The sequence below is a fragment of the Callionymus lyra genome, chromosome 16 (assembly GCF_982586985.1).
Source record: "Callionymus lyra chromosome 16, fCalLyr1.hap1.1, whole genome shotgun sequence".
Classification (NCBI taxonomy): Eukaryota; Metazoa; Chordata; class Actinopteri; order Syngnathiformes; family Callionymidae; genus Callionymus; species Callionymus lyra.
The window spans coordinates 23,604,294-23,659,134 of record NC_141833.1 but is presented as its reverse complement, the minus strand read 5'-3'; the positions used below and the strand labels follow the sequence as shown (position 1 = coordinate 23,659,134).

The following is a 54,841-nucleotide window of genomic DNA, read 5'->3' as shown; positions in this document are numbered from 1 at the left end:
AGGGATCTGATGACTTTTTACAATGAGATGGTAGAAACTGCTAGATCTGATTACATCAGAAAACTGGTAGCAGCAAATAAGAAAAACCCCAAAGTGTTGTTTGACACGATCAATTCAAGTGTCTCCTGCTCCTCAAATCACGCCTGTCTTCTGTGAAGCTGACAGCAATGCATTGTTGAGATTTTTAATTGAAAAAATTAAATTGATCAAAGAGAAAATCTCTCCCCCTTCGTTTGGAACCCCTACTGTCTCTGAGCCCCTCTCCTCCTCTTGGTCTTCCTTCACTGCTGTATCTTTGGGTGATATTTCATCACTAGTGGACAAGATGAAACCCTCCTCTTGCTCAGATGACGTCCTTCCTTGTAGGCTTTTTATCAAAGTATTTGATGTAATTGGCCCCTGGGTTACCAATATGGTGAACCTCTCCCTTTCCACAGGGGTTTTTCCCAATGCATTTAAACATGTCATTGTGGAGCCTCTGCTCAAAAAGCTAGGCTTAGACCCAACTGACCTCAGTAATTTCAGGCCTATTTCTAAGCTCCTTTCATGTCCAAGATCTTGGAGAAGGTGGTGTCTGAGCAGCTGTTCCTGGATCAGAGCGACATCCATGAGAAGTTTCAGTCTGGCTTCAGTAAACATCACTCTACGGAGACAGCTTTATTGAAGGTGTCCAGTGACATCATGATGTTCTGGTTCTCTTGGATCTGTCCTCAGCCTTTGACACAGTTGATCACCAGATCCTGCTGAGAAGACTGAGGGATGAAGACTGTCTGGGTCTGTGTTAGAATGGTTCTCATCTTACCTTTCTGGGCGCAGTTTTAGTGTATCTGTCAATCAAATGAGGTCTGAATCGGCAGATCTGTTGTGTGGAGTCCCTCAAGGTTCTGTTCTGGGTCCTTTATTGTTTTTGCTGTACTTGATTCCCCTCGGTAAAATCATTCAGAGATTTCCAGATGTTTCTTATCACATTTTTGCTGATGACATCCAGCTCTACTGCTCTTTTGATCCAACTGAGCCCCAGAGGCTGAACTTAGTCAATTGTTTGCTAGAAATCAAACAATGAGTGAAAACACTTGAAGCTAAATGTGAACAAAACTGAAACTCTGGTGATTGTTGATGATAAGATTCCAGGGTTGAGTCTGTACTTGGGTGACTTAGGTCAGTCTGTCAAACTGAGCCTGAGAAACCTGGGTGTTGTATTTGATAAAGACATGTCTCTTGTTCAACACTGAAGAAAACTGACCAGAAACTGTTTCCTTCAACTGAGAAAAATCTCTAAACTTAGGAAAATGTTGTCGGAACATGATCTGGATCTTAAAATGTGTTTGTTTCTTCTCGTCTGGACTATTGTAACAGTTTGTTTTCATGTCTTAACAAGAAGGATCTTCTCGTCTGCAGTTCATACTAAACTCTGCAGCCAGAATTCTGAGCCGCTCTAGTAGAAGAACTCACATTTCTCCTTCAAACTCTTCACTGGCTGCCAGTTTCTTTCAGGATCATTTTAAAATTCTGGTTCTTACTTTCAGATCTATTCATGGTCAGACCTTCATGATCTGATCCAGACTTACACCCCAGCTCGGGCTCTGAGGTCTGTGGATCAGAATCTACTGATGGTTCCATGCACACGGTTCAGGACCAGAGGAGAGAAATCCTATATAATATATATATATATGTGTTTATATGTACAATATAAATACACATATGTTTACTAATAAATATATATATATATATATATATGTGTTTATATCTACAGTTTAAATACACATATGTTTACTTATAAATATATATATATGTGTGTATATATCTACAGTATAAATACGCATATGTTTACTAATAAATATATATATATATGTATATATATACAGTATAAATACACATATGTTTACTTATAAATTTATATATATGTGTGTATATATCTACAGTATAAATACACATATGTTTACTAATAAATATATATATATATGTGTATATATATATACAGTATAAATACACATATGTTTACTAATAAATATATATATATATGTATATATATATATGTGTATATATAAACAGTATAAATACACATATGTTTACTAATAAATATATATATATATATATATATATGTGTATATATATACAGTATAAATACACATATCTTTACTAATAAGGATATATATATATGTGTATATATCTACAGTATAAATACACATATGTTTACTAATAAAGATATATATATATATATATATATATATATATATATATATATATATATATATGTGTGTATATATCTACAGTATAAATACACATATGTTTACTAATAAAGATATATATATATATATATATGTGCATATATCTACAGTATAAATACACATATGTTTACTAATAAAGATATATATGTGTATATATCTACAGTATAAATACACATATGTTTACTAATAAAGATATATATATATATATATGTGCATATATCTACAGTATAAATACACATATGTTTACTAATAAAGATATATATATATATATATGTGTATATATCTACAGTATAAATACACATATTTACTACTAAAGTCGTAGGTTTGATGTTGTCATGAGTGTCACAGAAACAGAGGCTGTCATAGATTCATCAAACTTTATTATCTTCTCACTAAATGTCATGAAAAACTGAAAGGATTCCTGAAGTTTCTCCTCCTCAGACTTTGCACTTGCTGACTCCCATGCCCAGACACGCCCACTCGTTGGTCAACTCCATGAAGCCCAGAGAAGACGAGAGTTTGCTGGCTGGAGAAAACACCACGAGGTCAGACATGAATCCAACGTCCAGAGGTTTGTTGACACGTGTTGCTCGACTCACCAGCCAGGAGGTTGTAGAGGTTGCAGTAGTTCAGGCCGCCGTCCAGGATGCTGGTGCTGAAGCCCAGAGTGGAAGATTTGCCCTGAAACATGTGGACACATCAGATGAATCACATGTTGACGTAGGTTCTTCCAACTTCATCCACCAGATCTGGACTCACGGTCACACGGCAGCCTCCGACCATCATGGGACTGAACATGAAGGTGAGGCTCTCGGCCTGAAGACCGTCCACCGAGGTGTGGTTGGCGCTGATCTGAAGAGGAGTCGCTGTCACCAGCTAGAAGAAGGAACACAGGAGCATGAGCACCTGAGGAGAACATCAGAGCAGGACTGGACTCACGTTGTAGTGGCAGTCCGGGCAGCCGAACAGAGGACTGAAGGCCTCGATCTGCTGCGTGAGCGTCGCACTGATCTCTGCACATGGACTTCCAAACAGCCTGGAGGAGCAGAAAACATCTCAGTGAGTGGAGTCCAGGAGTGAAGCGGTGGAGAAGATTCAAATGTACCAGATGGTGGAGCAGAAGGGTTTGTAGGGAACAGGCACAGGAACAGGGAACGGAGCCGAAGATGAAGAACTGAAGAGTCCCACGAGGAGAGCGGAGGCCAGCAGCAGAGTCCTGGAGGTCATCATGGTTCTTCTGGAGGATTGTGTGGAGGATGATCTGGAGGATGATCTGAAGGTTGATCTGGAGGAAGATCTGGAGGAAGTGTGAGGATGAGGCTGGAGCCGAGGTCTTTATAAACCCTCTCAGAGATGGATTCTTCACGCTGGATTCATCTGGTCTTGTGGCTGCTGTGGTGACTTCACTCGACTCAGTAAATCTCACGCCTTCATCTCAGAATGTGTGACTGAAAACAAAGCATCAGCGAACGACGTTGACCTGCGTCGTGGCTCGTCCTTCGTTCTACCTCCACCTCCGCCCTGGAGCCCCGTGTTCCACCTATTATCTTCAAGGGCTTCATGTCACATGACCTCAGGACTCAACCCCAGAGTATATTTTCATGGTAACTCCATAATCTTCATGTTGACCTCATCAAGGACCAACAAAAGAAGTGGAACACTGGGACTGAAGCGTGGAAGTCACGAGGCTCGAGTCACGAATGATTCGCTTCCTCTTTATCTGTCGTTGTGATTTCAAGGAGACACCAGGAGACACGACCACGAATAAAGACGGCGTCACAAACAGTCAGGCAGGCTTTTGTGTGAAAGTGTTTGTTGTTTATGATCTCGTCTACTTCCTGGTTCTATTGTGGAGGGTTTTGATGTTTAAGAAGTTCATTGACATGTTTGTAAAACATTTGTTTACATTATTTGCACATGTTTTTACATGTTTTTACATGAGTTTAAAGATGAAAAACAAATATTTGAGACGTAAAAACAATAACCAGTGACCCACACGTGTCAGTCTGATTCTTTTATTTGGTATAAATCTCCACAGAGCAGAAATAAATCCAAATATAAAGATTAAAAATGGAACATGAGTCAACTTGTGCACTTTAATCATCAAACTCATTAAAAATACTGAATGTCTTGACAGTTAAACTTCCTTCTGTGTCTATGAAGAGTATTTTAAATTTCTTTTCGTTGTGTTTTTATGTAGGTTTTTGTCATTTGATTCTTTGAATTGATTCTGAATGAATGCAAGAATAATAACCTTCGCTAACCGTTAGCCTAGCCGTTAGCTTAGCTAGCAGTGCTAGGTCAAGCTAAAATCTTCTTTGTGATAAAAGTTTGAGTTTTGGTGTCAATGATTGATCATTTTTTACCTTGAAATACATGATTATACAAAAAATATATGATCAATAACTTATTTTTACTTAACAAGTATAAACAATTATGAATAAATCTATACATTTCTTTTCGTTGTGTTTTTATGAAGGTTTTTGTCATTTGATTCTTTGAATTGAATCTGAATGAATGCAAGAATAATAACCTTAAAGATTTAAATAAGATCCATTCACTTCAGATGTTGTTCGTGAAATGACGTTTGATGCTTCTATAATATATTAGATATACTTTAGAATCTAATCTTAGTATCTAGTCTTTATGATAAACAACACATTCTTTTCTCAGGCTGTCCCTGTGAAAATAGTTTAACAAACAAACAATGGAATATCCTCATGTGATGGCGATGCTACCATTAAAGACGGCGTCACAAACAGTCAGGCAGGCTTTTGTGTTTAAGTGTTTGTTGTTCACCATCTTCGTCTCCATCCTGGTTCTCTGGTGGAGGGTTTTGATGTTTAAAAAGATTGTTTGTTAAACATAACATTTGTTTACATCATTTGCACATATTTTTACATGTTTTAACATGTTTTTATATGAGTTTACAGATGAAAAACGAATATTTGAGACGTAAAAACAATAACCAGTGACACACACGCGTCAGTCTGATTCTTTTATTTGGTATAAATCTCCACAGAGCAGAAATAAATCAAAATATAAATATTGAAAAAGTAACATGAGTCAACTTGTGCACTTTAATCATCAAACTCATTAAAAATAGTGAACGTCCTGACAGTTAAACGTGCTTCTGTGTCTATGAAGAGTATTTTAACTGGTGTTTTAAATGTGTTTGGACGCGTCTTGTTGCGCTGCATTGTTTTGCTCTCATGCTACGACGCGTGATTCTATCGACACCGAGTCAGCGATTAAAGGCCGGATGTTCCACGATGAAAAATAAAATCCATAAGGAATGTTTATTGGCACATAATTGAATATATTAGCTGCACATTTGCCACTGAAAGGTCAAAGAAAATGTCATTTTTATTTTAACCCTTATGTTTGGAGAAACTATAGAAAGTTAGACATAGATATATAAAGTTTAATAATATTTTATAACAGAGGATTCAAACTCAATCACACGAGCGGTCAAAATATTTTTATATTTAATATTTAGTGTTTTTACATAACAGGAAGTCCTAGTAAGATATTGATCTTTAAGGATCAATTTATTATCTTAGAATTTGTCCTCGTTTACCAAACGAATTCCAGTTTTACGAACATCTTATTGTATCTTAAACCTTGACCTCTTTATATTTATCTATATGACGTGATTTAAAATTTGAGACTAACTAAGGGTTTTACACGTGATATATGAAGGAAATAATGAACTGGATTAAACTGAATTTTAAAAATCAGAAAATGATGTCTAAAGTACTTTGTTGACCGTGTCATGTAAAAATAAATATGTGTCAAAAATAAATGTGATTATTATTTAATATCAATCGAGCGGGCGGGCTGCTGTGACGTCATCACTGTAGCAGGCGCTCAGGGGGTTGACAGGAGTGACAGGTGATCGTCTCTGAAGTCTCCTGTCAGGTGAGTCCTCACGTGAGTAACTTATATTCCGCTCTCAGTCTAAATAAAGCTGTAAAGTTTCAACTTCTGCTATTTTTTTTTCGCTTTTAACCGCTAGCTTAGCCCTTCGCTAACCGTTAGCCTAGCCGTTAGCTTAGCTAGCATTGCTAGGTCAAGCTAAAATCTTATTTGTGATAAAAGTTTGAGTTTTGGTGTCAATGATTTATTATTTTTTACCTTAAGTTCATCACCTTGAAATACATATGATCAATAACTTATTTTTACTCAATAAGTATAAAAGTATAAATACATCTGTAAAATTATTTTCGTTGTGTTTTTATGTAGTTCTTTGTCATTTGATTCTTTGGATTGAATCTGAATGAATGCAAGAATAATAACCTTAAAGATTTAAATAAGATCCAGATTTTGTTCATAAAATGTGTTGAAATGTCGTTTTATGCTTCTATAATATATTAGATATACTTTAGAATCGAATCTTAGTATCTAGTCTTTATGATAAACAACACATTCTTTTCTCAGGCTGTCCCTGTGAAAATAGTTTTACAAACAAACAATGGAATATCGTCATGTGATGAGACGACAAGTCAGCTGCCAATTAAAGTCAAAGTTCCAAGTAACCGAGCGTTGTGAAGGATTTCATGTGTGGAGATGAAATAATTGTCTCACAATTCCTCCAATATCACAGCGTTCAGATGGACGTCCAGATAGAATCACTTTTATGATTCACAGTTAGCAACAGAAATGACTTCCTTAATTCATTCGCTTTAAATTCCAGTTTTTAAAGTTCCAGCAACTCATGATCAGTGGTATAATAAAAGTCAGTTATTTTAATTTTCGTATTATAGTTATTGTGGTTTTATTTTTTATTTAAAAATGATTTATTGTTGTTAATATTAGGGCTGAACGATTATTGAAAAAAATATAATTGCGATCATTTTCCGAAATATTGCGATTATTTATGCGATTATTTTTCTTTTTTTTGTATATTTTAAATCTATTACAATAAATGAGTAACTACACATTAAAATGTATTTCTCTTTGATTCTCAAGATAAAGTTCTTAAGTATAAGTAATTTTTATGATAAAGGCAAACATGCCTTAAAAATAAAGGGAGACATTTTATTTAGTTCCTCTAATTACACTTGTATATAAACATAACATATTCACTGCAAATGCTATAAACTAGTGTTAAGACTAAAAGTGTGACGTAAACATTTATGAGTCAATAATAAATCATACAAACTTCAAAGTAAAGAAAAGTGAAAACACTAGTCTATTGTTTCTCATGTGTTTAAGTTCCTGTCGTACACAATAATATCATTTACACAATTTTAATTGTGTGATTGCATAACTTTGATGAGCACACACAAACACGCCGATGGTGCGCACAAACACACGCACACACACACACACACACACACACACACACACATACTGGGCTGGAAAATGAAATGAACATTAAACAAAATCGCAACCTCTGCGTTTATAATAAGTAAGTTATTTGTATTTATATAAAGCTTTTCCAGACCAGGGTCACAAAGCGCTTAAACAATCAAAACAATATATAATAAAGTATATACTTTAAAGGTCAAGATAACACTGAGAACAACACAGGAGTTCCAGAAAATCAAGGAAAATAATCACCTTTTTAAATATCGAGATTATATTATAGAATTAATAGATGAAAAAATAACGTCAGATGTCGATTCATAGTCAAACTGGTGACTCTCGGGTCAAATAAATCCTTGATTCCGAGTGTGTCGACAACAAGAGTCACTTCCACCTGTTGGTGGATCATCTGTTTCAAAAGAATGACCTCGACGACCAGAGTGATGACAACAATCCAAGCGCGAAAGATTTATCCAAACAAACACATCAGATATGTTGAGCGAGCGTGGAGGAGCGAAGACGATCGATGGTTCTGCGGGTCGGACGCGGTCAGATGACCCCGAGGGGTCGTGTTAGCATCACAATCCTGGTGGGGTTCTCTGTGAAACGTCACTCCCCCGAAACCATGTGACTCAGGCGTCGGCTTTAAAAAGAGTCGAGACGTTCCCGGGAGCACTCGCTGAAGATCCCGTCCCCACGAGAGACCATGTTGAGATTCCTGCTCGTCCTGGTGGTCCTCCTGCCACTCGCCGACGCCTCCTCCAAGTGCACGTCCATATGGTAAACACAACTATTGACCCGTGATCTTGATATTTAAGCAACATTTGTCGTGACGCGTCTCTTCTGGCAGGATATTTAAGACGTCCTGCCTGGAGCCGGCCAGCGTCCTGCTGGCTCAGGTGAAGGCCTGGAGCGGCAAGAAGTGTCGAGACGAGCAGGAGAAGTGCATGTACGAGGTAAATCTTTCACGTTTAACGTTTCTTTCTTCATGTTGGAACCTCACGCGTGGTGTTTCCCTGCAGCTCACCAAGGAGTCGTCCAACTATTTCGAAGTCACGCACACGTCCCCGAAGACTCAGAAAGTGACGGAGATTCATTTCACTCTGTCGCCACCGTCTGCTCCTGCTTTCTGCAAAGTCAAGGTGAGAAACTTGGAGCGTTCGTTTCACCTGGAGGTGTTCACGCCACCGCACGATGACTCAATGACTCGATGACTTGAAAACGCTGGTGTCCACAGGCCACTGCGACCTCCCAAGAAGGAAACAACCCCAACGACTACTGCCTGGTTTACAACCTCATGGAAGGTGAGATCAGACCGTCGTCGTCTTCGTGAAGTTTGTGTCTCTGAACCTCCTGTGTCTCACGCAGGAAGTGGACTGACCGAGTCTAAGGATTACAGAGAAGTGACCAACGACGCCATGTGTCCTGTGAGACAGTCAGGAAACTGCAGACATTAAAACATGTTAATAATATTTTCTTCATATTTATGTAGTTATGTTTCTTATTTATCATTACAAACTAAACAGGAGTGATTGTCACAATAAGACGGATGAAACTTTATTAATGCTTTGGTTTCTTTGAGATATTTAATATAAAAAAGTCATTGAAATTTAAGTATTTATTAAAAATATGTATCCCTGTCATATAAACTGATGGTTAATATGTGAAAGATAATATTATATATTATTATTATTATTATAGAAATATTTATTTCTCTCATATATACTGATGGTTAATATGTGAAAGATAATATTATATATTATTATTATTATTATTATAGAAATATGTATTTCTCTCATATAAACTGATGGTTAATATGTGAAAGATAATAATATATATTAGTATTATTATTATAGAAATATTTATTTCTTTCATATAAACTGATGGTTAATATGTGAAAGATAATATTATATATTATTATTATTATTATAGAAATATGTATCCCTCTCATATAAACTGATAGTTAATATGTGAAAGATAATATTATATATTATTATTATTATTATAGAAATATGTATCCCTCTCATATAAACTGATAGTTAATATGTGAAAGATAATATTATATATTATTATTATTATTATAGAAATATGTATCCCTCTCATATAAACTGATGGTTCATATGTGAAAGATAATATTATATATTATTATTATAGAAATATGTATCCCTCTGATATAAACTGATGGTTCATATGTGAAAGATAATATTATATATTATTATTATAGAAATATGTATCCCTCTGATATAAACTGATGGTTCATATGTGAAAGATTTTATTGTCAATAAGTCACAAACAAAAAGGTTGTTTTGAACCACAGTCCTGTCATCTTGTTTGATTTTCTCTTTTGTGTTCTTGTAAAGAGAAAATGCTGAAAGATGTTTGTAATAAAGTCGACGTGAAAGTCCTTCGTCTCTGGGAATCATTTGTCTGGACGTTTATCATTTATGTGTTTTCTTTTTTCATCCATTTCAACAAAGAAGCGTCTTCAAGACGACCAGCTGCTGGTCTTCAGTGCTGAGGTTCACCTGCATCTGGGCTTTTATTCTTTAAGAAAAAAGCTTCAAAGGATTAGGTTTGTTGATGAAATCCTCCTGTTGTCTTCTGACCCTCACGACCTTTATACTCCCGGCTTCTGTGTCGTTCCTTGTCATGCTAATGTCGTGTTTATGTTACAGCATGTGACTCTTTTGACCTCTGGTGTCCTTGCTTGACCTGACAATGACGGTAGAAACTTATGTTTCATCGAGTCTGGAGGCTCAAATAACAATGATTCAGATTATTTTTTTATCACAATATCATATTGAAGATATTTTCAAGTCATTTTTTTTAAAGATCCTATTGCAATAATTCAAAATACCTACCTCTGAATTCAATATTTATTTATTTGTAGCTTAATTTCAACATAAAATTGGTATAATAGTGTCACCAGACTACACCAAACCAAAGTACTTTAGTATTAACATTTGAATATTGCATTTAAAAGGCTCAACAATTAAAAAAAACTTTTTTAATTATTGGAACAAGATCAAACTACATAAACTGTAAAAATGCTTAAATTCTTTCCTTTTGAAAATGTAATCCGTTAAAACAAACTTTCAATACACAAATGAATAAGTTCAGTTGCTCAAAAAAACATTTCAATAAATACAATTTGATCGTTCAATGTCGTGAAGACACTGATTTCCTCCCATAAAAATCCTTGAATGATTGACACGAAGGCCACAGAAAGTTGCATTTCAAACCCACTTTATTGACACTTGCCCTCAATGTACAATACGATGCAAGAGTTGTGGTGCGGAGCACAGGAATAAATACGGCAATAAATACAGTACTGACTCGCATGGTCTGGTAATCACACTCACGGGTCCTCAGACGCGTGCGACACACAAACCCACCGACGGTGACATCATCGCCTCACGCTCGTAGTGACACGGATAGAAAACGTTTGTGTGCTCAAGAGTTTAGACCGGATCGTGTGTCCAACGACTTCAGACGACGATGGGAAGAGAAAATCATTTTCCAGCTTTACTCACGAAAGGCAAGTTTGTGTCGACAACGAAAACAAGTTTTTTTTTTGTAGCACGTTCAACTATAGATTGACCTCTGGAGAGATTTGAATGTTGTCAGATTCAGGCACTACTCAAATAACTATTGTTATTGTTGTTATAACTGGTTGTGTCGCTGCTGCGCTCTGACATTATACGAAGTGTTTTATCGTTGATCCATCACATCGGCCACGGCTGTAATCCTCAGATATCATCTCAGATCCGCGTCCACAGGGATTTGCACGCTTGTATTGCTGCGATCGGGTTGAAGTGTAAAGTATTCAAGAAAGAAATCTTATGACACAAAACTCACGGATCACTCACAGGAACTACACTGGAGGGCGTCGGACGGACATCACGGTCTGAGAAATTGTCTTTTTCCGTCACTAAGTTGAACCTTTTCTTCCGGCAGTCACATGACCGTTCACGCTATGGCGTCGCCGTTTAACGTCCGCTGCCTGTTTTAGTCGCAATATACGTTTTTTTAAAACGTGTTAGTTCTGTAAATTGTTAGTAATGTTTAGTTCGATCTCTGGATATATATCTTGCCAAAGTAAACGGTGGGACTAAGACGTTTCCACACAACCTGAGGACCAGGAGAACAGAAGACGTCCAGTCATGATGCTGTAGATACAGAGGAATCATGTAAACGAGGAGAAAATGGGTCGAACCACGGTTTCGAACTGACACTTCAGTTTTCAAAACTCATCCATCGCTGCTGCTGTTTTCAATGAATACAATGTTTTTCTTCAGTTTCGATTGATATTTAAGCATTTCTTCGACCCAATGAATGACCTTCAAGAACACGATTGTTTGACAAATAAAGCTGGGCTCACATGTTCAAATCTTTTGCTGAAGCTCTGAGAGGAAGCTGACCACACGTGTGACTCGGTGAAGACTCTGAAGATCCTCACAGGAATGAAGTCTGAAATCTCACGGTTGCATTTAGCCCTTAAACTTTAATAACAGTTACAATGTAGTTTTTAATCATGAGTCCTGTTACAATGATGGTTTTATTATCTGTTTAAATTCAGTTTCAAACACTTCGCTCATATAAAGACGATCATTTCCGTGAGTAAACAACCAAAGTTTTGTGGAAGTGTTGATTCATCGTTTCAGTTCGATCTCTAGACCCTGTTCATGTTCACCCTGTAGCTCGTCCGCTTCAGTTTCAAGTCTTTAATGCTATGATAGGAATCAAAGGACATCAAAGGATGATTGTTATTTGTTTTGGCAGATCTGTTAGTATTTGTATATATATTTATATCGATATTAGACGTGTTAGTTTAGACTTTTCTTTAAATACTTCTTGTAAATATTTGTCATGTAGATAATTTTTTAATATATATGAGTCTTATTTATGCTTCCTTTGCATTAAAACTTCTTTTTTTTAACATTAATAGATTTAACTTGATTTAACAAGAGATTCAACTTTGACTTGTTGCTGCATCATTGCAACCTTTTTTTTAATCTTATATCATTAAAAGCTTCATTTCTAGCGCACATGTTTATGACGTAGAAAACAAGTCAGTCATTGTCAAAGGCTGGAGATTTCGTAATACAATATAAGCCTGATTTTCACGTTTTTCTGGATTATATTATAATTAATTTGATCAAAATTCTTGCATCCACTCGGTTTAAAACAGGTAAAGTTATTTATTCCATATTGTTTAGAAGTTTCCAGATGAATATATTTCCTCTTCTTGCCATAAAACACGTGAACATTACGAGTAAACCCTTTATTTTTAAGTTCCACATCAAAGGATTTGGCCTCGGGTTCGACGTACGTGTCGTGAATCAACAGTCGTGTGCCCAGCTTCACTGCCAAGAACCAGATGGAAGGAGGGAAGAAGAATGTTCAGAAACACACAACAGAAACTAAACTCTCTCACAAACACACACACACTTAATGAACGTCTGGTGCGAGTCACCGAGCTGACGCTTCACCTGCCGTCAGGTGTTCAGCACATTTCCCGGGAACGCCGAAGATCAAACTGTCCAAGTGCATTATGGGCAGCGGTCGACGCACTCGTCTGTTCTCACGTTTCCAGAGGAAAGAAAGAGGATCAGAAGCAAACTGTGATTAAGGCAGCCTTAAAAATATTGCAAAGAGGTTTTTTGGGCCCCTGTTGGTCGACTGCCACGACAGCGTGTCCACGAGTCTCGCCAGCAGCTGCTCTCCGTCCGCACAGATCACACAGAAAACACCGACGGATATGAAACGAACCCAAGAGTATTTGATGCCACGACATTTGATCCACGAAGGAAAGAAAAAAGAAACATCGAGCAGTAAATCCTCTTTGGAAGAAAAGGTCATATTTGGTTTGTGTGTCAGTCCTTCACACAACAAGTCGTCTTAAAAAAAACACAAACGCTTGGGCCGACGTCGTCAAGAAACCAAAGTCTATCTCTAAGTTATCCACTGGAGTCAGTGCTAAGGGCGTGAAGCGGGCGTGCAGAGATGAGGATTTACGAAGGTCCGGGTTACTTACAGTAGCTTGACTCAGAGCGACTCGTCTGAGAAAAGAAAGTCAGACCAGACGCACAGATAGTAGTTCGGACGACGACGTCGCCGTGTCGTTGTCTCGCAACCTGCTTGACTTGAGCAGGTCCATCTGCCAACATGGCAAACTGAGTTCTGGACCCTCTCGAAAGTGCTTGGACTCGCGCACCCAGGGGCCTCCCAGAGACGTCCGCTCGACCTCGCCAGCCAGCGTCTTTTGTCTCTCGTCCTCTTATACCCACTCCTGCATGGAGCGCTTGCAGTACAGTATGTGCCGTTGCGTGCTCTTCCTCCGGAACTGGAAGACGGTGTAGAGCAGGACCATCATGCACAGGGCCAGGACGCAGGGGATGGCGATGGCCACGGCCTTCTCCGTGCCGCCCGCGCTGTCCAGTTTGATGACCACGTCCACGTCCCCGTTGTCGTAGTGCCGCTCCTCGGCCACCGGGGGGCTCCAGTCCCAGTCGGGGTCCGCCGGGAGCCCGTCGCACCCCATGAAGTCTCTCAGGATGGACCTGGGGTACGCAGGTTCCACGCGCAGCAGCTGGTTGTTGAACTTCCAGTATTCCTTTCCTTTGTAGAAGTATGTGTAGCCTGGAGAAGACAATGAGGAGAAGACAGTCAGGATCTGATCTGGACAATGACGGTAGAAAATGATGTTTCATCGAGTCTGGAGGTTTGTTTGCAAATAATGATTCAGATTATTTCAATATTTATCACAATATCATAAAGAAGATATTTTCAAGTGATTTTTTTCACTTGAACTGTAAAAATCTGTATGTGACGCCTGGAGAAGACAATGAGGAGAACACAGTCAGGATCTGATCTGGACTACGTTCTTGTTAAGACTCTGCTGGATACTAGTCCTGTTGGTTATTTTACAGCCGTCAGCAATCTATGTGAGAAGTTAAAATGACGACTACAGATGAGTGACAGATGGATCCAAATAACGAGGGGTTTAAGTTCCATTTCTTTAAGAAGTTGAGCTGAGATGTACTGTACGTTAATATGTTTTTAAGATTCAATTAAAATCCATGGATCGTTGGCGTCTCTGCTCAGCGTTGTGCGAGTCAGACGGTCGCCAGGTTTGGAACTGAGCAGTTCTTAAAGGGTCTTGTTCGGTAAACATCCGGGTCAGGTTCAGACTTATAGTTTAAGACTATGGCATTATGTAAAACCTTTTCTCTGCATAGCAATGACGCAGAAACTTTTATTTATGTGGGTCATCAAAGAACAACAAAGTCTTGCAAAGAGTCTTGAGATAATCCTGCAACTGTCTAGAGTCATTGTGAGTCTTGATCTGATGAAGCCAGACCTCATGGGTTAAAAGACCCTCTCTCTGTCTCTAGGTGGCGCTGTGATCGTCTTAAGCAGATATGTAGGAGCGGGAGAGTGATGGTGAAGGTCTGATGAGCCCTCGGGGCGTCTAGTGTGGGTTGGAGGATTTTTCTAGACGTGGAACTTCACAGGAAGCCTGTGGAGATGTAGAGGGTGGTGGAAGGGGGGGGGGGTGATGTGTGTGCTGTGCGAGCGAGCTGCCAATGACCCATTTAAAGAAGTGAAAACGTAGGAAAGTTAAAAGAACATCAGATGAAAATAGTTTTTCATTTGAGGAACTTTGCCAAGTGCTGCTTTGATCCTGTGTGTGTGTGTGTGTGTGTGTGTGTGTGTGTGTGTGTGTGTGTGTGTGTGTGTGTGTGTGTGTGTGTGTGTGTGTGTGTGTGTGTGTGTGTGTGTGTGTGTGTGTGTGTGTGACTTTCATCCATCAGGTGCAGTATCTGTGCCATTCCTCGTTAACATTATTAAACATTATGACCACCTCGGCTCTTACCGACTAAACTAGTTCGATGAAAGGTTAACTGGACGTTAAAGCTTGAGTGAGAAAGTAACATTTGTTGACATTAATGCAGCGTGTGTGTGTGTGTGTGTGTGTGTGTGTGTGTGTGTGTGTGTGTGTGTGTGTGTGTGTGTGTTCAAGCCAGGAACTGAACTGAGAGCAAAGTTCATACGAGGTCAACGATCCTAAAATAAAAACTTGTTTGAAATACTGCAGAATGTGAAAAATATGTGCATGCATTAGCAAAACTCTTTGAACCACATTCTATTATTCATAGCTTGACCTCTATGAGCTGATTCTGCGATGGATTAAAAAAAAACACTTTTATTTAACATGAAGTACTGGAGAGGTACAGCAGGTGGAGCTGTTGTTCTCCTCACACTCTGATAGGAGCTTCAAACCCCTCCAGGATGGCCTTTGTTTATGTCTAATCATTGATAACAATCTTCTTTAGTGAAGACCTAAACAATAGATCACGAGACACGGTTTCTGACGTACCGTTGGCTTTATCCACGAACGCCCCCTGTGGAGAGTCAGGGATGCCTTTCCAGATGGTGATGGGTTTGGGGTAACCGGGGTCCATCGTCCTCATTTCCTCATTGTACCTCCAATATCTGAGACGGAAGAGAAACACGACGATCGATGGATCAGGTTCATAATCTAGTGAAGAGATGAGTCCTAAACATGTAACAATTCATCGCCGGATTTGACTCGACGGAGAGTTCGTCGCTCACGGCTGCTTTTTCACAGCAGTCAGAAGACTTTTGTCATTTATGTGCTTCAAACCTCACCCTCTGGTTTCACAATTTCCGATTGTGTTTAATTCAGCAACTCGTCTCAATCCTATCTCGTGTTCTGACATCGACTTCAGTCCAACTTAAAAGCGAACTTTACTTTAAGTAAGTAAGTAAGTAATTTGTGTTTATATAGCGATTTTCCAGACCAGGGTCGTAAAACGCTTAAACAATACTCAATAAAAGATATACTTTAAAGGTCAAGATAATACTGAGACAAACACAAGAGTTCCAGAAAATCCAGGAAAATCCTGAACAAATAAAAGGGTCTTCAGATGTTTCTTGAAGGAGTCAGTAGATCATCAAACACAGATGTTTCTTGAAGGAGTCAGTAGATCATCAAACACACAGATGTTTCTTGAAGGAGTCAGTAGATCATCAAACACAGAGATGTTTCTTGAAGGAGTCAGTAGATCATCAAACACAGATGTTTCTTGAAGGAGTCAGTAGATCATCAAACACAGAGATGTTTCTTGAAGGAGTCAGTAGATCATCAAACACACAGATGTTTCTTGAAGGAGTCAGTAGATCATCAAACACAGAGATGTTTCTTGAAGGAGTCAGTAGATCATCAAACACAGAGATGTTTCTTGAAGGAGTCCGTAGATCATCAAACACAGATGTTTCTTGAAGGAGTCAGTAGATCATCAAACACAGAGATGGTTCCAAAGCTTAGGAGCAACAGCCTGGAAGGATTTCTCTCCTCTGGTCCGGAAGTTCAGGAACCATCAGTAGATTCTGATCCACAGACCTCAGAGCCCGAGCTGGGGTGTAAGTCTGGATCAGAATCTACTGATGGAAGGAGGACTATCTTGTCCCAAATCATAGGGAAATAAAAGCGTTTGAAGATCTTTCACTCTGACAGTCAAGTAGGTTGTTGTGAACAGATCCAATTTAATTGATTCCTGCAAACTTCAAGTGTCAATCTGTGTTTTCTCGTTAAGGTTAGTGTGTTTTACTCATGAAGCATTTCAGGGTTTTTAACGCGTTAGTTCCCCTGATGATTCAACCGCTCTCCTCCATGTTCTCCATGATAATATCACAACTAACAGAACTGGATCAACAGAAGCTATTGTGTGGACGCCGGCGTCGGATTCTGACCTTTCGCCTTTGAAGAAGTACGTCTTGGCCACGTCCTCCCACCACACGGCCGTCTCGATGCTCTGGGTGGGCATGCCGCTGCCGAACAGGGAGATGTCCTGCGGGTAGGACGGCTGGAGCGTCGTGTCCTTGAAGACCCAGAAACGGTTTCCTGAGGTAGGAACGAAGGTGTCGTCAGAAACACGAGAAACAATCGTTTTGATTGTTGACTTCAAAGATGAGGTAGGAGTTCTTCAAATAGTTGTGAGCAAGCTGGAACCTGTTCCAAATGTTCTAATGATGTTCTATTCTATGTTAGTCTTTGTCTTTGTTGTTTTTCTTTGTTTGATGTTAACACAAATCTTTTTTTTTATTTTTATGAATATTTGCTGTATTGCTGTGTCTAATTGGAAAAAACCTACCTAACCTAACCTAACCTTACCTAACCTAACCTTACCTAACCTTATCAAACCTAACCTAACCTAACCTAACCTTACCTAACCTAACCTTACCTAACCTTATCAAACCTAACCTAACCTAACCTTACCTAACCTAACCTTACCTAACCTTATCAAACCTAACCTAACCTAACCTTACCTAACCTAACCTAACCTAACCTAATCTAACCTAACCTAACCTAACCTAACCTAACCTAACCTTACCTAACCTAACCTTACCTATCTTTACCTAACCTAACCTAACCTAACCTAACCTTACCTATCTTTACCTAACCTAACCTAACCTAACCTTACCTTACCTAACCTTATCAAACCTAACCTAACCTTACCTAACCTTATCAAACCTAACCTAACCTAACCTAACCTTACCTATCTTTACCTAACCTAACCTAACCTAACCTAACCTTATCAAACCTAACCTAACCTAACCTAACCTAACCTTACCTATCTTTACCTAACCTAACCTAACCTAACCTTACCTAACCTTATCAAACCTAACCTAACCTAACCTAACCTAACCTAACCTTACCTAACCTAACCTTACCTAACCTTATCAAACCTAACCTAACCTAACCTTACCTAACCTAACCTTACCTAACCTTATCAAACCTAACCTAACCTAACCTTACCTAACCTAACCTAACCTAACCTAACCTAATCTAACCTAACCTAACCTAACCTAACCTAACCTAACCTAACCTTACCTAACCTAACCTTACCTATCTTTACCTAACCTAACCTAACCTAACCTAACCTTACCTATCTTTACCTAACCTAACCTAACCTAACCTTACCTTACCTAACCTTATCAAACCTAACCTAACCTTACCTAACCTTATCAAACCTAACCTAACCTAACCTAACCTTACCTATCTTTACCTAACCTAACCTAACCTAACCTAACCTAACCTAACCTTATCAAACCTAACCTAACCTAACCTAACCTAACCTTACCTATCTTTACCTAACCTAACCTAACCTAACCTAACCTTACCTAACCTTATCAAACCTAACCTAACCTAACCTAACCTTACCTATCTTTACCTAACCTTACCTAACCTTACCTTACCTTACCTTACCTTACCTTACCTTACCTTACCTTTACCTAACCTAACGTCCAACCATTCAGAATCCTTCCCTAAAAAAATAGCCTCCAAATCTGCATCAGTTCATTGTAACAATCCTCTGCCAATATACTGCAACAACCACACACACACACACACACACACACACACACACACACACACACACACACAGTCAGACATTTTGTTTTGGGACGACCCATCATCCTCCCTATTCAACATCATCACTGGGAAGAACGTACTCAGCCTCTCTGACTGTTGTTCCCATTTCAAATCCACTCCTCATGTAAGTGCACGAGAGAAAGAGCTTCTGGGCAGAAACGTGTGTCGTAAGTAGCTGGAAAAACACACACTAACACACACTAACACACACTAACACACACTAACACACACTAACACACCCACACACCGGCGCACACTCTCCGCTAAGTCCCTGTGAGTGAATAAATAAAGCACTCTGATACTACCGGGCGACAGATGCCATGTTAATCTGCCCGAGAGATGGACGGATGTACCAGACCCGGCCTCTCGTCCCCGGCACAACACAACCTAAACACAACACAACCTAAACACAACACAACCTAAACACAACACAGCCTAAACACAACACAACCTAAACACAACTGACAACATGTCGTTACCGAAGATATATCCTCAGATTGAGCCACATATATGTACTCTTTGAAGGGTTAAATTATATATCCTCATTTTATGTACTCAATTGTTAACATTGATAATGTTTTCTTCTATTCAGAGTTAAAACATATTCTTGTATTTAATCTTTTAACAACGTGTTATTCCCAAAGAGCAGGGTTCAAAAGTTGAAGGCTCTATGCATCTGTGCCTCAACTTTGTGTGAACCTTGGTGTGCGTCTCTGATACATTGACAGAGACCTCTGTAAGTAAGTAAGTAAGTAAGTAATATTTATTTATAGAGCGCTTTTCCAGACCAGGGTCACAAAGCGCTTAAACAATCAAAACAATATTCAATAAAGTATATACTTTAAAGATCAAGATAAAACTGATAACACAACAGGAGTTCCAGAAATTCAAGGAAAAGCCTGAACAAATAAAAACGTCTTAAGATGTTTCTTAAAGGAGTCAGTAGATCCATCAAGAGCAAAGAGAGACAAGATGGTTCCAAAGCTTAGGAGTAACAGTCTGGAAGGATTTCTCTCCTCTGGTCCTGAACCGTGTTCAGGAACCATCAGTAGATTCTGATCCACAGACCTCAGAGCCCGAGCTGGGGTGTAAGGCTGGATCAGATCAGTGATGTAAGGAGGAGCCTGACCATGAATAGATCTGAAAGTAAGAACCAGAATTTCAAAGTGGATTCTGAAAGAAACTGGAAGCCAGTGAAGAGTTTTAAGGATCATAGAAATGTGAGTTCTTCTACTAGAGCGGGCTAGAATTCTGGCTGCAGAGTTTTGAATCAACTGCAGGCGAGACACATCCTTCTTGTTAAGACATGAAAACAAACTGTTACAATAGTCCAGACGAGAAGAAACAAACGCATGGATTATAAGATCCAGATCATGTTGTGACAACATTTTCCTAAGTTTAGAGATTTTTCTCAGTTGAAGGAAACAGTTTCTGTTGTGTCTGTGCGACAATAGTTCCAAACTGTGAAAGATTTACTGTATGTGTTGAAAGTAGGAAGCAGCCATGTTGGGACCCTCTCCATGTTGAGATAAGAAACGTGTACGATTCTAAAAATGTCAAGACCAAGAATTTATGGTCCGCAGACCTGGTTCGAGATGAATAGTGTAGGAAGACTGAAGATTCATTGTTTAGGTCAGTGTTTAGGTCAAGGCATGAAAACAACCCTGAGTTTGTAATTGTTTACTCAACTTACTTCAGTGTTCGGGGAGGGTCTTGAGGTCTTTAAAAGAAGGGACATGCTAATAGATTTTCAGCCACTCTCTGGAGAGATCTGGTCGGTGAACCAGGATTTCGGACAGAGACTGGACCGAGCGCTCGAACTTCTGGTATTTCTGAATAATTTGCATTCTTTGTTAACTGTTGTATTTTAGGTTTTGTATGGTTTTCTAATCTTTCTTTACTTTTAATAAATAACTGTTTTAATTCTAACTTTTATTCTTCCTTGGATCAAACGAATGCGCAGAACTCACTAGACAGGAAAGAGGATTGAGTTCGCTTTATTACGATGAAACCTCCATTATCACTCGGTTGTTGTGGGTAATGTTGGCAGGAAAACGACAACACGTGTTTGTGATACAACAGTAGGTCGTCCTCTGCATGTAGGAGTTAAAGAAGCTGCAACATTTTCAGGATCGTCGTCCGACATTAATGAGCTTTCGGAACAAACGCAGCTCACTTATCCGTTGCTTCATTAGCTTCTCACCTTTGAAGAAGACAAATTTCCCTTCGCTGTTTTCGTACACGGCGTCGATCTTCGGAGGCAGGCCTTTCCAGAAGTAGTTGATCTGCATGGGATAGCCCGGAACCACCGAGTTGTCTCGGACCCTCCAGAACCACTGGTCCTGCGAGCGGAGGCGTCACGAAGGGTTAGCGCTCGCGGGTCTCCGAGGACCACGAAGATCTCACCTTGAACACGAACAGCTCCTGGCGCAGGATGGCGAGGGTGTTGAAGCCGCCGTCGCAGATGTTGGGTTTGGAGTTGGGGTTGGAGGGTTTGGCTCCTTGAGGAGGCCGGTGGGGTCTGGCGTGGCGGTCGTGCTTGCGGGGGTCCGAAGGAAGATGGAAACGTGGCGGCGGGGCCGTGGGCGGAGGCCTGGTCGGCTGCGGGGCTCGGTCCGGTGGACCTGTGGCGGGAAAATGTAGAGAATCTAAACAATTTTAACAATTTAAACCTCAAAGAATCTTCACTTGAACTACTTTCATTTCAGGAGAATAACTTCACGCTAAATATTCTTATTATCGATAAAGTAAACCAATGTTTGAGAGATTTGAAGACATCGGAACCAATCATGTTTTCATCTTATGTTAATAAAAAAATCAAATTCAACCTCTGAAGTCTGGCGTCCAGGGATCAGCATTTGTACATTCATGATGGTAACACAAGTTATTAGTGTTACATAGAGGTGTTAGATATTTTCATTTTCAATGAATATGTAAATTTGTAAATATTCACACCATTTGTTTACTTTCCACCTCCTGCTGCTCAATAGCTGCACTCATTGAGTTCTCAGCAGTTAAAGAAAGAATTCAATCTGCAGTTATGACTGAGGACGAGAGGATACAGTGACTCCAGCAGCTTTTAAAAGCTGATATTAGGGCATGTTTGGGTTTTCATGTCTATTAATTCAACTAAAGAGAGTGAAAAAGTCATAATATGTTACAAAAATTCAGCGTTCCTTAAAATCGCTTCGATAATTGACGGCTAGTGGGTCGAAATATATTAAGTTAGTAAGTAAGTCATTTGTATTTATGTATAGTATATCGTGAGATCAGTCACTTCAGATCTGCTGCTACGTAATGGTTTTCATGATAAGTTTCCTCTCTTTTTGATTGTTTTTAAAAAAAATATTTTGCAGTTTTACTTATATCACAAAATGAATGGGTGGAAGTTTTCTCCACAGGACATCTGGACCTTCAGAGGAACCCAGTCACTCAGGAGAGACTCGGAGTAGAGCCGCCGCTGAGAGTGAGTCATATCTAAGTTGGACATCTGTGAGGATCCTGGAGCTTCTCTGGTGAGAACTTTCTTTCATCTATATCAAATATATTTTAGTGTATCTGTGTCTTTGAAACATGTCGAACAATAATACAGTTTTCTTTGCATAACTAGTCATTCGCATTATTCTCGTTATTCACGGATATTTATCTCTGCAGCAAAAACCCGCCATAATAGATCTTATTCAAAACATCTAGAGAAGGTTCTCCCCTTGAAACCAGTATCATGTGTTGAAGACGAGATGTTTTGATTCATTTATTCACCACAATAATCAGCGTAATCTGGACAAATGTGATTGATGAATTTAAAATATTCATAAATACACTGTATATCATTTCAAAATACAACCACAACATGTTTCTTCTTGACTTCAGGAGTCAACTCACCGTAGATCTTCTGGATGCCCTGCAGGTCGTCGTGAGGTAGTTTAAAGTTCTCCGTGTCCATGTACTGGTAGAAGGGCGCCATGATGGCCGTGGGGTCGTTGGAGTGTTCCAGGCCGAGGGCGTGACCCAGCTCGTGGACCGCCACCAGGAAGAGGTCGTTGCCTTGAGAGGAGAAATTAGCATCGAATTATTCTTAGACCGAACATTTTAATGCAGCACGTTATTGTATCATGTCATGGAAATGGAAAAAATTATGAAACATTCCTTTACTATAGATGATCTTTAAGGACCAGAGCAGAGACAAACAGAGACATTTAGGACAAATTTAAAGAATTAATGAATTAATTAATAACTGTGGTTTGTGTAGTTCCCAGAGTGTCCACCAGAAAACTGCTGATCTTTAAAATCCCTGAGTTATCATTATAATCTCAGGTTCTACGTCATTTGGTGCTCCGCCCTCTAACACCTTTGTGTGTGTGAAGTGGTTAGAGGGCGGAGCACCAAATGACGTAGAATATCCTATTCACTGGCCAGGATCAGTCCACGGTTCAAGAGCTTCGCCTCCATTGATCGGACGGCCTCGCCCGCCCACCACAAACGACTCCTGCACGAGCAGCCGGCGCCGCCGTCAGCGCACATGTCAACATGCAACATTTACACTGGCACTGCTGCGAAAAGGCTATTATGGACGCGTCACTTTCCAGACACAAACGCTGAGACGGGAGCTTTTGAGGATCCTTCCTCAGCAGGAACAGCGTGAGATCTGGAGACCAGCTGGGACATGATATCCACTGGAGTGTGAGAGCGACGCAGAGAGTGAGAGGCAGGTTGACACGTCCTCGTTACAAACACCTTTCTTTTCCTCAGAAACATGTTCCCCCAAAATCCTGTACGACGCTGATCTGACGAATCACAACAATGCAGGTGAAACTATGAGCTCGTTTGAAGCTGCACTGTCGTATGAGGTATGAAGAAAGAACCACAAGATACTCATTCTTGACAGACATCTTCTGTAGAGTTGATCAATGTGGACACAAAACAAAAATGTGCAAAACAATGTGTAGCAAAAATGCCGAGATAAACAAAAGTCAATGATGCAAGAAAAAGTCATTAATGGAAACAGATGAAGGATTTAACTTCCAGATTCCAACTGAACAACACAATAATGACGTCAGTTGAACAGATGCTAAGCTAACAATAACATTATGAAAGCTAAAATGTGAATAATAATAGAAGACAACAGTTATAATGACACATAAAACAATATCAGAGATACCAACATGGAGGAGATCGAGACGAAGATTGAGATTAAAAAGACAAAAGAAAAAAAGCTTTGCTTGTGTTTTTAACCAATGAAGTAAGTAAGTAAGTCAGTAATTCTTATTTGTATAGCGCTTTTCTAGACCAGGGTCACAAAGCGCTTAAACAATCAAAACAACATTCAATAAAGTATATATTTTAAAGATCAAACGAACATATGAACATGTGAAGAACATCATGGACGACCTCAGGATGTAGGAGCGTAATGGACGACAACAGAAACATCCAAAACTAAAGGACACGACAATAACATCCTCCTTGATGGAGCTAACATGCTATTTGATGCTAAAATGCTACTTAATGTTGAAATGCTATTTGATGCTAAAATGCTATTTGATGCTAAAATGCTATCTGATGCTAAAATGCTATTTGATGTGGAAATGCTATTTGATGCTTAAATGCTATTTGATGCTAAAATGCTATTTGATGCGGAAATGCTATTTGATGCTAAAATGCTATTTGATGCTAAAATGCTATTTGATGCGGAAATGCTATTTGATGCTAAAATGCTATTTGATGCTATTTAATACTGAAATGCTATTTGATGCTAAACTGCTACTTGATGCTAAAATGATATTTGATGCTGAAATGCTATTTGATACTAAAATGCTATTTGATGCTAAAATGCTATTTGATGCTAAAATGCTATTTGATGCTGAAATGCTATTTGATGCTAAAATGCTATTTGATGCTCAAATGCTATTTTGGTCTCAAATTATTGGCAAAATCAACAATAATATAAAACTGTGTAACAACAAAGAGACAGATTTGTTTCTTGCTAACGCAGAAATTGCATCACAAGAATCAGATAAAAAAACACAATTAATTTAGAATTTAAATTTGAAATGAACACAGAGCTTTGAGGACATTAACGGAACAAAGGTTCCGCTCAGTTGTTTGAAAGACTCAGAAACGTGGGACGCATGATGATGCAACACATCGCCTCGAGCGAGGGAACAATACTCTGGGACTTACACAACACACACAGAATCACACAACTCAACAATACAACCACAATAAAGTGCCTCTCATGTACCTGTCCGTGGTGTCGCACCAGGACCGGACCCACCTGTCCTCCTGGACCTGCTGGACGTGGACTCGACCCACACATGCCTCGATAACACGTCTTTAAACCGCTGCTGGTTCTATCCTGTCATCTGTGGAGCTTCTGACGCTGGAACACATGCGGTCCTGACGCTTGATTCGTCTCCACAGAGAAGATCCATCAAAGACTTCCTTCAAAGCTTCCCTCATCGTCTGCGACGTAATCTCTGTCATGTGGCGTTCTCGCCGACGGCGTCTTCATTTTTCCTCCGTTGAACGTTCCTGCTCCCCCTGACTCCCCTTTGATCACCTAGTAAGGTTAAGGGGTTTCGTCTCCACTCACCGTCGTGGTTGGGGTTCCCGAGGGTCCACGGCTCGTCTGAGTCAAAGTGCGTGTCTCCTCCGATGCCCGGACCCGGGAAGTAGGCGTGAGCCAGGAAGCCTCCCTCGCCGTCGAAGGGCGAGCTGTCGCCGTGGAACCCGGAGGCGAAGATGATGGTGATGTCCACGTCCCGCCTGCCGGTCTCCAGGGCGCTGTAGGGAACGGCCTCGAAGCGCAGGGGGGTCACGCCCTGCCACACGTCGAACGCCCGCCGGATGGCGTCGTGGGTCTCTCGGGCGCCCACCTTGGGCGTGACATTTTTGATGCTGTCGGGAGGCGAGAGACAAACAACGGCAGTCAGAACTCGAGACATCCATGTGGATTCAAACAGATGCTTCATTCTATTTAACGAAGTCTCTGGTTCAACACTGAACAAAACTGACCACAAACGGTTTCCTTCAACTGAGGAAAATCTCTAAACTGAAAATGTTGTCACAACATGATCTGGATCTTATAATCCATGTGTTTGTGTCGTTTACACTATTGTAACAGTTTATTTAGTGTCTAAACCAGAAGGATGTGTCTCGCCTGCAGTTCATACAAAACTCTGCAGCTCAGGTAACAATGTTCAAATGATGTTTAAACGGCTTCAAGCAGCAGCGCGTGAGACTGGTGTTGTGAGCAGCAGAGAAGTTGAGCGCGTTTATGACGGCTAGAGCGCACTTGTATGACATGAATGCATGTGTATGACACGTTGAGCGCGCAGCAGAGTGTTTTGCGAGAAAAAAAAATGTTTTCAGTGTACAACAACCAAGACATACTCGCTCAAACCGATGGCAGTAATCTTACTCCATAGACGTTCACCATGATGTGACATGCGTCGGTAATCCCACCCCGTGATGACGCAATGACGTAAGTCCGCCCACCAGGTAATGTTCATATATAAGGCGCTCCGGGTTATAAGGCGCACTGTCGTGTTTTGAGAAATTTAAAAGGCATGAGAAACTTCCATGAAGATCTAACAGCGACCTAACAGCTCTGTGCTGCAGGAAGAATTCGGACAGACATGTCAATGCTGTGTTTTTTGTCTTTCTCACGTGTACAAGTAAACTTGTGTCTTTAAACCAGATCTGATGTCTGTGTTTAAGTTAAGAGCTTAACCATCGTGGATCAAACATCGCCCCCTAGCTGAGCGGACAAAAGCAGGACACAGCCTTGACAGCTTCACAGGAAGAACTGTTAAGCGACGGTGGGTTTGAAATGGTTCCTCTGGACCTCGACTTGTGAAGTGAAAGCAGCTGAGATATAAACTGAAGACCCTGTGGATGAAGAACTTGTTGATGGACCGACTCCTCGTCACCACCAAGGTCGCGAAAAAACAAGTGGTTGACGCAGATTTAAAGTCAAATACATCGTGTGGATACGCTCTTGACTTCTGCTACTTGTTTTTTCCCGCTGGTTCCTCTCGATTTCTGCAGCTCTTCAAGAAAGCATCAGTCGTCGTTCGACCTTCATCCTGAGTCTTGATGCTCGTCTACTGGGCGACAACAGATCCAGGTCAATCCACAGGATCTGCTGCTGTTGCAAATGCTTGACTTCTCTGCGTGAAGATCTTTTACCAGATATTAAGACATTACTTTGATCAAGTGCTGGGTTTTCGTCTCTTGTTGAGTCGCTACCAATGAAAGATTCTAGACTCGACCAGAGATCCTTTTTTAACTTGTGTTCGCCGCGATCGAGGGACGTCCTTGACGCGACTTCTTGTCACATCCAGGAAAAAAAACAAGTGGGTGACAGCGAAGGGGCGGGCGGAGGCCCCGGGTCGCAGCCGTGGCTCCGGAGTACAGTAGATGAAAGCGTGGGCGTGCGTTCGCCTGGAAGCTCAACTCCATTATTTCTCAAACTTTTTCAAATTAAGAGAAAAAAACAAGCGTTCTGAGTTCTGCTCGACACGACTATTTGCCGCCCCGGCAGCTTCCCGTGAACTTCTTCCTCGCCCTGGTCTTTATCAGCGGCTGCCAGGCTCGGAGCGAGAGACTCTCTCTCTCTCTCTCTCTCTCTCTCTCTCTCTCTCTCTCTCTCTTTCTCATCTCCATGAAGGCTGGAGCTCGGCTCTGATTGACGTCCTGGCAGAAGAGCGTCTTGCGTCCTGGTCTCGGGGAGGGAGGCAGGATTTGAATACATTGACGGCGTTATCGGTTATTACTGCTGTAACCTGTCAATTTGTGCCGCAGCCAGAAATCCCCGTTTATCGCTTCGGAACCTTTTACAGGCCAGAACTTAATCACGGCAGATAAGATGAGAGCCGGAATATTTCTGCAGGGATTAGTCTTAAGAAAAAAAAAACAAATGTGCAAACGACTTAAAAAAGGAGAAACTCTAATGTTCGCGCGAGTTCATCGGAAACACAGAGAAACATTGAGATTCGAACGAGTGAAGATACAGAACTTTAGTGTCTTTATCTGGAGAAACATTCACAGATATTTATAAACCAACCATTTATTAATATGAGATGTTCGTGTCCTCGTTTAAGACATTTTAATATTTAAATAATAACTTTAATTACACTCTACACTCTCGTCTGATACAAACACAACTACACTTACATTTTTCTGTAGCGACGTTAGCATCTTAGCATTTTACGTTGAAGCTGACCATACAAAAACATTGGTTTAATATCCTCTATCGTTCTTTTTTATTTCTTATTTCTACTCTGGCTGCACTTTATTATGTAGTTGATCTTTTAATTTGACTTTTATCCATCTTGCTTTCCAGCGTCTCCCTCCATTATCTGCCACTTCTTCGTCCTACAAATCACTATATCATTAAAAAACACGATGATCGAGACCAGACGCTGACAAGTCACTGCACGAGAATAAATAAATGAAGACAAAATTACACTAAAATCACTATTTTTTCTGTAGCAACGTTAGCATCTTAGCATTTTATGTTGTGTACGTTTTCATTTGACTTTTATCCATCTCTCTTTCCAGCGTCTCCCTCCATTATCTGCCACGTCTTCCTCCTACAAATCACTATATCATTAAAAAACACGATGATCGAGACCAGACGCTGACAAGTCACTGCACGAGAATAAATAAATGAAGACAAAATTACACTAAAATCACTATTTTTTCTGTAGCAACGTTAGCATCTTAGCATTTTATGTTGTGTACGTTTTCATTTGACTTTTATCCATCTCTCTTTCCAGCGTCTCCCTCCATTATCTGCCACGTCTTCCTCCTACAAATCACTATATCATTAAAAAACACGATGATCAGGACCAGACGCTGACAAGTCACTGGATAACAATAAATAAATAGAGCAAAATTACACTAAAAACAATAATAATAATATCTTTCTTTTTATTTTCAACAATTCAATTCAGTTTAAACTATATAAATATAAGAAAATATCTGGTTTGTTTGTTTTTTAGGTTATTATTTTCAAGTTTATTCTCCTGAAAAGTCTATTTTTAATATACTGTAGTATTTAGTACTTATTTGAGTACATTATCTAGTTGAGAAAATGATGTTTTCATGTTAAATATGTTGAAAATGTTAAAAAAGTGACCAAAGAAGTTCAAAAGCTGATGTTTCTCTCACACAATCTTCATTAACTTGATGGTCAGGAGCTTCATTGACCTCTGACCCGAGACTGAGGAGAAAGAAAGAACTTCCTTCTCTCGCTCCAGACTCTCCTTCTAAACAATAATCACTTGATTTGAAATCATCTCCGTCCTCGAAGCTTCTCTGCAGCTCCTGGAATTTCCAGAAAACGCAGGGTTTATAATTCCGTCCGCGGCTATTTTTATATGGTAAAGTGAAGCGTCTTCAGACCCGTGAGTGATATTTCCGTCTCGCGCCCCCTCACATGTGACGCACGGGTCCGGTCGCCATGACAACGGAGCGAGTGTGACGGCGAGGAGACAAACTTGTCGTTTCTCACGCCGGCGTCAAGTCAATGGTCGCCACGACGACCGTCTCTCACCTGTAGGTGATGTGCGTTCGCTGCCACCGCTGGCCCGTGAGCGCGTAGCGGCGCCGCCGCGACCCCTGAGCGCTCCGGACCCGGTCGGGGACCCCACAGCGAGGCCTCTGCATCCAGCTGAGGGCGGCGGGAGGAGAGAAGAGGTGAGGTCACAGGTCACAGGTCACAGGTCAATCACACACTGTCACGGGGAACGACAGGAAGTCAAGTCTGGGACGCAACACTAGGGGGCGACGGTGGGGGGGGGGGGGGTCACTAGGTCATCTACGGGACAGACACAACAAAAGTCAAGACGGTCTCACCTGAGAGTGATGTCACTGCATCACCATGGAAACGAGAAGAAGGACATCGGTTAAATCCTGACATCTGATTGGTCCCTGACAGTTATAAGCCCCGCCCACTTACATGTAACACGTGATGAAGATAAAGTTTATCTCTGATCATGTGATGACATCATAATAACATCAACAAACTAATGATACGTTTATTAAACAGTAACAACATGAACAATAAAAAACAATCATTTTAACATTTATTTGCTCAAAACAGGGATTTCTTCGTTATTGTTTTCTTTTAATTAACATTTATTTGTTCTTATGTTTGTTTTTATTGAAGCATTTATTTGTTTGAATCATTTCTTTATTTAAAATGTTTAATTCATTTTTCTTTTCTAAATAAGTTCATTTAATTAAATATCGAGTTTGATATTTTAATTCCAATAAATCAAAATGACATTTTCTGAAGTCAATATTTTATATATTTTATTTTAAACTCTATATAAAAAGATGTGTTTATTAAAATTGAATTTATTAAATTCATAAAATATATTATAGAAAATTAAGTCAAAATTCGTTTTTTTTTGTAAATATCCTATTTTATTAAATTAAATTATTAAAAAAACACATATTCCACCTTCACATGTAGTTTCTATGGAGGTAGACAACACAAGGGATAGCACAAACACATTTGTGTGTCGTGCCTCCGGGTCACCTTGACCCTTCGATAACATGAGTCGAAACAAATTCAACAACATTTCAATAAAAATGTCTTCATCGTTTCTTCGATCCTGTCGTTTATTTCAGGAAACACTTCAATAACAACATGTTTTTAAAAACATCCTCTGATGTCACTTCCTGTTGGCCTGAGTCTCCACATCCTGTCGCTTCAAAGATCTTCTTCTTCTCCTCTTATCTCCAACGTTCCTCGTCCAACACCTTCTCCTTTCCTCACATGTTCCTTTCCAGTCACTCCCCATGACCACGACCTCACGTAACCTTTCCGCCCCGGCTGCACTTTCTTCTTCACCTCCTCCACGTACTTGATCTTCCTTCACTTTCATGCATGTCCCTCCAGCCTTTCATCCTTCCTCCTAACAAATCACTTCATCATTTCAAGTCCTCTGACCGTCGACCCTCCAGCAGCTGCGGCGCTACCCTCACATACTTCTTGTTCACTTTGCAAAGTTCCTCTTTAGAAACTGTTTTTTATTTTGACTTTCTTTATTCTCTCCATCCTCGTGATGTCATGAACTAAAAGAACAGATGAACTCGATAAATAAAGAAACAGTTGTGTGTCTGATGTTGAGTTGTGTGTCTGATGTTGAGTTGTGTGTCTGATGTTGAGTTGTGTATCTCATGTTGAGTTGTGTATCTGATGTCGAGTTGTGTGTCTGATGTTGTGCGTCGCTCACTCTTTGGTTCTCTCATCCATCGTCCCGGTAACATTGAGGCCGTAGACTCGCTGCATGGCGGCGATGGCCGAATGCATGGTTTGCGCCGAGCGCAGCAGCGACAGACCTGCTTCTGTGCGCGGCAGATATCCATACCTCTGGAGCCATGCCTGAGGAGAAGATACACAAGGTTTGAGGAACGTGCCTGAGGAGAAGATACACATGGTCACGGTTTGAGGAACATCTGTCGACACCAGTCGTTCGCAGGTGAACACGTCGTCGTCTTCGACCCGAGCAGATGCTCAAGGACAAATATATCTGCTTTAGATTGTTTTAACCTTGAAACTCCAGAACCTTCGACGCTCACGGACAAATATATCTGCTTTAGATTGTTTTAACCTTGAAACTCCAGAACCTTCGACGCTCAAGGACAAATATATCTGCTTTAGATTGTTTTAACCTTGAAACTCCAGAACCTTCGACGCTCAAGGACAAATATATCTGCTTTAGATTGTTTTAACCTTGAAACTCCAGAACCTTCGACGCTCACGGACAAATATATCTGCTTTGGATTGTTTTAACCTTGAAACTCCAGAACCTTCGACGCTCACGGACAAATATATCTGCTTTGGATTGTTTTAACCTTGAAACTCCAGAACCTTCGACGCTCACGGACAAATATATCTGCTTTGGATTGTTTTAACCTTGAAACTCCAGAACCTTCGACGCTCACGGACAAATATATCTGCTTTGGATTGTTTTAACCTTGAAACTCCAGAACCTTCGACGCTCACGGACAAATATATCTGCTTTGGATTGTTTTAACCTTGAAACTCCAGAACCTTCGACGCTCAAGGACAAATATATCTGCTTTAGATTGTTTGACCTTGAAACTCCAGAACCTTCGACGCTCAAGGACAAATATATCTGCTTTAGATTGTTTGACCTTGAAACTCCAGAACCTTCGACGCTCAAGGACAAATATATCTGCTTTAGATTGTTTGACCTTGAAACTCCAGAACCTTCGACGCTCACGGACAAATATATCTGCTTTAGATTGTTTTAACCTTGAAACTCCAGAACCTTCGACGCTCACGGACAAATATATCTGCTTTAGATTGTTTTAACCTTGAAACTCCAGAATCTTCGACGCTCAAGGACAAATATATCTGCTTTAGATTGTTTGACCTTGAAACTCCAGAACCTTCGACGCTCACGGACAAATATATCTGCTTTAGATTGTTTGACCTTGAAACTCCAGAACCTTCGACGCTCACGGACAAATATATCTGCTTTAGATTGTTTTAACCTTGAAACTCCAGAACCTTCGACGCTCACGGACAAATATATCTGCTTTAGATTGTTTTAACCTTGAAACTCCAGAATCTTCGACGCTCAAGGACAAATATATCTGCTTTAGATTGTTTGACCTTGAAACTCCAGAACCTTCGACGCTCACGGACAAATATATCTGCTTTAGATTGTTTTGACCTTGAAACTCCAGAACCTTCGACGCTCAAGGACAAATATATCTGCTTTAGATTGTTTTGACCTTGAAACTCCAGAACCTTCGACGCTCAAGGACAAATATATCTGCTTTAGATTGTTTTAACCTTGAAACTCCAGAACCTTCGATGCTCAAGGACAAATATATCTGCTTTAGATTGTTTTAACCTTGAAACTCCAGAACCTTCGACGCTCAAGGACAAATATATCTGCTCGAGATAGACTTTGTTTGACCTTGAAACTCCAGAACCTTCCGTAGAAAACATCTCTGTTTTCAGACATGAAGTATAAATGTCTTATAATACTTTAATATATCAGAGAAATATCTGCTTCAGTGAGTTTGAAAACAATCAATAATTCAAGAAGATTATTGAATTTATTCTCTTGAATTAAACCGATTTAATTGGTTTTTAGAGACATTTGTTTTATTATATTTGACATCTTTGATGATTTAAGTTGTTCTTAGTTGTAGAAAAAAGTTTTGAAGACAATTTATAATAATTATGGTCATTATTTATTCACGAGTCACGAGTTCTTTAGGACATTAATTCTTGTTTCTTCTTCACAGAAGAACGAGGTTCAGATGATCAACAGTTTTGTAAACACAATACTTTGATATGTTACTTCATTACCAGTCGATGAAAGTGAAACTACTGCGTGAAAGTTGTGGAATCATTTATGTCTTGAATTTCTGATCAATTGTTTGCAGAAGATGATGATGATGTGAAGCTTTTGAAACATCTGTTAGATTGACTTGAATCTGATATTATGAATATACGTGTGTATTATCACAAATGTCCTGATACGTATCATAATACAATGATATACAGTGATAGTGTAGTAACAAGGATATATGTGTAGTATTGTCCAGTACTTGACTCTGGTGTTGTGATAGTGTAGTAACAAGTATACATGTGTAGTATTGTCCAGTACTTGACTCTGGTGTTGTGATAGTGTAGTAACAAGGATATATGTGTAGTATTGTCCAGTACTTGACTCTGGTGTTGTGATAGTGTAGTAACAAGGATATATGTGTAGTATTGTCCAGTACTTGACTCTGGTGTTGTGATAGTGTAGTAACAAGTATATATGTGTAGTATTGTCCAGTACTTGACTCTGGTGTTGTGATTGTGTAGTAACAAGAATATATGTGTAGTATTATCCAGTACTTGACTCTGGTGTTGTGATAGTGTAGTAACAAGAATATATGTGTAGTATTGTCCAGTACTTGACTCTGGTGTTGTGATAGTGTAGTAACAAGTATATATGTGTAGTATTGTCCAGTACTTGACTCTGGTGTTGTGATAGTGTAGTAACAAGAATATATGTGTTTTCTTCAGGGTTGAAAAAGAGACATGTCTTTATCAAATACAACACCCAGGTTTCTCAGGCTCAGTTTGACAGACTGACCTAAGTCACCCAAGTACTGACTCATCCCACAATCCACATTTAGCTGCAAAGTGTTTTCACTCATTGTTTGATTTCTAGCAACAATTGTTGCAAAACTAAGTTCAGCCTCTGGGGCTCAGTTGGATCAAAAGAGCAGTAGAGCTGGATGTCATCAGCAAAAATGTGATAAGAAACATCATGAAATCTCTGAATGATTTTACCGAGTGGAATCAAGTACAGCAAAAACAATAAAGGACCCAGAACAGAACCTTGAGGGGCTCCACACAACAGATCTGCCGATTCAGACTTCATTTGATTGGCAGATACACTAAAACTGTGCCCAGAAAGGTAAGATAAGAACCATTCTAACACAGACCCAGACAGTCTTCATCCCTCAGTCTTCTCAGCAGGATCTGGTGATCAACTGTGTCAAAGGCTGAGGACAGATCCAAGAGAACCAGAACATCATGATGTCACTGGACACTTTCAGTAAAGCTGTCTCCATAGAGTGATGTTTACGGAAGCCAGACTGAAACTTCTCATGGATGTCGCTCTGATCCAGGAACAGCTGCTCAGACACCACCTTCTCCAAGATCTTGGACAAGAAAAGGAGATTAGAAATAGGCCTGAAATTACTGAGGTCAGTTGGGTCTAAGCCTGGTTTTTTGAGCAGAGGCTCCACAATGGCATGTTTAAATGCATTGGGAAAAACCCCTGTGGAAAGGGAGAGGTTCACCATATTGGTAACTCAGTTTTAAAAATGTTAAATTACATCAAATACTTTGATAAAAAGCCTACAAGGAAGGACGTCATCTGAGCAAGAGGATGGTTTCATCTTGTTCACTAGTGATGAAATATCACCCAAAGATACAGCAGTGAAGGAGGACCAAGAGGAGGAGAGGGGCTCAGAGACAGTAGGTTCCAAACAAAGGGGGAGAGATTTTCTCTTTGATCAATTTAATTTTGTCAATGAAAAATCTCAACAATGCATTGATGTCAGCTTCACAGAAGACGTGATTTGAGGAGCAGGAGACACGAGAGAATTGATCGTGTCAAACAACACTTTGGTGTTTTGTTTAGTAACAAGTATAAATATGTAGTATTGTCGATAACTTGACTCTGGTGTTGTGATAGTGTAGTAACAAGAATATATGTGTAGTGTTTTCCATTATTTGCCTCTGGTGTTGTGATAGTGTAGTAACAAGTATATAAGTGTAGTATTGTCCAGTACTTGACTCTGGTGTTGTGATAGTGTAGTAACAAGTATATAAGTGTAGTATTGTCCAGTACTTGACTCTGGTGTTGTGATAGTGTAGTAACAAGTATATAAGTGTAGTATTGTCCAGTACTTGACTCTGGTGTTGTGATAGTGTAGTAACAAGTATATATGTGTAGTATTGTCCAGTACTTGACTCTGGTGTTGTGATAGTGTAGTAACAAGTATATATGTGTAGTATTGTCCAGTACTTGACTCTGGTGTTGTGATAGTGTAGTAACAAGAATATATGTGTAGTGTTTTCCATTATTTGCCTCTGGTGTTGTGATAGTGTAGTAACAAGTATATAAGTGTAGTATTGTCCAGTACTTGACTCTGGTGTTGTGATAGTGTAGTAACAAGTATATAAGTGTAGTATTGTCCAGTACTTGACTCTGGTGTTGTGATAGTGTAGTAACAAGTATATAAGTGTAGTATTGTCCAGTACTTGACTCTGGTGTTGTGATAGTGTAGTAACAAGTATATATGTGTAGTATTGTCCAGTACTTGACTCTGGTGTTGTGATAGTGTAGTAACAAGTATATATGTGTAGTATTGTCCAGTACTTGACTCTGGTGTTGTGGTAGTGTAGTAACAAGTATATATGTGTAGTATTGTCCAGTACTTGATTCTGGTGTTGTAGTATTTACAGACCACATGACTTGACAAAGTCGTAACTACTTACATTTGTTTTCAAACCAAAATATGTCCAAACATCAGCTTTAAAAGCTGCTTGACTCACTGTATCCTCTCGTCCTCAGTCATCATTCTTCCTCTAGCTGTGGAGGACGTAACGACTGCTGCCATCTAGAGGCTGGAAGTTTAATTGCAACGCAAAAATGAACAGCCGCTGTGAAAGTTTAAATGTTAATTGTACAAAAGACAGATATAAGTATTACTTCATTGAAATGTAAACCAAACATATTGAATGTGTTTGTATACTCAGTGTAAACTGCAGTATATGAAGTAATGTTTCGTCGGCAGCTTGTGCCACAGAGCTGCTGCTTTCCATCCCTTCAGCAGCAGAACCCCGACGAGAGCAACCATTAGAAGCGAGTCTTTCAAGACGGTTCAGAGGAAGATGAAGCGCAGCTGCTGCCAAAACTACACTCGTGTGCGTCGCTGCTGCTGGAGCTGCTGTCGCGGTAGAATCCTGCCTTGCTCGAGGGCAGCTGTGGACAGACAGCCTGAGTGACTCACGGTGACCCTCGTCCAACACCTGCTCCTAGAACCTCCGCTTGACTCCCTGAACGAGAAGAGGAGCCTCGAAGAGAACGACTGACCTCCGACCTCTGTGAGGAGCGTTGCTATTGGCCGATGCTCACGTGACCTTCCTCCACCGGTCTGAAGGTCACACCGTACACTGGATCATAGGATCAACATCTTAAAGTGATGACAAAAGTGTTCAGAGAGCAAGAGCGCAGACCTCTGCCAAGCAGCTCTTTCCCTCTTGATACATTGATTCGAAGCTCAACACAAAACAACACAAACATTAAAATGTTTTTAATTGTATTTTATTTGATTGGGTTGTTTTTCAAATGATATATATTTTATGTACAATTAACACACAAGATTCACGGGATTTCTCAAGTTACAATTCAACTTCCAGCCTCTAGATGGCAGCAGTTATAGTTATATTCTACATGACTGAAGGAAGAACCACATCTGGCCGTTTTGCTGATGACTGAGGACGAGAGGATACACAAACAAACAGCATTGATCACAAACACACATCATTGATAACAAACACACAGCATTGATAACAAACACACAGCATTGATAACAAACACACAGTATTGATAACAAACACACAGTATTGATCACAAACAAACAGTATTGATCACAAACACAAAGCATTGATAACAAACATACAGCATTGATCACAAACATACAGCATTGATAACAAACACACAGCATTGATAACAAACACACAGCATTGATCAAAAACACACAGTATTGATCACAAACACACAGTATTGATAACAAACATACAGCATTGATAACAAACACACAGCATTGATAACAAACACACAGCATTGATCAAAAACACACAGTATTGATCACAAACACACAGTATTGATAACAAACACACATCATTGGTAACAAACACACAGTATTGATAACAAACACACAGCATTGATAACAAACACACAGTATTGATAACAAACACACAGCATTGATAACAAACACACAGTATTGATCACAAACACACAGCATTGATAACAAACATACAGCATTGATAACAAACACACAGCATTGATCAAAAACACACAGTATTGATCACAAACACACAGTATTGATAACAAACATACAGCATTGATAACAAACACACAGCATTGATAACAAACACACAGCATTGATCAAAAACACACAGTATTGATCACAAACACACAGTATTGATAACAAACATACAGCATTGATAACAAACACACAGCATTGATAACAAACACACAGCATTGATCAAAAACACACAGTATTGATCACAAACACACAGTATTGATAACAAACACACATCATTGGTAACAAACACACAGCATTGATAACAAACACACAGTATTGATCACAAACACACAGCATTGATTACAAACACACATCATTGATCACAAACAAACAGCATTGATCACAAACACACATCATTGATAACAAACACACAGCATTGATAACAAACACACAGCATTGATAACAAACACACATCATTGATCACAAACAAACAGCATTGATCACAAACACACATCATTGATAACAAACACACAGCATTGATTACAAACACACAGCATTGATTACAAACACACAGTATTGATTACAAACACACAGCATTGATAACAAACACACATCATTGATCACAAACAAACAGCATTGATCACAAACACACATCATTGATAACAAACACACAGCATTGATTACAAACACACAGCATTGATTACAAACACACAGTATTGACCACAAACACACAGTATTGATAACAAACACACAGCATTGATCAAAAACACACAGTATTGATCACAATCACACAGTATTGATAACAAACACACAGCATTGATAACAAACATACAGCATTGATAACAAACACACAGCATTGATTACAAACACACAGTATTGATCACAAACACACAGCATTGATAACAAACACACAGCATTGATAAAAAACACACAGTATTGATAACAAACACACAGCATTGATAACAAACACACAGCATTGATCACAAACATACAGCATTGATAACAAACACACAGCATTGATCACAAACACACAGCATTGATAACAAACACACAGCATTGATAACAAACACACAGCATTGATAACAAACACACAGAATTGATAACAAACATACAGCATTGATAAAAAACACACAGCATTGATAACAAACATACAGCATTGATAACAAACACACAGTATTGATAACAAACACACAGCATTGATTACAAACACACAGCATTGATAACAAACACACAGCATTGATAACAAACACACAGCATTGAAAACAAACACACAGCATTGATAACAAACACACAGCATTGAAAACAAACACACAGCATTGATCACAATCATACAGCATTGATCACAAACACACAGCATTGATAACAAACACACAGCATTGATAACAAACACACAGCATTGATAACAAACACACAGCATTGATAACAAACACACAGCATTGATAACAAACATACAGCATTGATAACAAACACACAGCATTGATCACAAACACACAGCATTGATAACAAACACACAGCATTGATAACAAACACACAGCATTGATAACAAACATACAGCATTGATAACAAACACACAGCATTGATAACAAACACACAGCATTGATAACAAACATACAGCATTGATAACAAACACACAGCATTGATAACAAACACAGAGCATTGATAACAAACACACAGCATTGATAACAAACACACAGCATTGTTAACAAACATACAGCGTTGATAACAAACACACAGCATTGATAACAAACACACAGCATTGATCACAAACATACAGCATTGATAACAAACACACAGCATTGATAACAAACATACAGCATTGATAAAAAACACACAGTATTGATAACAAACACACAGCATTGATCACAAACACACAGCATTGATCACAAACACACAACATTGATAACAAACACACAGCATTGATCACAAACACACAGCATTGAAAACAAACACACAGCATTGATAACAAACACACAGCATTGAAAACAAACATACAGCATTGAAAACAAACACACAGCATTGATAACAAACACACAGCATTGATAACAAACACACAGCATTGATAACAAACACACAGCATTGATCACAAACACACAGCATTGAAAACAAACATACAGCATTGAAAACAAACACACAGCATTGATAACAAACACACAGCATTGATAACAAACACACAGCATTGATCACAAACACACAGCATTGATAACAAACAAACAGCATTGAAAACAAACATACAGCATTGAAAACAAACACACAGCATTGATAACAAACACACAGCATTGATAACAAACACACAGCATTGATCACAAACACACAGCATTGAAAACAAACATACAGCATTGATAACAAACACACAGCATTGAAAACAAACATACAGCATTGAAAACAAACACACAGCATTGATAACAAACACACAGCATTGATAACAAACACACAGCATTGATCACAAACACACAGCATTGAAAACAAACATACAGCATTGAAAACAAACACACAGCATTGATAACAAACACACAGCATTGATAACAAACACACAGCATTGATCACAAACACACAGCATTGATAACAAACAAACAGCATTGAAAACAAACATACAGCATTGAAAACAAACACACAGCATTGATAACAAACACACAGCATTGATAACAAACACACAGCATTGATAACAAACAAACAGCTTTGAAAACAAACATACAGCATTGATAACAAACACACAGCATTGATAACAAACACACAGCATTGATAACAAACACACAGCATTGATAACAAACACACAGCATTGATAACAAACAAACAGCTTTGAAAACAAACATACAGCATTGATAACAAACACACAGCATTGATAACAAACACACAGCATTGATAACAAACACACAGCATTGAAAACAAACACACAGCATTGATAACAAACACACAGCATTGAAAACAAACATACAGCATTGATCACAAACACACAGCATTGATAACAAACACACAGCATTGATAACAAACACACAGCATTGATAACAAACACACAGCATTGATAACAAACACACAGCATTGATCACAAACACACAGCATTGATAACAAACACACAGCATTGAAAACAAACATACAGCATTGAAAACAAACACACAGCATTGATAACAAACACACAGCATTGAAAACAAACACACAGCATTGATAACAAACACACAGCATTGATAACAAACACACAGCATTGATAACAAACACACAGCATTGATAACAAACACACAGCATTGATAACAAACACACAGCATTGATCACAAACATACAGCATTGATAACAAACACACAGCATTGATCACAAACACACAGCATTGATAACAAACACACAGCATTGATAACAAACACACAGCATTGATAACAAACACACAGCATTGATAACAAACACACAGCATTGATCACAAACACACAGCATTGATAACAAACACACAGCATTGATCACAAACACACAGCATTGATAACAAACACACAGCATTGATAACAAACACACAGCATTGATCACAAACACACAGCATTGATCACAAACACACAGCATTGATAACAAACACACAGCATTGATAACAAACACACAGCATTGAAAACAAACACACAGCATTGATCACAAACACACAGCATTGATAACAAACACACAGCATTGAAAACAAACACACAGCATTGATAACAAACACACAGCATTGATAACAAACACACAGCATTGATCACAAACACACAGCATTGATAACAAACACACAGCATTGAAAACAAACACACAGAATTGATAACAAACCAACAGCATTGATCACAAACACACAACATTGATAACAAACACACAGCATTGATAAAAAACACACAGTATTGATAACAAAAACACAGCATTGATAACAAACATACAGCATTGATCACAAACACACAGCATTGATCACAAACACACAGCATTGAAAACAAACACACAGAATTGATAACAAACACACAGCATTGATCACAAACACACAACATTGATAACAAACACACAGCATTGAAAACAAACACACAGCATTGATCACAAACACACAGCATTGATAACAAACACACAGCATTGATAACAAACACACAGCATTGATAACAAACACACAGCATTGATAACAAACACACAGCATTGATTACAAACACACAGCATTGATTACAAACACACAGCATTGATCACAAACACACAGCATTGATTACAAACACACAGCATTGATTACAAACACACAGCATTGATTACAAACACACAGCATTGATAACAAACATACAGCATTGATAACAAACACACAGCATTGATTACAAACACACAGCATTGATTACAAACACACAACATTGATAACAAACACACAGAATTGATTACAAACACACAGCATTGATTACAAACACACAACATTGATAACAAACACACAGAATTGATTACAAACACACAGCATTGATAACAAACACACAGCATTGATTACAAACACACAGCATTGATTACAAACACACAACATTGATAACAAACACACAGAATTGATTACAAACACACAGCATTGATTACAAACACACAACATTGATAACAAACACACAGAATTGATTACAAACACACAGCATTGATTACAAACATACAGCATTGATAACAAACACACAGCATTGATAACAAACACACAGCATTGATTACAAACACACAGCATTGATTACAAACATACAGCATTGATAACAAACACACAGCATTGATTACAAACACACAGCATTGATTACAAACACACAACATTGATAACAAACACACAGAATTGATTACAAACACACAGCATTGATTACAAACATACAGCATTGATAACAAACACACAGCATTGATTACAAACACACAGCATTGATAACAAACACACAGCATTGATAACAAACACACAGCATTGATTACAAACACACAGCATTGATAACAAACACACAGCATTGATTACAAACACACAGCATTGATTACAAACACACAGCATTGATAACAAACACACAGCATTGATTACAAACACACAGCATTGATTACAAACACACAGCATTGATCACAAACACACAGCATTGATTACAAACACACAGCATTGATTACAAACACACAGCATTGATTACAAACACACAGCATTGATTACAAACACACAGCATTGATTACAAACACACAGCATTGATTACAAACACACATCATTGATTACAAACACACAGCATTGATTACAAACACACAGCATTGATTACAAACACACAGCATTGATTACAAACACACAGCATTGATTACAAACACACAGCATTGATAACAAACACACAGCATTGATTACAAACACACAGCATTGATTACAAACACACAGCATTGATTACAAACACACAGCATTGATAACAAACACACAGCATTGATTACAAACACACAGCATTGATTACAAACACACAGCATTGATTACAAACACACAGCATTGATTACAAACACACAGCATTGATTACAAACACACAGCATTGATTACAAACACACAGCATTGATAACAAACACACAGCATTGATTACAAACACACAGCATTGATAACAAACACACAGCATTGATTACAAACACACAGCATTGATTACAAACACACAGCATTGATAACAAACACACAGCATTGATTACAAACACACAGCATTGATTACAAACACACAGCATTGATTACAAACACACAGCATTGATTACAAACACACAGCATTGATTACAAACACACAGCATTGATTACAAACACACAGCATTGATAACAAACACACAGCATTGATCACAAACACACAGCATTGATCACAAACACACAGAATTGATTACAAACACACAGCATTGATCACAAACACACTGCATTGATTACAAACACAGTATTGATCACAAACACACAGTATTGATTACAAACACAGTATTGATCACAAACACACAGTATTGATCAAAGACACACAGTATTGATCACAAACACACAGTATTGATCACAAACACACAGTATTGATCATAAACACACAGTATTGATAACAAACACACAGCATTGATAACAAACACACTGTATTGATCACAAACACACAGTATTGATCACAAACACACAGTATTGATCGCAAACACATAGTATTGATCACAAACACACTGTATTGATCACAAACACACAGCATTGATCACAAACACACTGTATTGATCGCAAACACACTGTATTGATCACAAACACACTGTATTGATCACAAACATACAGTATTGATCACAAACACACAGTATTGATCACAAACACACAGTATTGATCACAAACACACAGTATTGATCACAAACACACAGTATTGATCGCAAACACACTGTATTGATCACAAACACACTGTATTGATCACAAACACACAGCATTGATCACAAACACACTGTATTGATCGCAAACACACTGTATTGATCACAAACACACTGTATTGATCACAAACATACAGTATTGATAACAAACACACAGCATTGAAAACAAACATACTGTATTGATCACAAACATACAGTATTGATCACAGACATACAGTATTGATTACAAACACACATCATTGAAAACAAACACACTGTATTGATCACAAACATACAGTATTGATCACAGACATACAGTATTGATTACAAACACACTGTATTGATCACAAACATACAGTATTGATCACAGACATACAGTATTGATTACAAACACACAGCATTGATAACAAACATACAGTATTGATTACAACCACACAGCATTGATTACAAACACACAGCATTGATCACAAACACACAGTATTGATTACAAACACACAGTATTGATCGCAAACACACAGTATTGATCACAAACACACAGTATTGATCACAAACACACAGTATTGATCATAAACACACAGTATTGATAACAAACACACAGCATTGATAACAAACACACTGTATTGATCACAAACACACTGTATTGATCAGAAACACACAGTATTGATCACAAACACACAGTATTGATCGCAAACACATAGTATTGATCACAAACACACTGTATTGATCACAAACACACAGTATTGATCACAAACACACTGTATTGATCACAAACATACAGTATTGATCACAAACACACAGTATTGATCACAAACACACAGTATTGATCACAAACACACAGCATTGATAACAAACACACAGCATTGAAAACAAACACACTGTATTGATCACAAACATACAGTATTGATCACAGACATACAGTATTGATAACAAACACACAGCATTGATCACAAACACACAGTATTGATCACAAACACACAGTATTGATCACAAACACACAGTATTGATAACAAACACACAGCATTGAAAACAAACACACTGTATTGATCACAAACATACAGTATTGATCACAGACATACACTATTGATTACAAACACACATCATTGAAAACAAACACACTGTATTGATCACAAACATACTGTATTGATCACAGACATACAGTATTGATTACAAACACACAGCATTGATCACAAAAACACACTGTATTGATCACATACATACTGTATTGATCACAAACATACTGTATTGATCACAAACATACAGTATTGATCACAGACATACAGTATTGATTACAAACACACATCATTGAAAACAAACACACTGTATTGATCACAAACATACTGTATTGATCACAGACATACAGTATTGATCACAGACATACAGTATTGATTACAAACACACAGCATTGATCACAAAAACACACTGTATTGATCACAAACATACAGTATTGATCACAGACATACAGTATTGATTACAAACACACAGCATTGATCACAAAAACACACTGTATTGATCACATACATACTGTATTGATTACAAACACACAGCATTGATCACAAACACACAGCATTGAAAACAAACACACTGTATTGATCACAAACATACAGTATTGATCACAGACATACAGTATTGATTACAAACACACAGCATTGATCACAAAAACACACAGTATTGATCACAAACACACAATATTGATAACAAACACACAGCATTGATAACAAACACACAGCATTGAAAACAAACACACTGTATTGATCACAAACACACAGTATTGATCACAAACACACTGTATTGATCACAAACACACAGTATTGATCACAAACACACTGTATTGATCACAAACACACAGCATTGATCACAAAAACACACTGTATTGATCACAAACATACAGTATTGATTACAAACACACAGCATTGATCACAAAAACACACTGTATTGATCACAAACATACAGTATTGATTACAAACACACAGCATTGATCACAAAAACACACTGTATTGATCACAAAAACACAGTATTGATCACAAACACACAGCATTGATCACAAGCACACAGTATTGATCACAAACATACAGCATTGATAACAAACACACAGCATTGAAAGCAAACACACTGTATTGATAACAAACACACAGTATTGATAAAAAACACAAAGTATTGATAACAAACACACAGTATTGATAACAAACACACAGCATTGAAAACAAACACACAGCATTGATCACAAACACACAATATTAATAACAAACACACAGCATTGATAAAAACACAGAGTATTGATAACAAACACAAAGCATCGAAAACAAACACACAGCATTGATCACAAACACACAGTATTGATCACAAAAACACACTGTATTGATCACAAACACACAGCATTGAAAACAAACACACAGCATTGATCACAAACACACAGCATTGATCACAAACACACAGTATTGATCACAGACATACAGTATTGATCACAGACATACAGCATTGATAACAAACACACAGCATTGAAAACAAACACACTGTATTGATCGCAAACACACAGTAATGATCACAAACACACAGCATTGATCACAACACACAGCATTGATCAGAAACACACATCATTGATCACAAACACACAGCATTGATCACAGACATACAGTATTGATTACAAACACACTGTATTGATAACAAACACACTGTATTGATTACAAACATACAGTATTGATAACAAACACACAGCATTTAAAACAAACACACTGTATTGATCACAAACATACAGTATTCATTACAAACACACAGCATTGATCACAAACACACAATATTGATCACATACATACAGCATTGATAACAAACACACAGTATTGAAAGCAAACACACTTTATTGATAACAAACACACAGTATTAATAACAAACACACAGTATTGATAACAAACACACAGCATTGAAAACAAACCCACAGCATTGATCACAAACACACAGTATTAATAACAAACACACAGCATTGATAAAAAACACACAGTATTGATAACAAACACACAGCATTGAAAACAAACACACAGCATTGATCACAAACACACAGCATTGATCACAAAAACACACTGTATTGATCACAAACACACAGCATTGATCACAAAAACACACTGTATTGATAACAAACATACAGCATTGATCACAAACACACAGCATTGATCACAAACACACAGTATTGATCACAGACACACAGTATTAATAACAAACACACAGCATTGATAAAAAACACACAGTATTGATCACAAACACACAGCATTTATCACAAAAACACACTGTATTGATAACAAACACACAGCATTGATCACAAACACACAGCATTTATCACAAAAACACACTGTATTGATCACAAACACACAGCATTGATCACAAACACACAGCATTGATCACAAACACACAGCATTGAAAACAAACACACAGCATTGAAAACAAACACACTGTATTGATCGCAAACACACAGCATTGATCACAAACCCACAGCATTGATCACAAACACACAGCATTGATCACAAACATACAGTATTGATCACAGACATACAGTATTGATTACAAACACACTGTATTGATAACAAACATACAGCATTGATCACAAACACACAGCATTGATCACAAACACACAGTATTGATCACAGACACACAGTATTAATAACAAACACACAGCATTGATAAAAAACACACAGTATTGATCACAAACACACAGCATTTATCACAAAAACACACTGTATTGATAACAAACACACAGCATTGATCACAAACACACAGCATTTATCACAAAAACACACTGTATTGATCACAAACACACAGCATTGATCACAAACACACAGCATTGATCACAAACACACAGCATTGAAAACAAACACACAGCATTGAAAACAAACACACTGTATTGATCGCAAACACACAGCATTGATCACAAACCCACAGCATTGATCACAAACACACAGCATTGATCACAAACATACAGTATTGATCACAGACATACAGTATTGATTACAAACACACTGTATTGATAACAAACACACTGTATTGATCGCAAACACACAGCATTGATCACAAACACACAGCATTGATCACAAACATACAGTATTGATCACAGACATACAGTATTGATTACAAACACACTGTATTGATAACAAACACACAGTATTGATCACAAACACACTGTATTGATTACAAACATACAGTATTGATAACAAACACACAGCATTGAAAACAAACACACAGTATTGATCACAAACATACAGTATTGATCACAAACACACAGAATTGATCACAAACATATGTGAGGTTCATATTTAAAGAACATGAACGTAATCAAGACATAAATCAGCTGATGTTTCTGTATCTTCACTCTGGCTCGGGAACACCTTGTAATCCTCACTTCAGAACACAGTCAGTCAACTAGAACCTCTAAACGATAAGATTTATTGAAGGTTCTGACGACAACAATCTGAGGATGAATGAATATTTCTGGTGATGCGTTCAAGTTCACCTGCAGCCTGTTGTAATTCTTAGTTTCTCTTTCCAACTCCAGCACCTGCTGAGCTTCATCAGCACTGCAGCCACTTGCATCAGAACCCTGAGCTCGTCTCACGTGCAGCGATGCCTTCACTGACCCTCCAGCCATGAGGACGAGGAGGAAGGATGTAGAAACACTGTACCGACACTGACTGTCAATCATCTGCTCCGAACACTGTGGACACATCTCGTCCTCACACGTCCTTGAGTGGCATCAGACCGAGTGAAGTCTGAGAGTCCAGCTCAAGAGAAGAACAAAGAACTGATGCTTCACTCGTGCAGTATTACTGTGTGGATGAAGTTCTGTTGCAGCGGCAGGTCACAACACCAGAGTCAAGTACTGGACAATACTACACATATATACTTGTTACTACACTATCACAACACCAGAGTCAAGTACTGGACAATACTACACATATATACTTGTTACTACACTATCACAACACCAGAGTCAAGTACTCCACAATACTACACATATATACTTGTTACTACACTATCACAACACCAGAGTCAAGTACTCCACAATACTACACATATATACTTGTTACTACACTATCAAAACACCAGAGTCAAGTACTGGACAATACTACACATATATACTTGTTACTACACTATCACAACACCAGAGTCAAGTACTCGACAATACTACACATATATACTTGTTACTACACTATCACAACACCAGAGTCAAGTACTGGACAATACTACACATATATACTTGTTACTACACTATCACAACACCAGAGTCAAGTACTGGACAATACTACACATATATACTTGTTACTACACTATCACAACACCAGAGTAAAGTTCTGGACAATACTACACATATATACTTGTTACTACACTATCACAACACCAGAGTCAAGTACTGGACAATACTACACATATATACTTGTTACTACACTATCACAACACCAGAGTCAAGTACTGGACAATACTACACATATATACTTGTTACTACACTATCACAACACCAGAGTCAAGTACTGGACAATACAACACATATATACTTGTTACTACACTATCACAACACCAGAGTCAAGTACTGGACAATACTACACATATATACTTGTTACTACACTATCACAACACCAGAGTCAAGTACTGGACAATACTACACATATATACTTGTTACTACACTATCACAACACCAGAGTCAAGTACTGGACAATACTACACATATATACTTGTTACTACACTATCACAACACCAGAGTCAAGTACTGGACAATACTACACATATGTCCTTGTTACTACACTATCACAACACCAGAGTCAAGTACTCGACAATACTACACATATATACTTGTTACTACACTATCACAATACCAGAGTCAGGTACTCGACAATACTACACATATATACTTGTTACTACACTATCACAACACCAGAGTCAAGTACTGGACAATACAACACATATATACTTGTTACTACACTATCACAACACCAGAGTCAAGTACTGGACAATACTACACATATATACTTGTTACTACACTATCACAACACCAGAGTCAAGTACTGGACAATACTACACATATATACTTGTTACTACACTATCACAACACCAGAGTCAAGTACTGGACAATACTACACATATATACTTGTTACTACACTATCACAACACCAGAGTCAAGTACTGTACAATACTACACATATGTCCTTGTTACTACACTATCACAACACCAGAGTCAAGTACTCGACAATACTACACATATATACTTGTTACTACACTATCACAACACCAGAGTCAAGTACTGGACAATACTACACATATATACTTGTTACTACACTATCACAACACCAGAGTCAAGTACTGGACAATACTACACATATGTCCTTGTTACTACACTATCACAACACCAGAGTCAAGTACTGGACAATACTACACATATATACTTGTTACTACACTATCACAACACCAGAGTCAAGTACTCGACAATACTACACATATATACTTGTTACTACACTATCACAATACCAGAGTCAAGTACTCGACAATACTACACATATTTACTTGTTAATACACTATCACAACACCAGAGTCAAGTACTGGACAATACTACACATATATACTTGTTACTACACTATCAATACTACACATATATACTTGTTACTACACTATCACAACACCAGAGTCAAGTACTCGACAATACTACACATATATACTTGTTACTACACTATCACAACACCAGAGTCAAGTACTCGACAATACTACACATATATACTTGTTACTACACTATCACAACACCAGAGTCAAGTACTCGACAATACTACACATATATACTTGTTACTACACTATCACAACACCAGAGTCAAGTACTCGACAATACTACACATATATACTTGTTACTACACTATCACAACACCAGAGTCAAGTACTCGACAATACTACACATATATACTTGTTACTACACTATCACAACACCAGAGTCAAGTACTCGACAATACTACACATATATACTTGTTACTACACTATCACAACACCAGAGTCAAGTACTGGACAATACTACATATATATACTTGTTACTACACTATCACAACACCAGAGTCAAGTACTCGACAATACTACACATATATACTTGTTACTACACTATCACAACACCAGAGTCAAGTACTGGACAATACTACACATATATACTTGTTGCTACACTATCACAACACCAGAGTCAAGTACTGGAAAATACTACACATATGAACTTGTCACTACACTATCACAACACCCAAGTGAAGTACTCCGCTATACTCCACATATATCCTTGTTACTACACTATCACAACACCAGAGTCAAGTACTGGACAATACTACACATATCCTTGTTACTACACTATCACAACACCCAAGTGAAGTACTCCGCTATACTCCACATATATCATTGTTACTACACTATCACAACACCAGAGTCAAGTACTGGACAATACTACACATATATACTTGTCACTACACTATCACAACACCAGAGTCAAGTACTGGACAATACTACACATATATACTTGTTACTACACTATCACAACACCCGAGTCAAGTACTCCGCTATACTCCACATATATCCTTGTTACTACACTATCACAACACCAGAGTCAAGTACTCGACAATACTACACATATATCCTTGTTACTACACTATCACAACACCAGAGTCAAGTACTCCACAATACTACACATATCCTTGTTACTACACTATCACAACACCAGAGTCAAGTACTCCACAATACTCCACATATATCCTTGTTACTACACTATCACAACACCAGAGTCAAGTACTCCACAATACTGCACATATATATCCTTGTTACTACACTATCACAACACCAGAGTCAAGTACTCCACAATACTCCACATATATCATTGTTACTACACTATCACAACACCAGAGTCAAGTACTGGACAATACTACACATATATACTTGTTACTACAGTATCACAACACCAGAGTCAAGTACTGGACAATACTACACATATATACTTGGTACTACACTGTCACAACACCAGAGTCCAGTACTCCACAATACTACACATATCCTTGTTACTACACAATCACAACACTAGAGTCAAGTACTCCACAATACTACACATATATACTTGTTACTACACTATCACAACACCAGAGTCAAGTACTGGACAATACTACATATATATACTTGTTACTACACTATCACAACACCAAAGTCAAGTACTGGACAATACTACACATATATACTTGTTACTACACTATCACAACACCAGAGTCACGTACTGGACAATACTACACATGTATACTTGTTACTACACTATCACAACACCAGAGTCAAGTACTGGACAATATTACACATATATACGTGTTACTACACTATCACAACACCAGAGTCAAGTACTCCACAATACTACACATATATACTTGTTACTACACTATCACAACACCAGAGTCAAGTACTCCACAATACTACACATATCCTTGTTACTACACTATCACAACACCTGAGTCAAGTACTGGACAATACTCCACATATATCCTTGTTACTACACTATCACAACACCAGAGTCAAGTACTCCACAATACTGCACATATATATCCTTGTTACTACACTATCACAACACCAGAGTCAAGTACTCCACAATACTACACATATCCTTGTTACTACACTATCACAACACCTGAGTCAAGTACTCCACAATACTGCACATATATATCCTTGTTACTACACTATCACAACACCAGAGTCAAGTACTCCACAATACTACACATATCCTTGTTACTACACTATCACAACACCTGAGTCAAGTACTGGACAATACTCCACATATATCCTTGTTACTACACTATCACAACACCAGAGTCAAGTACTCCACAATACTGCACATATATATCCTTGTTACTACACTATCACAACACCAGAGTCAAGTACTCCACAATACTCCACATATACCCACTATCACAACACCAAAGTCAAGTACTGGACAATAATACACATATATACTTGTTACTACACTATCACAACACCAGAGTCAAGTACTGAACAATACTACACATATATACTTGTTACTACACTATCACAACACCAGAGTCAAGTACTGGACAATACTACACATATATACTTGTTACTACACTATCACAACACCAGAGTCAAGTACTGGACAATACTACACATATATACTTGTTACTACACTATCACAACACCAGAGTCAAGTACTGGACAATACTACACATATATACTTGTTACTACACTATCACAACACCAGAGTCAAGTACTGGACAATACTACACATATATCCTTGTTACTACACTATCACAACACCAGAGTCAAGTACTGGACAATACTACACATATATACTTGTTACTACACTATCACAACACCAGAGTCAAGTACTGGACAATACTACACATATATACTTGTTACTACACTATCACAACACCAGAGTCAAGTACTGGACAATACTACACATATATACTTGTTACTACACTATCACAACACCAGAGTCAAGTACTGGACAATACTACACATATATCCTTGTTACTACACTATCACAACACCAGAGTCAAGTACTGGACAATACTACACATATATACTTGTTACTACACTATCACAACACCAGAGTCAAGTACTGGACAATACTACACATATATACTTGTTACTACACTATCACAACACCAGAGTCAAGTACTGGACAATACTACACATATATACTTGTTACTACACTATCACAACACCAGAGTCAAGTACTGGACAATACTACACATATATCCTTGTTACTACACTATCACAACACCAGAGTCAAGTACTGGACAATACTACACATATATACTTGTTACTACAGTCACATCACTACATGTACTATAAATCTTATCCTTGTATTGTAATACTATCAACACACTCTTGACAATACTACACTTATATACTTGTTACTACAGTCACATCACTACATGTACTATAAATCTTATCCTTGTATTGTAATACTTTCAACACACTCTTGACAACAGTCGACACAGTAACTGAAGATCAAATATTTGACTCTAAACGATGGTTTTTGCTTCCAAACAAACACAATATTGATGCGTTTGAAAGATTATTTTTATGTTTCACTGAAATGATTCACGAGTATCTTTGATGTTTTTCCTCCTGAAATACTTTCAATGTGTTTGTGCTTCAGTCGTGTTGTTGTTGTTGTTGTCATGGTTCTTTCCATCCTTCTCTCTCATCCCTCCATCATCCCTCCATCATCCCTCCATCACCTCTGACCTTCGAACCCTTCCCTCTCCTCCTGCCCCGACAGGTGGTCCCGCGAGCTCCGGGTCACCTGGTGTGTTCAGGGGTCACGGGCAGACTCTGACGCTGACGACCACGAGGCGCGTGCACGTCTGCTCGTCCAACCAGCGTCCTCGCCGCCGCCTGGCGCCAGCCAATGAGAAGCCGCCTCGGCTAATCTGTCCATCCCTCCCCCTCCTGATCCATCTTCTGCTGCTGAGCTCAACGCCTTGTTTATCCTGCACTGCTCTGATGTCCCACATGTATGAGGAGCCTGAAGGCATCACACAAGCACCTTTGATCGCAAACATCTGACGATCGATGATCCTGTGACGTGTTATTATTGCGCATCAGAGGCGCCAGTGTGTGTGCGCGCGCGCGCGTGCGTGCGTGCGTGAGGAGGCCATTTATCTCACCTCCACGCTGAAGTGGTCCTGATGCGACTCCCCGGACGCCGCGGTCCAGAGCCAGACCTGAAGACACAGAACCGCCGCCAGCAACCGATCCGAGGCTTGTCTTGGACGCGACGAGTCTAAGGTCATAATGACCCGCTTTCACCCAGAAGTCCAGAAGAAGATCCGCTCGTCGTCTGAGGCTCGTGTCAGGCGCAGACGCACGGCGCGAGCTCGCGACTCATCCCCGGTAGATGCCAGACGTTAGGATCGACCGGATGTGGCGCGACGTGCACGACGCGCGGTCCTCGCCATGGTGGTCTCCAGGAGGGTCTCCATCAGGGAAGCTCCAGCATCAGGGA

General features: G+C 38.8%; 2 protein-coding genes across 3 annotated transcripts; one reads left to right on the top strand and one right to left on the bottom strand.

Moving 5' to 3' along the window:
* Positions 1–8,244: 8,244 nt before the first annotated feature.
* On the top strand, positions 8,245–9,006 carry LOC148064214 (uncharacterized). The gene is made up of 5 exons (XM_087810382.1): positions 8,245–8,318; positions 8,389–8,494; positions 8,561–8,680; positions 8,776–8,842; positions 8,907–9,006. The coding sequence occupies exons 1-5, from the start codon at positions 8,245–8,247 to the stop codon at positions 8,993–8,995; spliced, it is 456 nt and encodes a 151-aa protein (XP_087666508.1). The 3' UTR covers positions 8,996–9,006.
* A 1,761-nt stretch (positions 9,007–10,767) lies between these two features.
* Positions 10,768–54,631, bottom strand: mmp16b (matrix metallopeptidase 16b (membrane-inserted)). Of its 2 annotated transcripts, XM_087810598.1 has the most exons (11): positions 54,504–54,631; positions 31,248–31,396; positions 29,860–29,874; positions 29,558–29,674; positions 25,589–25,893; positions 22,882–23,043; positions 21,406–21,623; positions 21,203–21,341; positions 17,319–17,469; positions 15,922–16,037; positions 10,768–14,180 (listed from the first exon to the last, which is right to left on the bottom strand). In XM_087810598.1, the coding sequence occupies exons 1-11, from the start codon at positions 54,627–54,629 to the stop codon at positions 13,819–13,821; spliced, it is 1,860 nt and encodes a 619-aa protein (XP_087666724.1). In that variant the 5' UTR covers positions 54,630–54,631; the 3' UTR covers positions 10,768–13,818. The 2 variants fall into 2 exon arrangements, with proteins under 2 accessions (XP_087666724.1, XP_087666725.1); XM_087810599.1 differs by lacking the exon at positions 29,860–29,874.
* Between the last annotated feature and the right edge of the window lie 210 nt (positions 54,632–54,841).

What these genes read in the sequence shown, in the direction of transcription:
- LOC148064214 (XM_087810382.1), top strand. Translation starts at nt 8,245, where the DNA reads ATGTTGAGATTCCTGCTCGTCCTGGTGGTCCTCCTGCCACTCGCCGAC. An exon ending in AGGAGAAGTGCATGTACGAG is followed by an intron (nt 8,495 to 8,560) that starts GTAAATCTTTCA and finishes GTTTCCCTGCAG; the next exon opens with CTCACCAAGGAGTCGTCCAA. An exon ending in GGTTTACAACCTCATGGAAG is followed by an intron (nt 8,843 to 8,906) that starts GTGAGATCAGAC and finishes TGTCTCACGCAG; the next exon opens with GAAGTGGACTGACCGAGTCT.
- mmp16b (XM_087810598.1), bottom strand. Translation starts at nt 54,629, where the DNA reads ATGACCTTAGACTCGTCGCGTCCAAGACAAGCCTCGGATCGGTTGCTG. An exon ending in AGGACCACTTCAGCGTGGAG is followed by an intron (nt 31,397 to 54,503) that starts GTGAGATAAATG and finishes TCTTCTCCTCAG; the next exon opens with GCATGGCTCCAGAGGTATGG. An exon ending in AGGAGCTGTTCGTGTTCAAG is followed by an intron (nt 21,342 to 21,405) that starts GTGAGATCTTCG and finishes CTCCGCTCGCAG; the next exon opens with GACCAGTGGTTCTGGAGGGT.